Source organism: Zonotrichia leucophrys, chromosome 1A (assembly GCF_028769735.1).
Source record: "Zonotrichia leucophrys gambelii isolate GWCS_2022_RI chromosome 1A, RI_Zleu_2.0, whole genome shotgun sequence".
Lineage (NCBI taxonomy): Eukaryota > Metazoa > Chordata > Aves > Passeriformes > Passerellidae > Zonotrichia > Zonotrichia leucophrys.
In genome coordinates, this window is record NC_088170.1 from 13,729,809 (window position 1) to 13,800,985 (window position 71,177).

At 44.0% G+C, this 71,177-nt stretch overlaps 1 protein-coding gene across 2 annotated transcripts; it reads right to left on the reverse strand.

Annotated features, from left to right (window-relative positions):
* Positions 1 to 16,331: 16,331 nt before the first annotated feature.
* On the reverse strand, positions 16,332 to 51,195 carry AKR1D1 (aldo-keto reductase family 1 member D1). 2 transcript variants are annotated; one of them, XM_064730649.1, is made up of 9 exons: positions 50,863 to 51,195; positions 34,601 to 34,768; positions 30,134 to 30,250; positions 25,654 to 25,731; positions 23,195 to 23,317; positions 21,361 to 21,470; positions 20,724 to 20,889; positions 19,867 to 19,949; positions 16,332 to 16,511 (listed from the first exon to the last, which is right to left on the reverse strand). In XM_064730649.1, the coding sequence occupies exons 1-9, from the start codon at positions 50,953 to 50,955 to the stop codon at positions 16,469 to 16,471; spliced, it is 981 nt and encodes a 326-aa protein (XP_064586719.1). In that variant the 5' UTR covers positions 50,956 to 51,195; the 3' UTR covers positions 16,332 to 16,468. The 2 variants fall into 2 exon arrangements, with proteins under 2 accessions (XP_064586719.1, XP_064586710.1); XM_064730640.1 differs by lacking the exons at positions 34,601 to 34,768; positions 50,863 to 51,195 and adding an exon at positions 30,416 to 30,756 and having other exon boundaries at positions 16,342 to 16,511; positions 30,134 to 30,273.
* Between the last annotated feature and the right edge of the window lie 19,982 nt (positions 51,196 to 71,177).

Genomic DNA, 71,177 nt, shown 5'->3' on the forward strand with positions numbered 1-71,177 from the left:
GGTTTTCTTCCAGACTCATAGATTTTGTTGTTGAATAACAAATAATACAATTTAAGCTGTCACAGAAGTGTAAGAACTGCTAGTTCTGCTCTCTCCAGCTGCAGCCAGAAGCAGGCTGGAACACATGGGTGAGATGTTTGGATCCTTGGAGTTGGCTGGTGCCACCCACTCCATCAAGGTGGGGGTCAGTCTCTTCTCCCAGGTAATAAGCAATAGCACAAGAGGAAAGGACCACAAGTTGTACCAGGGGAGGTTTAAATTGGATATTAGGAAAAATTTCTTCACTGAAAGGGTGGTCAAGCACTGCAACAGGCTGCCTGGGGAAGTGGAGGCGTTTAAGAGTTGTGTAGGTCTGGCACTTAGGGACATGGTTTAGAGGCAGACTGCTGCTTTAACAGTTGGACTCCGTGGTCTCAGATGTTGTTTCCAACCTTAATGACCCTCTTGTGGGTTCCATCCCATTTGTAGTAAAATAGTGGAATTCCAAAAAACCGCAGAATAAAAGGATAGTACTTTAAAAAGTGTATTTTAAGTTTGTTTTTATAGTTCCAAATTAAATGCATTTTCTATGAAATGTTTCAGTCACTTTTAAAAATAACAGATTTGTATCCAGTGGAAAAATTATTGTCTAATATAACTCTGAGGCAATCTCTCTTGGAAACTGTCTACTGCAAAATTATGGATGTTTGTGTTCATAGCTCTCATCCCGATTTCTTTCTTTCTGTGGTTCATCAGTGCATTTTCTGAAGTGTGAATTTGTTAGATTTAGTGAGTTCTTTCCTTTCTAAGTTGTACCAGTAACAATCTCAGATGGTGCTACACTGCCACAAGCCCAGGCAGACTGGCATGCAGTAGCAGTGGCGTGCTGAGACTGGTTGAGGTGCTCAAATGGATGAGGACACCTGTACGTTCCATTATTCTTCTCTTGGTGTTTGAGAACATTCAAGTCACCAATTAAGCAATTAGATGCATATCAGTGTTTGCTTGGCCTTATCTTCCTCATAAAATAACTGGGCAGTACCAGTTTGGACAGAACTCAGGGATTAAGTAGCTCAGGTGAAAAAGCTGAAGTTGGTATAACTGAGGCAGGGACGTTCTTTCAGGTTGCTCTGTTGACTGTGTTATTGCTGATGGCAGCAGCCAGCACTGTTACTGTGCTCTAAGCAGTAAGACACACTAAGCAAAACTTCAGTGATGTTACTGTGCTTCATAATTTTCTGCCACAAGCAGGACACACCTTAATTTTAAGATTGAGCTTTGGTAAAGTATGACTTTGAGACTGCTAAACAGCAAAGGTGTGAGTTGCCATGTATTGGTGGGATTCCATACTCTTCATGACCAGGGAGTGACAAAGCTTGCCCTGTCCCTGACAGGTGGTGTGCCCAGGCTGTGTCTCTGGGGCAGAGAGGGTTAAACCACTTTGAACAAAAGCTTGATTCATGTCTTTCCTTCCTCGAAGGGAATGAGAGAAAGAAACAAAAGTAAGATAGAGAAAAAGCTGTTGTGAAACAAGCCCATTGCTGTTCTCTGAAAAACAAGTATGTGAGGATTCATTTTTAGAGGCGTGCTGAAGCAGCGGGGCACCGGAGGGTGGCCACAGCCACTCTTCCTCCAGGGGCTGTCACTGCCCTGCCAGTGCCAAGGACTAAAATTGTCTGGCTTCTTAGAAGAGGACGTGGTCCTGACTGTGTGCCACAAAAAATGTCAGCTGTACAAAACCACAAGCTATTTCCCACTCCAGAGCAAACTCTTTAGTCGTAGCTGTTGCTGCTGTAGTTGGGGGATGGCTGCTGTGTGAAGAGGACTCCTTTCTGTCAGCATATCAAGGGGCTGGGAGGTGTCTGCCATCTCACAGGTGTTTGTCTGTGTAAATGAACATTCTTTTCATGGCCAAGTGAAAGGTCAATTTTCAGCTGACAACTGAAAAGTTTAAATAAGCACATGCATCTAGGGAAAACAGCTAATTCTATGGTTCATAGCAGTGTTGGCAAATTTTACCACAGAAAATGAGTCTATTGATTCTGCACTCCTTGACCATCAAGAAAGTAGTTATTACAGAAAATTTTTGACATTGATTTATTGAGGGATGGTTATTTAGTGTTTGGACATCCAGAAAAGCCAGGGACTGCACTTCCTGAAGCGGGAGGAATGGTATGAAACTGCAGCGTGTGGCTCTCACATGGTTGCCAGTGTGTGCATCTTAGCACCCAGCTCCAGCAGCTTATTGCAAGTGCACCAGAGTGTGCTGCTAAATGGAAGTCTAGAAATAGTAATTACAGATTTCAAATGTTCCCAGGTAAGACGACTGAAAAGAATTTGGACCATGGGGAGCTGTGGAGTCCTATGTTTCCTTGTATGTAGATATAGATATGTATTTTTAAAACTATTAAATGTAATCACACTCCATTAGGCAAATTCTCTGAGAATACAGAGGAATATATGTCTTTGAAAATATGTGTTTGTGAGCTTGCTATATCACAGCTTTTTAAATTACTTTTATTCTGAAAGTGCTAAACCCCATAAACTTTAAATGAGACTTTTCAAAACAGGATTAAACCTTTTCAATCCAATTGCAACATGTTTTATTTGAATACACAAACTGAAACATAAAATGATGACAACAATTATTCCTGGAAGGTATTAAAAAGTTGATCTGTATGCATAAATTGAATTATGGCTCTGGCAAATGTGCTCTATAAGCAAACAGACACAGTATAAACACTTCATACTCCTCTAACATCTACTGCCAAGGTCCTCTAATCATTTTAAATCAGTTCAGACTGTTGCTGTGAGATAGCCTGCCTGTACTCGATTACATATGCACAAAAAGAGGAAGATTAAAGAAAATATCATGGGGACAAAAGAAATTTCTTCAAAAACTTAGGGAGGGAAGGCCAGAAATGAAGGTAGTGAAGATGGCACCAGCTGCAGTCTCGAGGACTGGCGATTCAAATTCTGAGTGACACAGAGAAACCATAGGGGAGCCCAGCTGCCAAGAACTCTAAAGGCATTTCAACAGCACATTTCTGAAGTGCAGTTTTGCAAAAGACTTATAAACTGACCACACTAGGCAGGTTTTCCTGGGATTAGGGAAAGACATGGTCTTGCCATGAAAACCACTGCTCTGCCAGACCTGATGTTCTGCTACAAAGTGTAGTTTTCCTCATGGAATTGATGTTATAGTGTTCCTTGGATATTAGTGTTGTTAATAATAATAACCACAAGGAAGCAGCTCTCCTACATGGAAAATTTCAATATTTGCACAATATTTGCTTGCTGCAGTGAAAATCAGTGTTAGAATACCAGGGATGAAGCAACCCAGCAATAGTGTGTGTTGTGTCCTCCAGCCACCCCAGGGACAGAGGAGTACGTGTTTTGTTGCTATGCCACCTAAAAGTCAGCACTGACAACTCATTGCCTATCCACAACTGTGTGCTTCTAGTAAGTAACAACAATTTAAAAAACTAATGGGAAGGTGTGTCATAAAGTGGGGTTGCTGTTTTGACCAAGATGAATGCTCTGGGGATAAATGCATTCAAGACTTGGAGATGCATCCATCTTGCAGTAATGAGGAACCACCCAACCTAGTGGCCTGGACTGTTAAAGCCTCTTTCCTTCTGTAAAAGTTACTGTGTCATGTAACTTGGTGTTGATCTTGTTACTGGACTCCAGGACTTGATCAGAAAATAGGGAATATTGCCCAGACATTGAATTTTAATAGCATTGTTAAGAATAAGGCAAATGACCTAACACAACTTTTCACCTTCAGTCTGTATGAGGTTTGCCCAGGGTCCCTGTGTTGGCAGCAAAGTTAGGATGCACTGTGAAGGTCCTGAGCTGGGGAAGAGGTTTTAGCTCCATTTTCTCCTATGTCTTTGGAGGCTTTTTCTCTAGGACATCTTCCACAAACCCTGTCCAGAGTGCTTGCTATATGTAAAAGAAGGGAGATCCTTGGAAACCATGTGCAGATGGCCTGAACCAAGCTAAAAGGGCAGAGAAAGAACAGACAGCCTGGGTAGGTGATGAAGCATATGTTCTACAAACCCAGACTGCCTTAAGCTAAAGCAAACAAAGCAAGCTGGGGAAAGTTATAATGGCTTAGATTTCCTAAGTACAACAATTTTTATTTTATTTTGAAACAGTTTTCCCTTAAGGAATGTCCTTTCATTTTAAGTTGGAGAAGGCTGACAACTCATCCTATGAATTGTTTTTCCTTTTGCTGGAAAGAATTAATTTTTTTTGGCTAATCCAAAACATTATTTTCCCCCCTCATGTTCATCATCCACCTTTCAGTGTGATTCCCTCACCATTTCAGCCCAGTACTTGCTGGTTACTTAGAAAAAAGTAGATTTTCTGTAATTGTTCTCTTATTATTTTTGCTAAATAACCTGATGTGATGTGGCAGTTTGTATGGTTTAGAATTACAACTTTCTCAAGTACTCATATGGCATGAAATCGAAATGATGCCAAACTTAAGCTGCCCAGTGCCAAAACCTGATGCTGGACGGAGAATGGGCATCCCCTTGAGGCCTAACCCTCCCTGTGCTAGTAAGCTGTAAATGTCCAGTTCAAAAATCTGCACTCCAACAACTCAGAAAGCTTCCCAGTGGCCACAAGAAAATCTGGAGGTCTCTGGTAAAAGACTTGGTACCTTTGTGTGTTATTTAATAGCAAGAGGAGAGAGTGAGCGCATCCTGACTTGGAGAGTTGTGTCCCTGTTGGTCAGAGCAGGAGGCAGAGACTGTGATGGGCAGTAAAAGAAGATTTGCTTTACACTTGGGTGAAATGTTTTGTGCTAATAAGGACAATTCAGCCTTGCTACAGATTGCTGGGGAGTGAGGATCCCATTCAGAAAAGTCTTATGAATACCTGTCAAAATGGTATGGCTTCTTCATCCTGGGGTTGGATGTCTTTCTCTGGTCCTGTTCAGATTGTTCTCTGTATTTTTTCTATGATTCATAAAATATTTGTTGACTGTTTTGTTCTCTTCTGCCATGACTTATCTACAGTGGTAAAATTCAGATTCACTTCTGAAGCAATTTTCCACCATTTCTTTGGAAACAGCATTCCCTGCCTGTTAGCACTCTAAGCCCTTAATCAGAGGAAAAAATAACAGCTGGAAAATTACCTGTCTAAGATCATATCCACAGGAAGAGGAAATCCTCAGAAGTAATAAGCACCCTGGGGATCTCCTGAAACTATGGCTTTCAAGGAGTTTAGCAGGACCATGGCTTCACACCTCTTTGTAACCATCCCAAATTAGCCTATGTGCCACCTTTTCCATTTCTGGGAGCACCTCTGTTCCAGCCATGCTCAAACCGATCCCGCTATCCACACACAGTCTCCAAAACCTTCCATTGATTAGTAATTCTCATGAAGGTGGAAACTCCCTGTGATGCTTGATCCACAAGTTTGCTGGTGAGTATCAGGTCAATGCACAGGGACTCATGAGTGCCAATGACACAGAAGTGACTCCAAGAGGATTTGGACATCCACATGGTGGTGGAGGTCAGTGCAGGCAGGGCCACAACATTGCTCTGCAGCTCTGAGAGGGACGCTAGAGTATTTTGCTCTTCTGACACCAGCAAAATGAATCACTGTGGTAAAGTTTGAGATCCATTTGTGCCTATTGCTGGGAACAGGAAGAGGAGCAAGTAAATAAGACTGGATGTGTTATGGCTAGCTGTCTTTCGTTCTGTTTGATCATTTGAAAAGACAGATGACTGCTTACTTTAGGCTATTAGGCATGTTTGTTATACATAAGGATTCATGAACTTTCAGTTATGCTTTTTTTAAAAAAAACTTGCTAGAATTACGGTCAGTATTAATTAAATTTCTGTGACTGTTCTGAATGAAGTAAGCAGTAAGTATCGAGGCACTGGGTAAATGCACTGCTGGCTACATTGTGCTAGTAAAATGTTTCCTTATCTTAAAGGACAGCACAAATTCACAGAGGAGAAATGTGGATAAATAACGTGTTAATCAGTGACAAATTTGAGCATAGACACATACATAAATAAAATTTCATAACTTTATGGTGATTTATTACCAAAGCCAAAATATTTCCAGAGGAGTAGTTTTCCACTGGAGGAGAAAATTCTGTGAAGCTGTAGGAACATAGTGACAACTTCTACATATTGTTTGGAAGAGGAAAATTTTATTAAAACATGAAAGGCCAAGTAATTTTATTTTGTGAATTACTAGAAATCCAGAAAACAATTAACTGTGGGCAAATCCTAAGGAATTACTTGTCTCTGAACTTGTTTAGAGAAATTTATTTACAGACAGCTCACATTGAACATCACCCTCAGTAACCAGCCAAATACATTTTTTAATGGTGATCACTTATGGCATAGAAAAAGAAACCAGTAAAAAAAATATGTTGCTTTGCAAAATCTGTTTTGTGTAGCTCCTTCTGTCAAAACCTTTGTGGGTAGACTGATCCCAGCAGGAAAGCAATCTTCTGGAAATTACAGCAAAGTGGAGTGTTTCCCAGATGGGTGGAAAGTTCCATCTTAATGCGTAATAGTAGCTCCAGATAGGTGAGAGCCATGCTTGTGGGATCCTGGGAGTGCTCTTGGGGTCTCCTGCTATAAACAGTAGGCAATAAAGACAAGCAAAGTTTAACTTTCCTCATAAACTGAAGGCTGCAAGAGTTCTCTGGCAGAGGCTGTTGTCATTTGTCTGAGCTGTATAAAGTGAAAAAGCTGTGAAAGCACTGGTTGAACAGAGCTCCTGAAACCTTGTGCTAGGACACCACCTCCAAAAATGTCAAGGAGAGCAGATATTTTAAGTTTAAAAAAGGGTGGAAACTGAGATGTTCTACAGTCTTGCTTAATGCTTTGCTCTGCTTATTGACTAGAGAAGTGATTTGGTTAAAAGGTGGTGGAATTTCTTTTTGTTCTTCTCACTGAGTTTCTGAAAGGCCAAATACTTAGCCTGTGGATTTTTAGAGGGAAAACCTTAATGATTTACTCAAGAAGCAAAGTAAATTGGAAATAGGAGCCTTCCTACAACGAAAACATGAATGTTTAATTCACTCTGAAAGTAGGCTGAGCCTTACAGCTCTCTGAACTTTCTTCTGACAGCTGTGCCCTTTGAGGACTCTTTGAGGTCCTGCTGCCCACCACAGTCCCAGATGCAATCTTAGACAGTCCCAAAACCTGTGGGGTCAAATGTCAGCCCTGCAGTGGTTGTTTCTACAACATCCAAGGCCCTCATCCTGCAAATAGAGATTGTAACAGATCTCCTTCCACCTACTGCTCTCCTGCATAGGGGAGGATAACTCACAAAATTGTGTGTGAACAGCCCAGTGCAGAGCATGGATTTGAGCCCCCATGGGACCCACATGTAGGAGGAATTTGAGTGTTAAATGTCATTTATCTCAAGCTTCTCTTTTTGCTTTTTCTTGTCTGCCTAATTTAATTTTCAAGGTGTGAGGAAACTGCGTATATGGACATCCCAGCCCAGAGGCAGGGGATCTGTGTGAGGTGCTCCTGTAGTGTGCAGCCCTTACAGGATGAATTCTCCCACTGTCTCCTGGTTCAGTGTGGGCATATCCAGGCCCCTGCCCAGGTGTGGGGGTGCCACTGCCCATGAGCACGAGCTGCAGGGCAGGGGCAGCAGGGCTGTGCACAGGTTGCTTTCCTGCAAAGCTGCCTTGGTGAACCAGTCCCTGACCCCGGCACACTCACAGCTATGGGCTTCAGCTTCCTCTACTTGGGAAATACAGGAAAGGCAAGGGGAGAGGGAGTTACTTCACAGCAATTCCTGTGAAGACTGTGATTCAGTTATTTGTTCTTCTACGAACGCCCTAGCCAGATGACTAAGGCAGATCTGCAGGCTGATGACCCAGAAACAGTTAAGCTAAATTTCACATGTGGTGGAAAGGCAAAGTAAGTTAAAAGCCATATACAGACTGTTATCTTCCTACTTTCAGTGGTTTACCTCCCAGTACAAGCCCTGGACTACACCAAAGATATAGCACAGAAATTTGCTCAGGGGCTTTTCTCTTTTTTTCTACCTCTTCCTCATCTTAGGAATCTGGGCTATCTGAGGTTACCTACACCTGTGATTTTTGAATTAGCAGCACATAAGCTCACCACAGCTGTTGGGTCTCTCAGATGGGAGGGTTGGGGTGGCCTATTTCCTTTTTTGTTGAAGTTCAAGCTGCTGGGATAGAGGCTGCTGGGTTTACTGCACCTTTTCTTTCCCTTAAGTAAGACATTTTTTCCTTGCAGGGCAGGTGGAAAGGAGAAGGAAGAGTGTCAAGTGTAATAAATCTGTTCTGGTAGCTTGTGCTGCTGAGCTCCTGCTGGGGAGGCAGGAACCTGTCTCTGCCTTATCAGAGTATATGGGTCTGTGAGATTTCTGAGGAATTGAAGATAGACAGGATAAATTTAGGGGGAAAAGTGCTTCCTGTTGTTGCTTCAGATGTCTGTTTGTGAAAGACCTTTCTGCAAACAGAAAGCATCAAGCTACTCTGCAAAGTGGGTATGAAACAGTCTACTGCAGACAAACTGGTTAAACCATGCCTAATATCAGCCTGATGCTAAGATAATGCAAAGGGCTTCAGTATTTTGTTTGAATTTTTACATTTCTTTTGACGGCAGTGATATTCCCTGGGTGGTTTTCTCTGGTGCCACTGTTGGGTTTGGGCTGTTGGGTTGCTCTCAACCTGTTATTCCTTAGTGCCAGTGAAGCGTTGTGCTTCTTGTGGTGCTCTGGGTGCCTATGGAACCTGATGTGCCTCATCCCAGCACCTGCTTGTGGGAACATGTGGCAGGACTCTGTAGAGGGCAGGATTCCCAACCTGTGTGTGTGCATAACTGTAGGAGCCTGCAATCATAAATACATTGAAACTCTTGGCTGAAAATCTCCAAATATCTCTGTTTCCTGGTCTTCCTTTTGGAACACTAGCTTTTTTTTTTTTTTTTAAGGTGCTTTAATGAAATACAACTTGAAAGTATTAAGCCCCAAGCAGCACATGACACTTGCACTGCAGAAATCCCTTTAGAGTCCTCAGTTGTGTAATTCTGTGTGCAGCATGCAGGGCAAGATGGGAAGGTTCTTCTCTTGTCATCACGTTCCTCTGTCTGGGTGACTAGGCAGTGTCTGACATGGAGGTGTTGTGCACTGGCCATTGCAGGAGCCACTACCTTCAAACCCCAATACTCTTTAGTAAGTGTAGCCATGATTTCCAGAAAGTGGCCCTGCATGGTTAAAAATTAATTCAAAATATGAATATTTATGAAAATATGAAAATACTATTACCTTTGATTTCTTCAATTTTTTTGAATATTTTGTCAAATATATGAATACTTTCTCATTCCTATACCATGATATAGTCTATAAATGTAGAGGCTAGTGCAGCTCCCTTGGCAATAGGAAAATATTTGTCGCTCTCCATACCACACTAAGCAGGTCAGTCTCCATAATCCATCAGCTGGCTTCCTCACCACCATTTTAATCCTTTTCCTGTCTTTATTCTGCCAGAGAATGAATTCTGTTGGGCATGTCAGACTTTTATTCCACACACAGTTCATAAACCTTCACAGGGTCAAAATTACTAAAAAGTAGTCTTTTCCATGTGTTTCCTTGTGCTTTTTCTCTCATGATTTCTTTTGGTTTGTAATTTCTCATGGTGAGCACAGCATGTCCACACTTCCATCATAAATGCTACTGGAAAGATGTACTTCACACTCAATACTGTTTTTAAATGCTGGGTTTTCCTAGACCTGGGAAATACCTTACGTTGAGTGACCTTTTCCCTGGAGGTGGGCCATGTCAAGGCCTCTTTCTTCAATGAGCAGGAAGAATCCAGAAAAATGAAGGCAAGCATCCAAGCAATCTTTGCAGGGAGTGAGAGTGTGTGAAGGGAACCCTCACTCAGCAGCCAAGTTTGATTTAGTTGTTCATTCATGTGGCAAAAAGAAACTTGTGAGAAGGGAGAGAACAAGAATGGATGTGTTTAGCTGCAAAGAAGGTCAAGGAATAAGATTTGGAGGAGGCAAAGAAAGTCACAGAAGGTCAATCACTGATGGCTGTGGAGTGCTGGAGCTGTTGGGTGAGAAAGAGGTGCAAATCAATTCAGTTGTTTCTGTAGTATCTCTGCAGCCTGCTAGGGCATGTGTTTGCTTGAGGGATGCTGCAGGGCTTGCTGTCACTGTGGTAATAAATGCCAGAAAATTTGCCAGTGAAATTCACATTTACTCATATTGTGATGGAATTGAGGCTCATATCATCCTTTCCAACTCAGAGGATCCTCTCTGATGACATAACTGGTGTTGAGTCCAAAAGAAACAGCAAAGAGAGCAACTTGCATAGTACTGGGATGAGCCATAGTACAAAGGGGGAGAGGTTTGGTCCCTGTTTTGTGTTTTCCCATCACCAGTGACCAGGGTGAGGTCTGGACTGCAAGTGCCCTCCTTCCCAAGAAAGTACATTATGTTTCTTAGCTGTTTCCGATTTTACCCTGATAAGTGGCTCATGCAAAGTTGAAAAGTTCAGTGTAGGTGGAGCCAGATGCCTTCCATGAGACTGTAGGGCTTGGTAACTGGATAAGGTGAGGTATGTTGGTTAAAACCCCCATAAGGATTTGAAGCTGACTTCCTGTGGCACTTCTCAGTGTTCTGAGTGCTGAGGAGAGGGAACTGCAGTGCCCCCCTTCCTCCTACCATGCACTCTGAAATTGCTCTTACGGCCTCAAACTCTTGCACACTCAAAGACCAATTCTGGAAGCACAGGGCTGTGAGCCAAGTGACTTGGTGGGCTTGGGCCTGGAAAGGTGTAGATTGCCAAGGAAATTCATGACTCGTGGTGTGCTCTAAATGCCATGATAAGAAAAAAACTAGTAGAAATCCTAAATCAGTGCTTAACTTTTCTGCTTTTCTCTCCCATTCTGTTCTGGAAGGACTGTGCTTCACAGGGGACCAGAGAGATAGCATGTTGAATGTAAGTGTGGATTTCTGATCCACACAGAAGAACCTTTCTGAATGTTGGAGGTTCCTCTTTGAAGTGCCTCAAGCACAAATCAATATGGCTAACACCATGTAAAGGCAATCTCCTCATAATCTTGCAGAAAGAAAAAAGCAGGACTGCAGTCCCACCATGGTGGAAAAGCAGGGACTGACTGCAAGGGATGCTGCCAAACAGCTGGTTTGGGCTGTTCTGGACTGTCTGGATCCATCACTGCTGAACATGTGGGATGTTGGGATCACTTTTCTGGGAAACCTCCCTGTTTCACACACAGGGCAGGGTGTCACCCTGTAGATGGAAGCTGAGGTAGTGGCATGAGGAGCAAAATAGTTTTCTGAAGAGGTCACAAAGCAAAATACCCTTGGATAGCTTTCCCAAGGGGCTGTCCTGGCTTGGTAGAACAACCCTGGTCTGGTTAATTGGGGGAAGAGAAAACTTGGGATGAGTTTCCTTGCAGTGAGGGCACGGGGTCTCTGGTTTGTGCATCTGTACCTTGTGTCAGCAGAGTCACTCCTGGTCTTTATGTGCTGCAATGTCAGCAGGATCCTACCCGAAGTCCTCGGCACCCTGCCCTAGCACAGACTTTTGTTATGTGCAGGGGTTCCTGAGACATATTCTGGGTCAGCATGAGCTCTCATTTATCTTTAATTGAGTGTACATTTGTCCTGATGCAAAATTTTGTCTTTGCTGCATTCAGTGGTCTTGGACTGATCTGAGCCCTCCACCCAGGTAGCTTTGCAGTCTACACAGCAGGAATTGAGCAGCTTCCTCCAGTGGTGCCCCTGGTGTCCATGTGTAAGTGTTTATACACACGTGTTGTCTTCCCTTCCAGCTCCTTCTTTCTGTCCTCTTTTTCCATTTGGTTCTGCTTTGCATTTTATTTGCAATGTGTTGTCCTGTTGTGAGTATTGCTCATGCATGTTGAGTTAGGGTTCCCCAAGGAGTCTGTCTGGCACTGGAAAATTAAGTTTTTTTGGCTTTTGCACTCTCAAAGCCCTTTATTATAAGCTGGGGGTTTTGCTCTGGGGTAGTAGGATGTTGGGAAGAGCTGAAATATGGCACTGCTGAGAATCAATTAGTGTGAAAACTGCTCTAGTACCCAACTACGTGCTGATTACTCTGCCCCCAAAGGCAAATGTGTTTGCAGTTTAGGTCACAAGTGAAATAAGCCTGTTGAATCTCATTCTAACATGTCACTCTCTTATGGACTTTGTTTTCCACCCCCGTGCTTACCTCTAATCATGTGAATTTTCTTGTTGAGGGCTGGGAAAAATGTTCTGGAAGAGCAGATCCCTTCCTTCTTCTCCCCCCCCAAAATAAGGAAATCATCTTGCAAATACGAAACTGATTTATTTCAAAGTGTTTTGGTCTGGCAGATAGCAACCAGGAGACACTGGTTTTAGTCAGAGTAGAAAGGTTGTCATCTCATCTTAAATCTTCAAATTTGACTTGCTCTACACAAGAGATCTGAGTTTGTCCTCACTGCTTGCTGAGGGGATTTGAGATCTGTCTTGCACATTCCAGGCATGTGATTTCTTTTCCTTTAAGAGTCCCTGTAACACTGGCTTTGCTTCCACACTTAAACAATTCACACACCAAATTGACGCATCAATTCTGATTCTAGTTCCAATATGATCTTAATTAGTTAAGGAATGTACCAGCCTCTCTGCTGTTGAATACCTTTGCACTTCCCAAGAAAGTGGTAATGGTTAAATATTCTGCCAGTTTTGCAGGTGAGCAGCTTTTAGGCTTTGTTTGATACCAGAAAAGACTGAAATGAAGAAGTGTCATTAAATGAGGACCCTGCTGCATGCAGCCAAAGGCATGACCTTTTGTGGTCACCTATCCTCTCTGACTGTTTGCAGAACTCACTATCTGCCCTCAGTTATCATTACACTTTGACCAGGAGAAGAAATCCCATTTTTGCACCCAGGCCTTACTGGTAGGCAACAGGTGAAAAAATACAGTACTACAAACCCTTCCTTTCCCTTTGTCCATTTCTGTCTACCCAAAATTGCATCCTAATTGTGGTTGATGGCTTGATATGGCCATTTGCATTTTCCTCCACACTCTTGTAAGTCTCTTGGCAGCTTTGTGGTACGAAAATGTGATATAAATCCAAGGGGCATTCTTTAGTGTAAGACTGTCAAAATGTACGGTGCCCATCCCACTTTGCCTCTTACTATTTTCCCTATTTCTCTTGCACAACTTTAGGGAAAATTGGATGCATGTCCTTTCTGAAACAGACTCCTATTCCACATGCTTAGTCTTGGGGGAGAGGAAGCTCTGCCTGCCCGTGGGGGAACAAATTCCTGTCCCCGTGCAGTGCAGGGTGGGGTGGCTGCACGATGGCCTTGCCAGTGCTTTCCTGTTGCTTCACCCCCTGAACGTGAGCGTGCACATGCTGCATCCAAAGCCCTGAGCTTGTGTAACAGCAGGGAATGCCAGGTAAGCCCGGGCTCTAATCAACTGCTGTGGCAGCTGCTGTGCTGCTAGGGATGTTAGCACATCACCTGGGTTCCTGCTGACCACACCAGCTCTTAGCCTGTTGAAAGAATTTGAAGTGCTGCATTGTTTGTTCTCTTTGCTGTAAAGTAACTTGTGCGTAGCTGATGCAAATATCTTTTGGATTTCAGTTTGCTTTACAGCTATACAAGAAGTCACAAGCAATTCAGGTTATTTACCACAAAAGTGAGTAAATTTTCCAGTACATGAATTGGTCTATTCTTGTCATGTGTCAGTCCTGTCAGAGCAGGAGATGCTGAAGGCCCCTCTGTCCACGCTGGACCCTTCCAGTTGGAGCATTCCATCGGAGCATGTATGTGACCATTCCAAGTGATGTGTTTCATACCAGGCAGTGGGGCCAGTAAGACTCTATAATGTGCTAGATGGAAGCAAATCATACTTGGAGCTGCAGTTTGGGCTTTCCTCTCTCCTTGTCCAGCTGCTGGTAGAATGGGTTTCCCAAGCTCCCACCTGCAGGCCCATTTATATTCCTCATCTAAACTTTTGTTGGGCAAGTTGGGGAGCAATGGTCTGAAAGCAATGGTCTGAAACTGAGCAGAGTTGGGGGGAAAAGTAGACTATATGTCAGTAGCAGTTTCATAACTGATGGAAACTAGTATTGGGAGCATTTGCCCCTGGGAAGAGGCTGAATCTTTTTTCATCAGATACAAATGAGGCAATGCAAAGGAGGAGGAGGAGGATTCTATTAAAATTAGAGGGGGGAGGAATTTGATGGCATGACTTGGGCAGGATGAACTCTCACAATCTGTCCTGCGTTATTTAATCAGTATAGGTTGAATATTTGATTATATGGTATTCTCTGTTAGAGAGGTTTCACTGTATTGTCTTCCTTACAAAGTACAAGGTCACCTGCTTAACTAGAATCTCCAGTGCTGCCTGACCTCAGGGAGGAGGATGCCTGGAAAGAGCAGTGAGCTGTAAAAGGGACTGGTGTGAGCATTTAAGCTAAGCACTAGTTGACATTTGCAGTTGTAGACAACAAGAGCTTTGCCAAACCTGGCCTGAATGTTGGCTGTGATTGGAGAATGGCACCTGGTCAAGTTACAGTGCAAAAATTTGTACAGTGCTACTGTTAAGCAGTTGAGCCTTGTGAGCTCTATTTAAGGCTTTTACTTATGAAGCAACTGGAATAACATGTTGGGTATGGTGGTAACTCCTCCTCTCTGGCACTTGAATTTAGACTTGGATTTTATTCAGTTTTTTGATCAGGACCTCAGCTGTTTGCAAAGGGGCAAAGCAGGACTTGTGACAGTGGTTCTGAACACCCCTGGGTGCAGAGTTCCACCTGACCTTGGGAGTGTCCTTGGATCTACACCAGGAGATTTCTAATGTATCTGAGGAGAAAGAAGAGACATCTGCCCCACTTTTGTTTTTTATATTCCCCTCTGGTCTAAGGGGGTAATAGAATAAAATGGGAATTGCCCTTGGGTAACTGCCAGGAAGCAGAATTCTTCTTTGTTGGCATAGATTTATGAATGGATTTATAAATGCTGCGTGAAGGCCAACCCTGCTGAAGGGGCCTGCCTTCTCCAGTGGTGCCCACTGAGTTCATCCAGTGATGCATTTGCACTTGACCCTGTTGGGAGCCTTCCCTGCTGCTCCTGTGAAGTGCTCATCCCTGTCCCTGTTTGTCTCAGCTCTGAGGAGCCCATCATGACCATACAGAAGAGTTTCCGTGAACTGTACACTGTGGCATTTTCCTGCTGCAGTCACTCCAGGGATAATAAATAGCAATGGTAATAAATAAAAGCAGATGCTATAGACTGAAGCTTATGTATGACACATTTTCCAAAGTACATACATTCTGGTACATGAAGTACTCTCTCTCTAGGAGTGTATGGTTTTGTTTCTTCTGTGATACCTCTCCAGTGTACTCCTTCAGTGGCAGGAAACTGGGGTTCTTTGGCTCAGGAGGGAGGCAAAGCAGCCCTCTGCAGGTGTGGGTAAGGGCAGGTGCACCTATAGGCTGCAAACAAGTGGTCTGAAAAAGAAGTTCATGCTGAAGGAGTTGGTCTTCCTTACCCCAGCGTACATGCTTCTGCCTTCATGCTTGTAAGAATTTTTAAGTGAACAGAAATTTTCTTGGTTTAATATCAGTTAGTGGAGCATGAAAGAAGTTTAAGGGATTTTTAATGTCATGAGATGAGGACCTCCCTAGTTGTAGCTGCAGGTTATGTATGCAATGCTAGCTAATGCCACCCTTGAATAACGAGTACAGTGTAATACAAGTGTCATACACTTTCTTGTGTTTTACTGAGGTCCTCAGCTGAGGGGGGGTGTGTGTGTGTGGGAATACAAACGTGCTTGTAATGCTGTAGGGCTTGAACTAGTTCCATGTGGAGCCAGCTGGGATGTACCTATGGAATAAAGCTCACTTTGTGAGCTTTAATGTGCAGCTGCAGAACACTCTGGTCAGAGTTAAATGTGAAGCAGTGCACATATCTAGTCCATATCAGCAAAAATATATGCATATATATCAGATTCAGTTAGTTCACCACTTCTGACTTTCTCTTACTCAAGCTGCAAGAGAAAATGGTACTGGTTTGGACTACATGACCCCTCTGTGGCCTCTTCAAACTTTGCCCATTCTGTAATTCTGATTCTGCCTCACACCTACTGAAGTGGAAGGTTTTATTTCAGATTAAGTGGAGAATATTCCATTAAGTGAAACCAATTTGGCTTGAACTAGTGAGGTTGTTTTTAGGAGAAATCTTCAGTTTTATCAGCAGTCAGTCTTAAATGTTCTGTGTTCAGCATTAAAGCCTGATATACCAAAACCAGAAATTCAATGAATTAAATAGATTTGGTCACCAATAACAAGAAGAGACTGACAAGACAAAAAGAAATAAATGTCATGTTTTTAATGCTGGTTTGAACAGCCTTAGATGAAGACAAAGCACCAGACGTTGAGTGTCTCTCAGCAAAGCCTGACAGCATTGGTTGGCTGTCCAGAGCCACCTCTTTTTCAGTACTCATCATTGAAGGGGTACTCTGGATGGTCACGCCACCTGTGGAAAGGTCAGATTGGACAAGTGAGCTCCTTGGGTGAAGCAAGACATCAAATCACTGCAATCAACCGGTGCCCAGCAAACCTCTTCCTTGCAATATATGTGTGGCCTTCATGGAAGGCTCTCCTACTTATCCACAAGCTGTTCTGCTCTGAATGACTGACCCTGCAGAGTTGGAAGCAAGCCTGTGTATTTAAGGAGAGAACAGTGAAGGACCATTTTTCAGGCCTACAGTCTGCATATCTTAAGGAGAGATGAGGGAAATCAACAGGACTCTGGATCTCAACTATTCCCACTATTTAACTCAGGTGAGTAGAAGTGTTTTAGGAAAGGGGGATGGTTTCACCATGTGTACTGTACTGTGGAAGGGGAAATCTTTGTTCAGATGTCTAGAAAGACACGTAGAAATAAGGGCTATGTGTGAAGAAGAGGTGGAGACACCTCTGTTGTAGAACAATAGAGACTGTTCTACTTTGCCTTATGCCCTTAGAGCTGGCATGAACAAGTCTGGGTCTAGGGTGGTGCTTTCCCCAAGCAGCTGCCATACCTAAACTAGGTCTGGCTGTCCTCTAGCTCAGCCTACACATAGATATTCTGCCAGTATCTACTGTGGCAGAGAATTTACAAATAAGCTTTGGGAATGACCCTGTTCAGGGGAGAAAGGGATGGTCATGGGTGCACCCTAACAAAGAGACATTTCAGGCTTTGTTTTAGAAACTGCGTGCTCAGGGAAGATGCACAATTCAGGATCATTGTAAAAGGCAAGAAGAAAATTCCCAGGGTCAACTTCAGGTGAAAAAAATAGCACTGTGTTTGCCCATCATTGGCAGACTTGAGAGAGAGGTAGCTGCTTTCTGTTGTGGGTTTTCTTGTTTGTTTGAGAAGCTGATGCTAAATCACAAGCCCTGGCTTGACAAACACTTTCCATTAGCTAAATGAAAAATTTCTGAAGAGCATTCTCAGGTGCACCATGGCAGCTGGCTGCCTTGCCTTACAGCACAGCACAACAAATACTGGCATTTACCCAGCTGTGAATCGTTCCAGTCTGGAAAGGACACATTTCACAATATTGAAGGTAACTAACTGGAAGGCATCAAACATTTTGAATTGGTTGTGTCAAAACATTTCATTCCAATATTCAGCCAAGATCAAGTGTTTACACATTAACAGATTGAGTTGGTTGAAAAAAAAATCCCAAAAAACAAAACAAGCCACAACACTTTGGCTTGTTTGACTTCAGTATAATTTAATGATGTCTGAGTTGCCAGTGTCATTATCTCTACTTTTCATCTATTGAGCATGCTTGCTAACCGGATCTCACATATTCAAAAGTCTGAGTCCTTTGAGTGAAAATGATTCACTTGGAGAAGTCAGTGCAGCTTGGCATAGCTGGTAAGGAAAAACATCCATAGCAGAGAATGGGAGCATAAGATAAATCAAGCAGATACATTAATGTAAAACTTGCCCTGCACGATGCTTCCAGATTTCTCCAAGAGGAGAAGAAACAACTTCAGTTTAAGATTTCCTGAAGTACTCATGTTTTTATAAAACCTCCGTTTTCTTCTTGGATGCTCAACTTGCTAATTCATTCCACTGATTGCGTTATCCTGTTTGCATGGGCTTACTCATACCATCGGAACAACAGGTTTGCACACAGTACCTTTATGGTAGCTGATAAGGGGAAGAACCAGAGAAAAGCTGGATTTTTCCATTCCTGCTGGCATGTGTATCACAGCAGTCAAAGGTTTTGCATGAAGTTGACTAACCAAAAGTCTTTCTGTAGCGTGGTTTGACTTTTTCAGCTACAGATTGCTGGATGAAATAAGAAATGTATTTAGGCTGGTAATTTGTCTGATGCAGCGTCAATTCCAGACACTTCAGTGTGGTAACGCAGAGTAGGCATATATATCTATAAATATCAATCTATATATCTGCTCCTTACGTGGCAACATCACTTTTCCAATAAGGCTTTTTTCCTATCTGAGATCAGATTGTGCTTAAACATTTTTCCCCAAGCACGGAGCTCTTGTGAAAACTAGAGCTGCAATGCCCCTCCTATGCATCCTGTTTTCCTTATATCCTTGGTGGCCTCCTATGACCAAATTCAGTCTAATAAAGCAAAGCATTTAACTTATTAGTTTTTTAGATTGGTAGCTTAGAAAGTTCTTCCCCTGTGGGCATTTGCAGCCTTTGACTTTGATTCTGGGAAAGGCTCTTGACTTTGCACCAAGGTTACATTTGGTGTATATAATCTTCAAGATTTAAATGATGCTATAACTCAATTTTGCTATATAAAACCAAACTGTGTCAGATACCAAAACACACTTAAGAATCTCCGAGGCCATTTGCGAGAAGCCTTCTGGAACTAAGTACTGCTAATTGATGGAAAGCTATTTTAAGTTTTAAGAAACAAAAGCTTCAGAGCACCTGGATGAGCTTAAATGTGAAAAATGAACTCCAGTATGATGCTTTTAACTTAGTGCATATTTTTGATCATATTTATGCAGCACAGTAAGTGGTTTGTTTGTTTCTTTGCAACATTTCCCTGTATCTTTTGAGCAATGGTCAACATTTTAGAGTGCTATTGATGCTGTTATCAATGCTTTTCATTTCACGCTACAATTTAGCAGGACACAGATAATCTAAGGTAAAAGGAGAAATGCATGGAAATTAATCTCTAGCATTTGGCTACTTACTGAGTGCCCTGAAAAGGGGAAAACAAAGTTTGGCCATAAGCTGTAGATGCTTTTGAGGTGAAGGATAAACAAACAGCCTCATCCTCTGGAAGAGAGGTGTTTTTGGCTAGGTCGGAGCTTTCAGGTGAAGCAAGACACTACTGGGTGGTGACAAGCTTTAGGTGACAAACAGCAAGAGATCAAGCAGGGACAGGTCTCAGAAGAGATAGTTAGGAAGTGGTCTAGCAGTCAAACAAGCTTTCTGTTCTTCTGTTTTTCTTAGAAGAAGGTACAATTCAATTTTGTTTGAATTTCAGCTCCAATATCCACACCTCTAGAAAGGGATGATGCTATGCCTTATCAGTGTCTGAGACCGCCAGTCACCACAAAGCAGAAGGAGTTAAAGAAATGGAGGAGAGATGGAATAGCAAGATACACTCACTTTCTACTGGGTGGGCTTTGAGAACCTGAGCTGCAGGCAAATATTGTACACTTATTTTTGCAATGGGTCCAGGAGCATATTCAGGTTGCATTAAAAGTCTCTCATGTTCAAGCCTTACCTTAGAATAGGGTTGTTTATGCAAAAGTTAATATTAAAAGGAAGTGATTTTTTTTTCCTTTATAATTCTCTGAAAGAACAGGAATGCCCTATGAGGATCTAGGATTTCTCCTGTACTTACATTAACAGTTCCACATAACGAACATTTTTGTTCAGGGCTTCAATTTCTTTCATCTCTTGCTCAGTGAGGGAGAAGTCAAAGATCTAATGGAAGAGATGTTAGGAATGTGTTAGTTAGCATTTCTTCTCATGATCAACCTTCATATGTTCCAGATTCCAGAAATACAATCCCTCCTTCTCCCTGTATCTCTCCCACAAACCCATGCTTACTTGCATTTGCAGGAGTCTCGAGGACATGAATAAGCCCAGTCACATTTGCCTACACCTTTTTTGCAAGAAGTGGAAGGTAGTCTGCAATACTGAGACACCAGCTTTGAAAGCAGTGTATTTCCAGGGGAAGTAGGGAGCAGTGTGAGTACTGAGTGCTGCAAGGGATGCAAGAACAAAGTAATCTTATTTTTGGGTGGTAGTCAAACCAAATGTTTTCTGGTGGTGTGGTTGTGAACCTTTCTGTCACACTTGTGTGCAGCTACCCTTCCCTAGCAGAGCTGTCCCATACCTGAAAACTGGGCAGAGCAATCAGTTCTTCCTGTGCTCCTGCAGCCTTGGGCTGCTGACCTACTGAGTTACCTCATCTCGCTCGTCCTGCTCACTGCAGCAGCAGCTGCTCTGGGACACACCACCAGCTGGAGCTTTAGCTGCTCCAGAGAGTAAAGAGACACCAAAATTTCCTCTATGCCCTCTTATTGTCATACCTTGTTACCATTTAGTGGTGGGGACAAGAAGCATCAAATGTGGCAAAGTTTGCCACTGATCAAGCCTTACATATGTCTACAGAAAAAATGGGAATATTACCTTCTATAGGGACTAAGCCAATGTAAATGGATTTGTCCATGTACTACTGGGGTATGAATTTACCTGGAAATTCTCTCTGATGCGTTGTGGATTGAAACTTTTTGGAATCACCACCACCCCTCGCTGGACGTTGAAACGCAAAGCGATCTGCGCCGCAGTCTTGTTGTACTTCTTGCCAATGGCATTCAGCACAGGATCCTTCAGTAAAGGAGGGGATGACACATTTACCCTGGAAAAAAGTGGGAAAAAAAAGAAAACCTCCTCATCTTGAATGTCAGAACATAGGGGCATTTACTTGTTTGTGGACAGAACACTGCACCTTTGTCAAGTAGGGTGAAAGACAGGAGAAAAGCTTTGCCTCTTAGGTTGGCACATTGTCAAAGGCAACTTCCTGTGTGATGTCCTAACCTTGACTTTGTTTCTCCTTCCTCACCTAAGCCCCACACCTTCCCCATTCCAAACACTTGCCTGCTGTTAGAGGAGACCTAAGGCAACCTCCTATGCAGACACCTAGCATTCTTTTTATGACAGCATGCAGCAGGAGTGTTGAAAGTTTACACTCACAACAGTAATATTTAGACACTGAGGTTCAAAACCACTTCAAAGAACGGGCGCAGAAGTATTTTGCACGGAGACCCAGCAGTGGAGAACTGTTTCCCTGGATATTGTCCCTCTATTTGAAAGTAACGTGGGGACTTACCATGATTCATCCCTTGAGGTTCCCAATGGGCTGTACCCAACAATAACGATGTCATGTTGTCTGCAAAATTCTAGGAGTTTGGGTTGGGTGAAGTAGGGATGGCATTCTACCTGCAAGAGTAGCACAGAAAGGATGACTAATCAACAGGACCAGACACAGAGAAAGATATCCCAATATTTTGAGAGCTACAGACCAGGTGATGCTTTCAGGAAGGGATAGATGTAAATTAAGGAATAGGGAGAAACACCATCTGTGGTTACTATTCTAATTGTACAGTGCTGGGTGATTGATTTTTTTATTAATTTTTTTTTTTTTTTTTGTGGACAGCAGATTAACATCTGCAAGCATAATTTGGCTGCAGGAAACTTTTATTGGCCTGCAGTGGAAAGGTGGCAATAAGTGGGGATTATGGAGGTGAGGCAAGCTCACTAGACAAGTACACCGAGAAGAAAACCCATCTCATGTGGGTCAGCTCTCCCTTTCTCTGCCTCTTGCATTCAGGATGACTAATCTGATGTTGTTTTTAGGGAAGTGTTGGCATAAAGTGTCCCAGTTAGAAAGGTGGGGGGAGTATTCAAAAGGTGAGATTATGACCTTGTTGCAAGCTGTGCCCTCCCACGTTGCAAACACTGTTCCCTCACAGGCATGGATATTCTGGCTGTGATCTCAGACTCTGGGAAATGGATGTCTCAAAGGTGACAGAGCAGCCACTGTTTGCAGTGGTTGCTATCTGGCAAGTCTGAAGCTATCTGGCACTTCTCTGCTTGCTGGCCAGCTGCCCTAAGCTGAGCTTAATCTTTTGCCTGGTTTTCCTCGACCCCAGGAAGCATCAGCAGTGCAGTCTTAGGGGCACGCCAGAAACAGCAATTGCATTTTGCACCCGCTGGGCATGTTAATACCAGGGAAGGTGCTGGAATTTCCTATTCTTGCAGGCAGCCTTTCCCTCCAGGCCAAGTACAGAAATGAAAGCTGTGGCCAGCCTCTTTACCCTGCCTCATGGCCATTCCAGCCCTCCAGGCCACGCGCTGGGAGTGGGAAGTTGGTCCTGGTTGGTCCCTGGCCTCATCTCGATTACTGCTAATGTGGATATTTGTGCCAGACTAGTCAGAAGGGCTTCCCAGAGATTTCTAGGAAATGCAGAGACCTGCCAAATGCGAGAGCCAAAGGTGCTGGGCACTCAGATGGGTCGCTGCCACTTGTCACCTTCTCAGAGCCCCGCTGCTGTAATTTAACTCGGATGTGCCTGTCATCTTCACGGGATTGTTCCACTAGGGCCAGTCACGTAACAGGGTCTCCTTTAATTGAACGTTTTCTCTATCTCTTACAAATGTCTTATAGGAAAAGCACAAGAGAGGCAAGTACAGGGAATTCAGGAGTTGCTTCTAATGGCTTTTACCCTTAAGAAGCCTGGAGTGACTCAGGGTCTGTAGGGTTATGCTGGTGTTAACTAAGGTAGACACGGCTTCACTGAGCACCGGTTAGCTCTGAATGGCTTTCTTGGGAATTTTTGGACTTGAACTAAGGTACATGGCAGAAATCTAAGATCTGCTTTGACTCAGCATTCAATCTTGTTATGGAGCTTTGGCATAGAGGCACCGGTTTTATAGTCCTGGAGCAGAAACTGAGGAAAGCGATTGCTCCAGAGCCTTCAAATATTGACCTTTAGCCTAGATAGGAAGAGTAATATTTTCAAGCTAGAAATGGAAGGATGGAGGGCAGCATCTGTGGCAAAGTACACATCACCTTTGTGTACATGGAGGCTTAGGCTGTGTGTTTGCATTCCCCAAAGGGCAGTGGCACCATGGCAGGCACTGCCCTTGGCTTGCAGTCATACCTGGTTGCTGACAGGTTTGTACTTAAGTCCTGGCTTGTTCATGATCATCTCCAGTTGCCTGCGGTTGAAATTGGATACTCCAATAGACTTTGCCAAGCCAGCATCTTTGCATGCCTCCAGAGCCTGTAAAGAAAGCAAAGACAAGAGGAATCCCACAGGTTGGCTTGATTTCTTGGAGCATGCATTTTAGAGAGAGGTGGAAAATAGACCATTATTGAGAACCTTTGCTGCAGCAGAGCTAACAGCTCTATTAGCATGAGGGCTGGTGTTGTCCAGACAAACCAAACTCTATTCCTGTGTCGACCTGCTTTCCAGACCAAGCCCTAATGTTTTTACCTCCTGTGAGGGTAGAAATTGTCTGGAGAGCAGGAAGATTTAACCTGAGATATAGATACTTAAGTGCCAGGGAACTGCTTTTAGAGAGTTTTGCTTAATTTATGCTGCTTTAGCAATGCCTCAAAGCCGGAGAGGGCAAAGTGAACAAAACAGATTGCTTTCCTGATAAGTCAATTCACTCCTTTTGATTGTAAGACAGTTTTTCATATGAAGTCTTTATCCAGTGAAATCCCCTAAATATCTGGCAAGACACATCACAAAACCTGCACAGAAAACCTCAGTACAATATCGAGCAGGAAAAAAAAATGTGGATGGGAGAGAGGCATTCTGGATATTTTGTGCTTTAGACAAACCCTAGTAGCTGAGAAACTCTTATGAATACTGGACATGAATATATTGGTCTTCATTTGCTTCATCTGCTGGGTTGTTAAGGGGAAAGGGGGGTCCTTTCCTATAGTCTTCCCCTTCTCTGCCTGAAACTCTGCACACAAACAATTCAGTGACGGTTTGAGGCAGAGCAGACCCCACCATGGAGCTGGATGCCCTTCTGGGTTTTGTTATTCTTTCTGTCTTACAGGAGCTGAAAGCAGGGAGGTAAGAGGCACTCTGTTTGATGACCTCTAGTTGGCCTCATATGCCTTCTATCACTCAGTGACAAGTCAGCAAATACAGTCATCTGAATTAATTTTTGCCAGCTAGCTTTATTTCACTGAGAGAGTGAAATTATCTGGATTGAGTTGAGCCATTTTAATTCAGATTAATGCTGCTGTTTGCAGGCACTCCCCACCACCTATTTTTCTCTTGGCTTATTAGCTGAAGAGAGTGGCCTGCTATAGAATAACCTTTATATTAAACACCACTCAAAGATAAAAATATAGCAGTGCTGGGTGAGCTATTGCTTTTAATATCCGAGCAACCATTCTGTGAAAAGAGGGGAATGAACTGCATCAGCCAAATTCAAATGTAACATAAACAGCCAACATGGAAGTCCCCCTTCCCTCTGAGACCCAGCCTGGATGGCTCAGCTGCCAAGGGAAAGTTCAGGCCCCCTCTGGGCTCTCTCCCCCTGCAAAATTTCAGTCAGAATTTCACCATTCTTCATCTTTATCTGCTGTACCTCGAGTAGAGCTAAACTGGGACATGACTGTCCAGATCTGGACAGTGCAAGCTGAAGTGGAGCACGTAGTAGCACCTCTTATCTCTCTTGGTGTGAACTGGGTGTAATTAGTGATGCTATTTCATCAGGCCTGGTGCAGAGGGAGAGCTGAGAACTAAAGAGGTGTCCATGGCTTTGAGAGGCAGAAATGTGAGGAGATTGCAAGTCTCATTTTCTCTCTCACCCGAGATCCTGAAGCCAAGTGACACTAGGCTTAGTGAGACATCTGCCTAAAGGGGTAGGGCACATCACAAACAAATCTAGGGTGCAATCTTTCAGGCAAATGCTACTTCCCTCCAAGTTTTCTTACCACAAAAATCTTCTGTTCCCATCTGATAAGTAAATTTAGAAGTGAGTGAACTTGTTCTCATGGCAAGTGATGGCAAGGTCTTTGGTTTTGGTTTTTGGGGGGGGGGGGGGGGGGGGGAGGTGGGGTTTGAGTGGGGAGATGTTGGTTCTTTTTTTTTTTAATAGGATTTTTTGGTTGATTGTTTGGTGGGGTTTTGTGGGGTGTTTTTTGCTGGGTGTTTTTTTGTTGTGTTTTTTTTTTTTTTTTGGTAAGCTTTAGGGCAAAATCTGGTTTTTTCCTGCAAGTGAAAGAGATTTTATTTTTTTCAAGATGACCTAGTCTCTCCTGAGGGCTCCAACTTTGTCTTTCTGTGAAAATCTGATAAAGGGGAAGGATTGGTAAAAACCTAATGATAAAAGCTTCAAGTAGTGAATGTAGAGTGCACTGTCTTAAAGAGGGAATGTGGATGTCTGATGTTTCAACAGTTATAAAAATAATTAAATGACAGCAAAAAGAAACATGCTGAAAGAATGCTTAAGGACAGAAGTAAAATTTATGCATGGAGTTAGTAGAATTCGATCCATTTGCTTCAGTTATTTTTATGAAAACCACAAGTAAAAATGAGAAGGAATATCTGTGGGTTTAAAGCATATATGGATGGATGTTGTGTTTGCTTACCTCCCAAGTGGCACATAAGTCTGTCTCATGGTAGATAAATTTTCCATTTTCATCTTTTGGGTAGAGTGCATCTCCAGGCTGAAAAGAAAAACCATACTGCTGTGCTTTAAAGAAAAATTTTTCAGTCCTTAGAGCAAAATTTTTTTCATGGACTCTGTTTCTACTAGTAAACAACAAAAAAAAATTGAGTAGTTTTCTGAAACACCCTAAGTTCAGCAGGTCACTCATGCTGGGCTTACCACATCCTCGTCTGCTAGATCGTCCTTGGACACACTCCTGAACTGTCACATGAGAGTGCACTCAGGAGTTCCTGGATGGCCTTGTTTTTCAGCAAACTTTTGACCTTTATGTTATGGCATCCAGAAGACTCAACTCCTTCCAAAGGGCTGGGTTGGAGTACCAGCTTGTGTTCTCTTCTACTTCTTTCCTCTTCGCTTTGGCCCTTCCCTTGCCTCCTGCTTGTGTCACCTGGGAACTGGACTGAGCTGGTACTGTCCCCAACAGCGGGAGGGTCCAGGAGCTGCTGGCAGTAATGGGCTATTGGCATAGCTAACCTCTTAAGTGCATTGTCCACCTTTCTTTGGGCACTAGAAACTCTTTCCTCCAATCTCTGTGCTCTGTAAGCTTCAGAGATGATTTATGAGCTGATATCTCACAAGCACAGCTTTCTCTTATTTGCTGGTTATTTCACTGGTGTTGCAGGCAATGCATAAACACCTCCCTCCCTTGTGTCTGATCACAATTTCACTTTTGTGTTTTGCTGGAGTTTGGTTTTTCTTTTTTTTGAGCAAAAACCCTTCACTGATGTTTGACATTTGATCTGACTTCAAACCGCTACATTTCAAAGGCCTGGGTACAAGATGTTGACGTGGTAACTCCTTGGGAACATGCAGCTGTGACTAATATGATCAGTAACTATCACCTCCCAATTCAGTTGAGTTCAAATCCAAGGCATTTAATGGGAAAAGTAAGCCTAAGGAAAACACAGAGTCAGGTTTCAGAGGGCCAAGGTCTCAGTTACAGGCATAAGCCTCTCTCCTCCAAATGTGCTGATTTTCCTCAGAGAATTCCACAAAGATAATTTGTTGCTTTTGTTGCTCTGTCTTGCTGGAAAAAGAGAATACCTTGACTAGAAGGAGGTGGATGGCTGTTGGGTACATTCTTTTTCTATTAGAAGGCAAAGTGTTTGCCATCATAGCGTGAGGTGGAAAAACTTAACTTGCAAAACCACCCTGTGGTATTTTGGAACAAACCATTCATCCCATGATACCCCAGCACACTTTCCAAGGACTGCAAGTTCAACACATTAAACAGTTGGACCTGTTTAATTTTAGTAAATGAGTCTGAATTCAGGACCTTTTTACTCTGCCCCACTCTTAATTCATGCACTTCTGTTTGAGTTTTTTTTATAGTAGTCAATAGGCACCAATTATATCAGCCAATTTACCATCCTCCTATTTTCCTCTATCTTTTGTGTTTTAAAAATGAACCAAGTCAGGATGAATGGTGCTTGAAGATTAACTTCTCTTGACTGAGATGTGGTGTGAACTACTGTGGATTTCTACAGTGATCAATTCCTCCTCCTACATGCAGAGAATTCTGCAAGGTGTTGAAGTGCAGTTGTCTCTGCTCAATAGTTTCCAGGCAAAACTTTCTCTACCAAGCTGTCTTTATATGAAAGGGAATTTCTGAATGGAAGAGCTGCCTGCAGATGGATAAAGTGCTGAGAGAAAGGCAGTGTTTTGGTGGTGACAGGGTGGTGACAAGGTCTTTCAGAAGTTGGTCATGTATTTTAGCTCTGGGTTCTCATGAAGTACACCACACCAGTGATCCTAGAAATGCTGATGTCTTCTCTTGTAGTTCTCTTGGAGATAGCTTTGTTTTACACTGGATAGAAGGTATGCTTCATGCTGCTGCATGAGCACTGAAATTAGTGTGGCAACACTGTACAGTCACTGCCATTGTGTGGGATCACACCTCATCATGTCATGTCCCAAGTCTGGAGGCACTCCAAAAGATATCAGACACCGTACTTGCTAGTTTAAAACCCAGTAACTCTTAACCACTGAGAGGAAAAGTCCTGCTCCCATTATGATTTTATCACCAACATGCAGGCAGGGAGACAATTCTGCACATCCCCTTGCTTTCATAAAATGGTCTTTGACAAGCAGGCTTTCTCAAGAAAGCAATTTTAACAACCTGGGAATGTCTGTCCTATAAACAGAAGGGCAACAGGAAGTCAAATAGTGATGCCAGTGGTCTGTTTTGAGTTATTCTTTTAAATTTACAAGATACTTAAATGAGACTTGTTCAGTGTAACACTAAAATATCTGCTTTCCTATCAGTTAGGAAAGATCATTTCCTATCATTAGTTTGGGAGAGATTTGCAGATCATTTAGTGCACAAGTTGATGCTTACTGATGAATCAATCATCTGAGAAGAGTCCCCCAAAAACCTGCTGTTTTTTTACCCCCAAAATACCTGTGGGGTATGAGCTCCCCAGGCAGAGGGAGGGCATGTGGGGGTCTGAAGAGACCTGTTTCTGCTGGTTACTCCCTTGCTGGGGTGGAGGGGCTGAGCAACACTGCAGGGGGCTAAAGGCAGGAAGGACAGAAGTCCTGAATGGGAAATCTATGTGGGGAAAAAGTACAGGGAGATATAGGCTAATGTTGGTAGGTCAGTGAATAATTGCACCCCTCGTGGTGGCTGTTCATGAGCTCTTCAAAAGCAGAGGGGCTTTGCTGAGTGGTGCTCTCTGAAACCATAGTGCTCTTGCTCTGCCTGAAAGCCCTGTGACAAATTGCTGCCTGGGCTCTGCAGGGGCACCTTTCTTACTGTTTTCAGGGTGGAACTGTAAGTTCTGCCTTAGGTACATCACTGCTTCCAACCAGAGACTGCTTTTGCTGGACTTTTGGGGAGGAAAGCACCCATGCTTGCAGACTAGGGGGGAGCAGGAGTTTCTTAGAGTTACACCTGCATGCTCCTCATCAAAGGCAAGCATCACAGGCAGGATGGGTGTATTTGTGAGAGAGAGAGAGCAAAGAAAGGAAACCTGTCACCACGGCAAAAGGATGGGTTTTTTTCATTTTGTATTTGACATAGACAAGTGTATATTTTTCAGGAAGAAAGTGACTTATTTTTTTCTCTCCTCTCATGAGAAACATGAATGAATCTCTAGGTCTGCTACTCCTTTAACTACTCAAGATTGTTGACACAAGCCTCAGGGAGTCAAATGTATATTACTTTAAAGCCAGCTGTCTATATCTTTATATTGTGAGACAATGACCTTCACTATGTGGGAGAATGAACTACTAAAGAATACAAACATAAGAAAAGGGAAACAGGAAATTGCTAGTGGTGGGAAATTTTCAGAAATGTACCCAAAAGGATTCCATACGTGTGACTGTATAAATAAAATTTTAATATCAGAGTCTGGTTACTCCTATACAGGTCTTAATAGGATATGGCCTCCTCAGGGGGAAAAAAGGGCTGCAAGTGTAATGTGATAGCCTCATTGGTAAATTGCTTCCTATCTGATAGTTCTCATAATTTGGAATCTGCAGCAAAATATTATTTTAATAATCAGAGATCCACCTTTCTTGCAAAAAGAGGCCAGTTTAGAGCTCAAACCTTGTTCACCAACTAATTGCCTGACCCTATTCTCTCTTAGAAGAAAGATTTAATTAGTTCAAAACCACTTAAATGTTTTGAATATAATTCTCTTCACTTCGTTTGCCTTGGTATCATGTACTTGTAGAGGAAAATTGTAAAGCAAGGTAGAAACAGCTGTGAAAGCAGAAAGTTTGTGGACTTGCAAGAGGGAGGCATGCAACTATGATGTGAGCTCCCTGCATTCAAAGGTTTTGCCTACAAGTTGCCCAGAGCCAGGAGTATGAGGGAATATCAGACTTGATCATTTAAGAATAAGAGAGGGACAACCCATGTTTAGCACCACTTGTGATCTAGTGAAGCTGAGTGCTGCAGTTACAGTGATTAAGATCATAAACACAATTTTCCCAGCAGCTTTAACTTAGGACAGAATAAGGAAACCAAACTTGGTGACTTTCTACCTTTCTCTCTCCCTCTCTGAACTTTGCCCCTGGCCTGTTGCTGCTTTCTATGAGCTCTTTCCTCCAGTGGCTCTCTCCTCATGGCTCAGAGGGGATTCAGACACAGGTACTGCTCAGCTGTGCAATATTTCAGAGTAGGAACTGCTCAGCCAAAGCTGGGAAACTTGTCCTTCCAGCAGAAACACTCCAGGCAACATCTCTCCTGGCCTGTTCTCACACCACCTGATAAATGGCTCTCTTTGGGTGGGCAGTGCACAGAAATACATGTGTGCAGTATATATCAAAATATATATGTTATCTGCTCAAAATGCTATTGACAACCTAGGTTGGAAGCTGCAAGGAATATACTAGATGGAGGTCTTGGTTCAAGTTAAGTTAATGCACTTTTTCCAAGCAATTTTTCTTTTTACCTTGAAAGCCATTGGCAGCTCAATAATGTAGAGGTCAACATAGTCCAGCTGCAGGATCTTCAGGGTTTTCTCCAGCGTGGGACGCACCAGCTCCGGGGGGTGGCAGGTATTCCACAGCTGGGGAGGCAAGCACAGGCTTTCTGTGGGTGCCAGGAGGAACAGAGAGACAGCTGAAGACCCCCAGCCCACACTCCCTCCCTCTTGTCCTCTGACAGAGCCCACTCTGCAGAGAGCAAAGGCATCGTGGTCTCCATCCCTGCAAGGCAGAGGTGAGTGCCTTACCTTGCCTTCTGGCAGAGCCGGGTGCAGAGGTTAAGACAGGAGCTCTTGCCCAGGACTGATGAAGCATTGACCCAGTAAAGCCATTACGTATTGTTTTTATTACAAAACAGGTTATTCTGAGCTGAGTATATGACAAACTCTTGCTCAATAAACTTAGATTCCTTTTGTTTTCCAAGCATATGCTTTCACTGAAAAACTTTGTTCCCACAAGGAATCTGTGGTCAGTTTTGTGCTTGAAGGCAGAAGCTTGGATCATGTGAGTTAGCTATTGAGCAGCCAAGCACCCAGCACTAAGAGAATCTTCTGGTTTTTCTCCTGTGGTCAGGGAGCCTGAGAGACTGCCTGACCTAGGAAAGTTTTCTCTTATTCCCCAGTCCTCACGGAAAAATGTGTATGTGATTAGTCACTGTAGTGCAGGTGTGAGTAGTTAAAGCACAGTCTTCAGTACCTCTTTAATGCAAACTGTTCCTTTCAGGGTTATGCCCCGAGGTTGCTATGGAGTGTGCTCAGCTGGTGAGTGTTCAGCACTATCTCTAACTGAACTGTGCTGATGCAAGTCTCTTGCAAGGATAAAACCATAGCATGGTAATTAGTAACCAAGAGCTCTTTGTAAACTGATTGAGTTTTGTGATTTTAACTGCAGCAGAATTAACACACAATAGAAGGTTTTAAGTACCATTTGAATGCACACAATTAGTTGGGCTATTTTCTTTTCTTTTTTTTTCAACTCACAAAACTAACGTGAGGAATCACATTTAGGTTTTTGTCACTTTTGCTGGTTGGAAAAACCTGCTGTTTGCTCGTATGGTCATTGTCTAGTCAGTTCTGCCACCAAAGCTGACAGCCACTGCATGCAGAGGTATAGAATAAATTTGTTCTACAGACACAAAACTTGAATTGTGACTTATGGGAGAAGAGGTTGATTATAGGTGTTAAAGGGCATAGCATGTGTAAGTTTTAAGTCATTTTAGATGCTTGGTTTTTTTCTTTTAATTATGTTATAGTTATTCCCTGGGAAAAAAATCTACTCTGTTCTGCCCTCAGAAGCAAAGACATGTTAAGCAGGACATCTGAGCCTGCCCTAAGGTGACAAACCAAAACACCTGGAAATTCATACTAGCCTTTCTCAGCTGTGTGCTGCAAGATGTGAAGAGTTTATGATCAGGAGACAGTGGTAAGAGGCTGAGATGTACTGCAGTAAGCGACCAAGGTCCCCCTCTCAAGAGTTTAAGTTCCACTGGATTTACTGAAAACCTCTGGTCTATGTGTTTTTTAAGCATTTTACCTGCAAAATGAGCTTAACTTGTATTTAAGTGAGGAAATTACTTTCTAGATCCTTCATGTCCAGGTTGTTACTATGTTTTAGAAATTTGGTGACCTGAGATATATTGCCTAGAAGTAGTTTTTCTGAGTGCCCTTTCAAGCCCAGTTCTATTGAGCTCAGCATTTGCCAGTGAATATACTTCCCTGTAAAAACTGCAGAGGTTCTGAAGAACCAGCCTTTAAAAACAGCTGTACTATGTTTAAAAACATTTGTACTATGTCAATACATCGATGACATGGAAACTTGAGAGTTTTATAACTGTTCTCATGATTTGTACAAGTTATTGTATTATCTACCTAAGTAGAACCCATGTTTGAGCAGTCAAAGCTGCCAGCTGGCTTTGGCACTTTAGGACACCACATTTCCTGGAAATGTTACTTCTAGTTTAATGAAAGAAATATCCTGGGATGAAAGAGGAGACCAAAAAGGTCTTGCTGTATAAGCCAAGTGAGATGTTGGCAGTTGATATAAAACCTCTAAAATTTCTGGATGCTGAGCTGCTCTGCCTGATCAGGCAGCCAGCAGCGAGAGCCAAGTGCAAGTGCTGATGATTTCAACTGGCAGATGCAGCGCGATCACACCAGGTCACTGTTCCAGCAACGCTGCCACTCAGCAGGGCTGCTCTCGTCAGTCCCTGCTGATGGATCAGCCTTCCATCTGCAGCATCTTCGCTTCAGGAAAGATCTGCACAAGGGGCTTGAGTCTGAAGGCTCTTGGGAATTCCCAGTACTTCTGATGTCAGTAAGGAAGAAAACATAACTAACTTCAGTAGTGCCTGGTGCTTCCAAGAATGGTCTGTGTATCTACCATGTTTCCTAGAAGATGCAACAGTTCTTAGCAATCAGTTACTGATCAATGCCCAAAGTATCTACTGGGTTGAGATTTGCCTGTAGTTTGTAAGCTACCTAAGTTTGTGAGGTGCATTAAACTAAAGATACATAAGGCAAGGGAGATCCCCTCCCACTCCTTCTGGGAAGTTCGGAGCTGCTGTGAGAGCTTTGAGTGAAACCTGTGAAAATCCTTGATTGTGATGGATTGAATTAGTTGCAGAGTATTTTCTATTTCTGCCTTTGAACTCTTTTAAAGGTCATAGAAATGTTATGATGGACTATCACCCTGAGTAGCTGACGTTTTGTCAAGCACAAAGAGGACACGACTGTAAGAGAAATCCATGTGTGTGTCATGTCACAGACACACCTGTGTCTGCAGGCTGGGAGCACAGGCATTGGCTGTTGGGGTACCATGTGTTGCAGCCCTGTGGCTTGCAGAACCTGCAGTTTTCCAAATGACTCAGTGTTTAAGTAGTGATTATTGACTAGGAAAATCATCTGGTGATGAGATCAGACAACTGAATACAGAAAGGCTTAATAAATAAAGGAAGTTTGGAAATTTTACCAGGAGATCTGCTTTCATAGAGCCTAAAAGTTGATATGGGCAAATAAACTGCAGGGGAAGTAGTTGAGAAAGTTAAAATACTCAAAATTGTTAGGACATCTGGTTCTAACCTTTTGGCACAACTTGGTGGTTTTGATTTGTAATATTACTGATAATTTGCAGTAATGAAACTATAAAACTGTTGAAACCAAATATTTTCACTGATCCAAATCAACATATTTGGCATATAAGAGACTGAGAAATTCCCCTGATAAAGGCAGAGAATTTGAGAACGTGAGGCTTTTCTCAGAACGGCAAGGTTGTTATCAGTAGAACCAAGCAGGAAACTTGGAAAAGAGGTGCATATTTTGCAGATTGGAAATTGCTGTGCTTGGAAATTGGTCTATAGCTGCTGAAAATCCACTTGGTCTGCAAACTATCCAATATGAAGCTTAATTTCCCCAGATCATAGAACTTCACTAAATTGCTCACAGTAAGCCAGACCTCTCATCCCATGGGATCTTTCACTCTAGGAACAGTGGTGTTTATTTGCAAGTCTGTTGAGTAATTGTGGATTACGTGTTATTTGGGAAAGGAGAAAGGGAAAATATTAGGCTGATGTGTTCAAAGAAGCACTTCAGAAAGAACTATTTGAGGCCATAAACTCCCTTAGAAACTGGACAGGCACCATTGCACTACAATGTGCAATGACCTCTCTTATACCTGGGTAATTCATCGTTGTTGTGACAGCTTCTGTCAGACACTTCATTCCACAAGGGATTTCATTATTTTAGGAGAGAGTCAAGTCATAGAGTTAAGACTTGAATATATAAAATAGCTCATGCATTACTCCAGCCTCATTGCTCTAGAACAGAAGTGTAATGACATCTTCTGTCCAAGTAAGTTGATTCATCATCCTAGAACTTTTTAATTACAAGTGATACAGTAACTAAGGGTGTAGCTTGATGAGTAATTTTCTGGCAGTAGTACCAATCTAGGCACTTGCTGTTCTCCCATACACAGACATTGGCATGCACGTGCTTGCTCCCACCCCTTCCATTGTGCAACCTCATGGCAAACCTGTGCAGGGAATTGCTCTAACAGAAAATAGCTCAGTTGCAGGATCATTGTCCAGCTGGGGCTCTGTGCGTGACAACACAACGTGTGGTGCAGTAACAGGTTAGGCAGCACTTTAGGCTGAACTTAGCCATGCTCTTCACTTGCAGGTGCCTAGAATACTAAGCAGAAGGGATGTTGCATGGCTCCCACTCTTATCAGACATTTACACAGAGAACAGTGATTCCTGTGCCTCACAGCAAACCTAGTGTTCATAAAGATCTGCAGCATTCTGGTAATGCTAGGAAAGAAAAATAAAGGATGTTGGATCTGGAAGGAAACATTCCAGATGTTGACTGCCAGCACTCTTAAGAAAGACCATTCACAGAAATGCTGAATTTAGTGTAAATAATCTGAGTGCAAGTTCTCACCTTGCCACAGTAAAATATGTCCTCTCGCTTGATCTTCCCTTCAGCAATCTTCTCGCGGATGGCTTGTCCCACTTCATGCTCATTGAAGTAGACAAAGGCTCCATCAATGTGGCGGTAGCCAGCATCGATGGCAATCTTCACTGCCTCCAGACAGGAACCTTTGGGAGTCTGGTGGGAGATGGAAAAGAATGAAATTGTGTCAGCCTAGTGCTTACCTCTCCTTCAGTGCTGGAGGGTCCCTGAGATATGTGCGAGATTCGTGGTGTAATTCATCCTGAGTGACCATCCTTTTCCTCCCAGGCAATCACATTTCAACTTCCAAATAAGAGAGGGCTGTGCGCTTTTTCTCAAAACTGTTGAGTATGTGGGATTAGACTGGAAAAGGCAGCAAAGCAAAAAATTGTCTATCTCTATGAAAGAGAAAATACTAGTGTCCTCAGGATGTAGAATCTAATGCATTCGATATGAAAATAATTTCAGAATTTCTTATCTAGTGAGCAGGGGCTTACCTACAGCACCCATTTGATTAAATGTCTTGCTCAAGGGGAAGATGACTGTTTGGTTGAGCAGAACTGGTCAACCACCTGCTGACCAGAGGCTCTTTGAGTAGCTTGGACCTTTCAGCAGTGCAGGAATTTGGATTTGACTTCTTTCCCCTCAAATCAACTTACAGTTATTAGTATCGTAATCTGAAGGTCAGGACTATCTACTGCTATTCCCAGTTCTGAATAGCTGCTTTACTGTGTGGTTAAAAAACCGTAGTTGCTTTAGTGTATATTAATGTATATTTTACTGCTTCAGTTTAAGATGATCCCAAGAAACCTCCTAATAAGTGACATTTTTGTACTGTTTACTCATCATTGCCAAAATTCAGAGTAAGCTTGTTTTTTCAGAACAGTCATATTTTCCATATTTTCCATAAGCCAATATGGCAAGCAAAATTACACGTAGGCCAAACTAAGCAAAAAAAGCACAAAACTGGTTACTGAAATTATTTGTCTGGTCACTAAAATTGTACTGAAAACAACTTATGGTTCCTACACTTTTTATAATGAGAGAGCAGCCCTAAGTCGTGGTGGCCAAGGGCGTGCAGCAATGCTATTCTCCCTTCCTTTTCGTGGGCTTTGTTCTGGTGCAACAGGGATATCTGATTCACTTTAAGAGAAACTGAAGTAGGGCAAGTCAAACTGCTCTGCTGTGCTGCTGTCTGTCAACAAAAATGGCAAGAGTTGGATTCTGCTATCTGCAAGTGCAGGGCCAAGACCACACTGCTTCTCCTGTGAAGAAAACAGATGCCAGAGGCATCTGGAAATGAGGTAGTATGATGAGAGGATGTCAAATTTGTTGGTTTTGACAATGCCAAAGAAAGAAGAGAAGCAGGACTGGCAGTAAGTGTTGTTGGGAAGGACCATTTTACACCATAGTAATAGCTCTCCTTCCTCTCTCTCCTTGCTGTACGTTTACAGCTGCCATTGGCTGTTCATGAGCTTGTCATGAAAGAAACAGCTTCTCTTCCACCACCTGCTGAACTAGAAGGGGTGAAACTCATAGCTGCTATAGGATGCTTTAATGATTAGGGACATTGCTCTTCCCTTCCATGCATATGAAAGAAAAGTCCTTGGAGGACTGCTGAAGACACCTGGGGATGTCTTCATCCCTGCCTTGCAGTCTCAGAGCTGTGGGCTGGTGGCAGATCATTCTGGGACAATGGGACCATATTCTAGCCTGCTTGCTCAGTGCCCCATCTTGGCTGACTCTGAGGGACACAAAATGGACCAACTTCTGTTTGGGCTAGGGAGGAACTTTCTGCTCCAGCATGCAGTGCCTAAAGGTTACTTAAAATACAAAGGTGCTCACACGTGCCCTGATTTATTACAGACCTGAATGAGGGCCTAGAAGCAAAACGACACAATTTGGCACTCTAGAGTATTTACAGCAGTGATGGTGCAATACTCTGTGCTTAATTGAGGAAGACAATGTAGCACTTGTTTCAGTGCTTTGCTGCTTTCACTGTGGAAGCCTCCCAAAAGCACGCTCAGCCCCTGGCAGGGCCCTTTCCTGGTTGTTAGTGGGATGTAACAAAGACCACGGCAGCTACCAGCTTTTCAGGCACACTCAATGGCTGCTTTTCACTTGGGGCACGCCGGGCAGCATTACAGAAGCGCGAGGCATGGAGCAATGACAGCCTCCAACATGTTCTCTGCTTTGTCCCTGCCTGAACCTGCAGGAGAGGATTTGAGAGAGGCATCAGGATGAAAGCTCTGACACGAGTATTACAAGCCTGTGGTGACTGATGACAGTAACCTCAGACCTCTGCCCCAGCAGTGAGCCGCCGCACGAGGTTGGAGCCGCTGTTGCAAAGCTCAGGCTGACTGGCACAGAGCAGCAGGGCTTAGCTGAAAGGTCTGGGGAGCTCAAGCCTAAGTGATTATTAGTTATCTGAAAGACAAGTATATTTCCAAAAGTGTTATCAGTGTTTTTTCTCTCTGAAATGAGATTTTGTAAACAACGTGTATTCTAGATTTCTTCAGTCTGTTTGACTTTTGCCATGCAAGTGTATGAAACCTGAGCTTTTAGAGGAAAGTGATGCATTACCATAATATAGATTTTGAGAAAAAGAAAATTCTTTTTTTTCTTACTTTTTCCATTTGTTGAAGAGACTGAAAATGGGATGTGAACCCAGTACTAGAATTTCCCCTTTTCACACTCTTGAGAGATTGCACAAACACGGCTCCCTGTTGTTTCCTCATGCTGTAAACTAAACTCTACCAGGCAAGGAAATGTTGATTATTGGGTTGTGTCTTTTCTCAGTCACCAGGGCCAGTTTGTTTAGTAAGAAAAGTAGAAGGAATAGATGAGGAAAAGTAGAGTCTCACAGGTAAGGGAATAGCACAGTTTCAGACATGGAAGGAGGGTAGGGTAGAGGAAAATGCTTGCAGTTACTGCATCTGCTTTTGGCTGAATCAGTTGACTTCTGTTAGAGCTGAACTTCTGTGTATTTCTTAATTTTTTTATATGGGACTTACATCTGTACAAATAATCTTTTGAAAGACTCCTCCATCTCAAGGAATAACCTTATTCTTTAGGGGCTCGGGGTGGCTTTTTTTGGATCAGGTCTTGATTACCAATGGCCGGAGATGGGTTTACATTATATATGTATGTTTTTATTGCACTAGTCCATTTCATCTGATGTGGTGTATTAGTTCTGACAGATTCTGGTCTAAGGTGCTTCATATAAAAATGCAAAGCAATCTAGGGAATAGTTTTTGGAAAATATTGCCTCTATTGAACCATCCCAGCTGAAGGTCTGAGACATCTGTGAGTCTGGAAACTTTATACCATATGTTTATTTTCATTCTAATGGAGAAACTATCATTTCTGGCGTTGCACATATTTAATCCTTCCAAATGCTGCAGTAATGGGCTGTGGTAAACTGTGCTGATGAGTTGCACAGGCTAGTCATGTTGTGGTATTGCCACTTTTTAGAAGTGTTGCTTTAGGTATCATATCTTATTCCATTGTTTCCTGACAGACCATACCAAAGCTGGGTGACTGAAACCACCACTGCTCTCCATCTTTCCATCAGAGAAAGACACATTTCATCAGAGAAAGCACAACCTGGGTATTTCCCCTCTACTTTGCTGCTCAGCTTGAGGTGTTTTAATCTCTTCTGTCTTTCATAGGTTTTCAGTAGTGACCAGATCAAGGGCTACCAACTGAAAACCAGCTTTTATTGAAGTGCAGATAGAAATTTGTGATACGTCTATGTTGTATAAGGGTTGGCACCACTAATCACAGCAGCTGATGGAACAGAACTTCCCAGGCTGTTTGGCCATGGGCCTTATTCTACTCAGACCCTCAGACCTCTTCCCCCTCCTTCCTGCAGGTTATACTCATTTTTAGTACATTACTTAAAATGCAGCTGCCTGTGCTGCCTGCTCACTCCAGACAGGGCTTTATTCTTGCACCATTCCTGAATGAGCAGGGTTCACTTTTAGAGTAGTACAACTATTAAATGAGGTACTGAAATGTCATAAACCTTTGTGCTTTGTTAGTAATAATTCAGGACTCTCTAGCTTTGGCCTTAAGACAAATCTCTGCTTCTTTATTACTTCTTATTTAAGCATAGATGAGAGGTTTCTTGATCCTTCACCATAATTAATGTTTCAGTTTCTAATCAGCGTGCCTTGCAACTATGTTACTTTGATCAAAGACTTGTTTTAGAATGGGAGTTTTATAACCACTTGTGCACTAGAAGTCAGACATTTATCTTCAGTGCTTTTGCAGACAGTCACTAATTTGTGCCAAAGAACCATATTAAATTTATTGCACATTTTATGATAAAAGAATAACTGGTTGACTAGGAGGACTTGCTCAATCACTAATAAATTTCTTCAATCGCATCTGTGTTATTGTTAAGATCATAAACTTTAAGGAAACAAGAGACACAATTATTCCCTCTATCAATCTGTAGCTTGTAAACCAGCTGATTTACCATCATGCCTGACAGATTTAACTGGTATCTGTTTCCTTCAGCCTCCATGATAAATAAATCCAGCAGAAGGGCTGGGAGAGCAGACTCAGATATGCACCTTCACTGAAAGAAAGGAAGCAGAAATTTGGCCCCTTCTCCACAGATGAAGTAGCCAACTGGCCAGTTACCACTTTCTGTGAGTCTGAAAAAGCAATGTGCTTCATCAATTCTGTCTGTCTGAAAGGGTCTGCTCTCTTTTTCCTCTGAGGCCATAAACTTCCCTAATTTTTAATGTTTATTCCAGACACCTTCTGTCACATCCCATTTTGTCAAAAACTGTTGTCCCTACCATAGCAAATGGTTCAGCTTCAATTTCTTTTGTGAGTGCACATGACCAAGCCACAGGAGAATATTTTTTTGCAGGCATACCCATGAGTTTTTCTCTTCCCACTCAAGTACAGTATTTGCTCAGCAGTGTTAGTGGTTGTCTGACTTATTACTCTTGTTTAGTGTCACAGTTCAGCTGCCCTCCAATTATTTTGCTTTTTCTATAGCATCTTTCTCTAGTCAGCAATTTCCATTGGTTTTCCAGCTGATTAAGAGGGTTATCTCCAAAGACAAAGCTAACAGGACACACTGCCAGTAGATTGTAATCTTGCAGAGCCATGTGAACTGCTACTCTGGTCGTTGCTTTTATGTCTTAACATCAGTATCGTCGTTTATTCTTTATTAGAGTGTACGGTAAAGGAAAACATTCTGACTCAGGCTCTCAGATTCTGCTCTGCCCTGTTTTACAGGAGCAGCTCTACAGAGTTGCACCAGTATCAGCAGCACATGAGAGCAGAGGGAGCAGCACTTGAGGGAAGAAGCCCCTTACCTTAGTCCTGACCATCTCACCTGTTTAGTGCATTGCTTTGCAGTCTCTTAGCTGGGAATAAATGATCCTGGGGGAAAAAGCCTGAAGTGTTAGGAGACACAGGGCCATCTTCTGGAAAAATCTGAGTTTAGCTGCAGCAGAATTACACAAGATATCCAAGCCATGGGCCAAGTGCTCCAGTCCAAACCTGTAATTTAGGATGTGGAGCCGCTGTTTAGGAATCTTAGTCAGCTAAATACAGGAAGGAGAAAGTAGGTACATTCCTGGGCTCAGAGCCTCCTTCATCAGAGCTCGGCACTCACACACAGATTCTTATGCAAGTTTCTAGAAGCCCAGTTGCTTATTTCCATTTGCCTGTTTTCTGGACAAACTGGCAAAAAGGATTGGCTTAAGATGTTAGGAACAGAGCATAGAAAGCATGTGTACTGAAGGCCCTGCAGGAAAGCACAGGTTGAGTTTACAAAGCCAGAGGATATGAGCCACACAAGGGTACATTCTTAGAATTGTTTAATCTTGTAAAAGAGAAGCTGTACTGTACACCTCTTTCTTGGAAAATGCAACCGCCAGCACATCCCTCTCTCTCGTACACAGGAAAATCTGGCTTTCATCCCCCGGAAGCATTGGCAGCCACCATCCAGGAAGCAAAACCCAGCAAAGGGTTCTCTGCAAAAGCAGGTAGAGCTGGGAATGGAGGCAGAGAGCACAGATAAGAGCCGCAGGCTGTTGTGCCAGCAGAACTTTGCTTTATGTCATGCACTGCGTTGCCTCGAGAGGTGGAGGACATCAAATAAGCTCAGAGAAGATGGGGAGAATGGTGTCCTTGTGTCGCACCATGAATGAAGGTGGAAAAGGGGTGCCTTTCTCCTCTAACTTGGTGCACTATCAGTGGCCTGAAGCGTGGGGTTTGTCCATACAACAGACATTAGATTGCATAACTGCAGATTTAGCATTTCTAGAATTCCTGTGACATTGTTATTCTAGGATTTAGCCAAAGCTGTCTTCAGGAAAACCTTATTATTGTAGCTGGCAGAGGGTGCTGGAGTTATTTTTAACACTTGATGGCAGAATCCTCAGTTTTAGGAACTCTGCAACTTTTCACTCGACACAAAGTCAGTTAATGCAAGGTGAAGCTGAAGAGCTGCCATACCTTTCTGCTGGCAGCTAGAGGATTAAAGCAAACCAAGAACATGATGTGCACACCTGGGTCCCTGTGCTCACAGAGCTAGGGGGTGGACTGGGAAAGTTTCCTGAAGAGCTGGAGAACACAGCAGCCAGCTGGCTGCCCTGGAAAGCATGGATCTATCTGGGAGGGTGGGTGCTATCAAAATACCCTTCAGACAAGCAATGCAATCAAAGGGATGCGTGAGGTACAAGTGGAAGATAAAGCAGCAGCTTGTGCAATAAAGGAGAAGAAAAGGTTGCCAGTAGCTCTTCTGCTTCATTCCCTAGAGTTAAAGGGGAGAGGTTTCTGGCGCCAGTTCGAAGACGTGTTTGCAAAGGCAAATGTAAAACTTGGGGAATTCCACCACCTAGTTAGCTGAACCAACATGAGTTGGCTTCCAAGCCTAGAGAGGCATTTTCTGCACAGTGCTTTCAAGTTTTGACAAATCTGGCCTCCTAGGTCAACCAAAGAGACAATCCAGATGTTAGCCTCCCACATGAGCTGCAAGAACATGCTTACACTGTTTTTTGAAGAACTGTGAGGAATCAGGGGCACATAGGAGTGCACAGCCATGTCTAACGTATGGAGTCGGTCAGGGACATTTTAAAAATGGAGCTTTGCCTGGAAAATTGGGCTCTAAATGTTCTTGCCAAAAAGCGTATCTTTCAGTTGTGGTAATCCCTATTACTCACTCGTAGGGGTTCAGTTTTTCCCCTCTTCAACAATGCCAGTGATTCCCTGTCTCATCTTCTGTAAAACAATCTTCTTAACTTTTATTTAGATATATAGGCTTTCCCTGTGGCTTTTGAGCAGGCTTTAAAAAACCCCAGCATATTTAGAAAACCGTAGGAAAAGAGAAGAATAAAAGTGCTATTTTTTGGGTGTCAATATTTGGCTTAGTATTATTGCACTGGTAACAGCTAACTTTGTAGTTTTTGGAAGAGGGGTATATTGAAACAGCTAGTGCTTGTCACTGCAGCACGCAGCTATGGAATGGAAAAGGTCTGTTTTCTGTTTGGTTACTTTTCAAAGAAGAATCCCTGGTGACTGGTTCTGAGTAGTGCTACTGTCCTGAAAGCTTATCTGGATTAACCCTCTATTAGTTTTGGATCTGGACTGATTAAACATGATTCTACCCTGTGTTATAGACAGACATGTAGTTTGGTGGGTCATGCTGGTACCTGATACCCACCATTCAAAAGTTGTCCTGACTCCCAGACAAAGTTGTCACCTTCTAAAGGCGCCCTTGTTCCGGGAGCATTTTCCTGTGGAGCTCTCCTGCCGTGTCCAAGTCTGCACGTGTTGGCACTGTGTTTGGGAGCCAAATGACACGGTGCCAGGGTGGCTGCAAGAGCCAGCCCCGCTGCTTGGATGAGGCAGGCATCACTGCACAAGGCCAGGCAATTATCTGGCTATCAATGGATTCATTAGTGCAAGTCCTCGCCTCTCATTTTAAGAGGAAGGGTTTTTGTTTTAGGCTTGCTGGAGTGGCCAGGGAGAGGGGAAGAAGTTGTTCTAACCACAATCTGCTCCTTACGGCAAACTAAAAAAATTCAGTGTTTTCCAGGACCAGCAATTTTGTGTCCATTTTACTCAGAAGTCCTCCCTTGGTTAATGAGCTTTGTAGCTAGAAAGTTAGTCTTTCATTCACACTCATCTACAAGGCTGGGCTCTTTCTCATTAGGAATTTTACATGTTGGCCACTTCACTAAACACAGCTTTTAATCTGCTACACATGATTAGACACTAATTGTGTTCACAACTGGAAACAGAAGCCATTAGCACGAAGTAGAGATTAGTAATTCTATCAATTTGTTTTCTATTAAACTTCAGGCTTCATGGAAATGAAGAGCCAGAGAGATTTCATCAGCAAAGATACATGGGGGTAAAAGAGCATTTTGCAAATTCAACAATGTCTTAGAACCATGGGTTTGGTGCAAATCAAAGTATTAGGAGCAAAGCTCGTGTCTCCAAAAAAGTTGCATGTAAGAATCTTTCCTCCAGATTGACAGAGTGTGGTAAGTCATTTTATCAAATCCAAATTTTAAATCTGGTTTAAATACAGTTCTTATACAAAAGCTAGGACTTTCTGAGTCTGCCACATTTCAGGAAAAAAATCATCTACCTCTTCTAATTACATGATTTTTCTAATTATATGACTTAGGTTTCATTTCTTAATGAGATAAAGATGCAATTTTGCTTTTTTGAAAGCCGAAAATGTTCCTTTGTATAATGCAAGATTACAGGGAGCTAGCAGGAACTGAGGCATCTAGAGGTAGTTGCAGGCAGAGGAGGAGAGGTCAAGGCTCAACATGAAGAAGGAAGTGTTAAAGACAAAGAAATGGAGGAAGACTGCTCCACTGGCAGAACAGAAATGTTGAACAGTTGAGGAAAAAAGGAGAATGCAAGATAAATCAGAGGTAGTAAACCTGCCACTTGAGCATATAAAAAGGGAATTTTAAAATGTGTCACACAACAGTAAGCTTTTAGCAAAAGTCACCAATGAAATCAGAACTTGTTCTGAGATCCTTTTGATTTAGTTTAACTTTCTGGTGTGTACCCTCACCTCTTTGTTGTAAGGAGCTTGATCTGTGAAAGCACTCTTTCATGTGTGAAACCACTTATTCCCTGGAATATTTGCCACCTCTGTAGCAAACAGCAAGGTTGAATTAAGGCAATACTAGAGCCCAATCACTGCAGCTTCTTAACTCCTCACACAAGCTCTTGCCCAAGAGTCAAGTTGGTCTGTTGCCTGCTAAAAGCTGATGCCTGCTGCTGCGCCTCCTCAAGGCATCTGGGCACCAAATATCAAGAAATCCTGCCTTTATCTGCTCTTGGCAACTGGGTCTTGCCAGTAACTGGCTTAGTTAAGGAATAAAATCTGAGCAATTAATCAATGGGGGCATCACTCAACACCAGGATACCAGCCACTGAAGGAAAGGCATGCCATCTGCAGTCTGTGCAGGCAGAATTGCCTCAGTATAGCTCAGTCCTTCAAGCACGAGACTAACTGAGTCACGACTCCGTGAGCGATCCGGCTGCAGATATTGGGTTTCAGGATAAATATTGTTCAGTGGGAAGGCTAGGCTAAGAGTTTACTAACAGGCAGGCAAGGAGCCCTCCAGCACATGTAGCAGATCAGGCACGGTTGTCTTTCTGGGCTGCAGTCATGTGTCTCCTTCCTTTAACCCCTACTCAAGTGTCCAAATCTCCACTTGGACTGTAATTTTAGGATATCCTCAGAGACTGAGGGAGCACGGGGCTGCCCTCTGAAACACCTCAGAAATCCCAACCCTGAGGGACCTCATGTTGCTATGTGTCGACCAGCCGTGGCTGTGCCGCTCCAAAGCACTCTCTGAAGACAAGAAGAACTAGTACTGCATGAAGAAATGCTGCTGCTTAAAAAGCAAAGAGCTTGAGAAAGCCAGTGGTGGTTACCAGAAGGGAATATGAAGGGACACAATGTCTTTTGAAAATGCTGGTTAGGAGATATAACCCAATAACGTTTAAAAAATTTATTTTGTTTCAGGAATTTTATTTACTTCTTAAATTCAAGGCATAAATAAGAGGTTTTATAACCAAATATCCCAGCTGATTCCCCCCGCTCTGTTCAAGTCGGGTTCCCAATATTTTACATCTGAAAAAAAATAATTCCCTAGTAATTTCATGTAGGTTCATAAAGATCACTTCATTAGAGAGCTAACTTCATACTCAATACCTGCTGAGTTCAAAAACATAATCATGTGTAATATACTTTAAAAGGACCGAGGTATTTTCTTTACATATTTAATATCATGTCATGGGAAATAAGATAAGGCTGTAAGAACACTTGGATGTTAGAACAGTTCCTGCTCTTGTCGCTGCCTCTCTCATCTCTTTCAAGAAAAAATATCCAGAAGCCAAGTTTACCTCAAGAGGAAGACAGTTGTCTGAGTCAGAGTAAATTTACAGGTAAGAAATCAAGAAGCTGAAGCCTTTAAGCTCAACAGTGTCTGCAGTGTTACTTCACCCAGGAATGTTCAATACATGATTCATTTTTTAGCTTTGGGTCAGGCCAGGTGACTTTCTTTACAAGTCACCTGAAATCATTGCTGTCTCCAGACAATCCTGTTTCAGGAGCCAGTGGTGGCTTTCTAGGAGGAAAACAGGGGGATTAAGTTGTGTGTAGTTCCTCCCTTACTGCAGCTCAGAGATCCAGATCCCATCATGGGGACAAATCACTTATTACCTCTTTTGACTTAATAGCAGCCTATGACAGCTCCAAAGACAGGCAGCCTGCAGCAGGGGTGCAGCCAGCACCGTTCAGGGTGATTGAAAAAGTTTGTGCCTGCGCATCCTCGTGCAAGGAACTTGGCATAAATGATCCTATGAGAGCATTAGAAGCTGTTAGACCTGTACAATGAAAAATTACTCTGTTCAGCTTCTAGCTTGGGTGTAAAAAGTAATTCAGAGTGCCAAAACAGTGTTTTTACTTATCCAAACCAGATTTTTTTAAACTTGGTCACTTAGACTGGATCTGGGAGCCCTGGATGAACTTTTCCTCTCCCTGATTCAAACCAGCAATTTCTTCTTAAACAAAACCCAGACTGTCTGGGCACTCACAAGGGTTACTTTGTGGTAGTTAAAGATTTGGGGAAATGGGTTTCTCTTCCTCCTGGCTGGATGCCATACCAAGTTCTTCAGCATCCAGTGCTGTGGGGCTGGTGGGCAGTGCGCTTTCCCATGGGCAGGGTGCTCCTCCTGCTCCAGCCTGTGCTTGTTTCTTCTTGCCTCTCTCTAGCTATCACCTACCCCACAATCATGTTATTTCCCTGAGCTGTCTGATATGAGTTTAATCCCCAGAGGCTGAGAGGAGGACTGAATCTGGTTTCCCACCGCCCATGTGGATTGCCTTACCAGCGGGCTGTTCAGGGAAAGGCAACTGCTACCTCCAAGTGCTTTAATAATTCTTTGATTCCTCAGCTTGTACTGCCAGTGCCCAAAATGAAATGCTTTGCCATTTGTTTTGCCTGAAACTATTCCACAAAACTGCTTCCAATTTATGAATGGATTTGGCTACCTCAGAACCTCATTTTTAGCTAAGTTGCAACTTGCCAACAGCCCTCACCCAGTGCTATTCTTGAGCACTTTGCCCAATCTTATGTTTCAGAAGCAGCGCCTGTGTACAGTGCGGTTGCTACAACCTTCTCTCCAAGCCCTGTCCTCCCTCAGTCAAAACAGGAAGGCAGGAGAGGAGCTGTGGCCAAGGCCCCTTGACCTTCCAGGGAAACAGCAAGTATTTATGTGGAGACACTGGACTGATGATCTTAGCTGTGTTGACAGGGATGAGTTATAAAGTGAAGCAGGCATAAGTGCAGTTTTAACGAGGCATAGGATTTCCAGGATTTAGGAGTGTTTTTAGCACCTTTCCCCTCTAAGACTGCTCGTCTCCACACCTCATCTGCTTCCAGATGGGTACCAGTACCACTCAATGGGCTGTGCTGGAAGCTAAGAATCAGTGCTGGGAGGCGGTGGGAGCCTGCCATGGACTGGTCTGGTTCTGCTGTAGCACAGGGCAATGCCAGGGGCTCATCCAGGGGCCTGTCCTGTCTGCCACCCTCCCATGTGGGACTGCCCTCTCCCTCCTCCCACCCATCTATTTAATACCCTGGAGAATTGGGTCAACGGCTTGGGGGCCCTCAGGGAGGGGGAGCTGGACACCGTGCATCGCTGGAGCCTTGGCAGAGCCACTCCTGCACTCGCAGGGCTGTGCCAGAAGGATCCACACAGCCAAACAGAGGTAGAATTGGCCTCAGATTTTAAAGCTGTCTGGAGTGCACTGGTAGTCCTGATTCACAGTTCCCACTGTTGTTCCCACCCAAACTCATAAGGAGAAGGAATATTTGGGGAAGGGAAGAAAGAGCAGTGGAAGGAGTCAGTGACTGAGATTTCCACTTTTTCACTTGTGTCCATCCTTTGGTAGGATAAACAGCCTAATTTTTTTATGTAGGCAAGAATCTAATACAAATCATACATTTCCTTCCCTGCATGAAGGAGAATGCAAAACCAACTTCAACACACTGAAATCTGCCTGCAAAAGAAAATTAAGCTTAATAGTTATGCAATTATTGCATTCCTTTATTTTCAAATAAGCACAGGAAACATGAATTAAACCTGCAAAAATTTTTAGGTGCTTCTCTTGATAAATAACCCAAGTTTATGACTAATTCTATTCTGTGACCCAGTGAAGACTCCTTCCTGTTAGCAGATGAACTGATAGCCAATGGATTCATTGTACTTTCTTTCTGTGGTAGGAGAGTTAAGTGAAAAGAAACCCCCAACGTTGCACTTTTCAGTCTCAAAGAATTAGCTGAATTGTCATCCCAACCTCTACCCAGTCAGAAGAAAGGCTCTCTTACATCTAGGGGGAAAGAGCATTCAATTAAAATTAGTCTGATTATCAAACAGACCTTTTCCACAGTGGTCCATCTCTTCTCCTGTTGAGTGATGTACTACTTTGAGTCAGTAAACTTGTATAGGGGGGCTTTCTGTCAATAGATGTATTTTTTGTTGAGTATTTCACAACCAGAGAAGCATGACTTATCTCCCAAAGTTGTCTTTGGGAGAACAATTAAGTGATTTAAGATGAGCAAGGCAAGCTGCTGACACATTTCAGTTTTGAAGGCACTGCTGATCAGTTTATGCAGACAAAGCCTGAAATGTGAAAGCTGCCTCCTGCCTTTGTTTTCTTCTAACCGACTGCTGGAGAAGCAGATTTCCCTGTTCCATGGCTAACTAGATCTGCCTGGTTGGCTTAACCAGCGAGCACATTCCTGCACTTCAGGAAGAACACTCCGGGCTCATTACAAGCTACTGGGCTACAGCCTGACACTAAGAAAACAGATTTGTTTTGGACAAGTTGCTCTGACATGGAGGTGCCAGGGTGAATAACCTTTGGGGAAAAAAAAAATCAAAACAAACCAGCTTAAATCAAAAAGCTGTCTCCAAGAGCAAGATGAATAATCTGACAAATGAACGGCTCTGTATTTTATATCAAAGCACAAAATAGCTAGAAGTTGCAGGGATCTGACTCATGAGCAGAAATAGAGTGCTGGGGCTGGCTAGAGCTGTCGCTACCACCAGCTGCCTGCCCCCACCGCTGGAGAATGGGTGGCTCAGATGCTGCTTCTTAAGCAATTCAGCCACAAAAGGCTGCAGCTAAGCATTTTAAGGGAAACGTGTCAGCGCTAGTTTATAGCCTCACTCCTCAAGATAAACCTTGAAACGGTCCTGGGTTGCCACAAAGCCTTTCAGCTGTTGAGGCAGGAGGAGCAGGACAGACACCTCGCCAGGCATCCCTGGAAGTTGCAACAGGCACAGCTCAGCGCTCGGCAAAGCAGCTTGTCCCAGCCAAGCAGCACTTTGCTGCCACAGCAAGGAGTTGACAGGAGCCCCCGCTCCGCACCCCCCTTATCAGCAAAGCAGCCTTTTTGAAACGGGCAAATTTTAAGCCGTGACCTATTTAAACATCCTGCCCCATCACCGAGCGGCAGCACAATTCTGCAACAAATCCCAGAGCACGCTGCTGCCGCTGCGTTTCCCCAGCTGCTCTCTGTGACAAGTTCTTCGACTCAAATAGCGCTCCTAATCCTAGCGTAAAGCCCCAGCCCAGCTCCGCCAGATAAACACACATTGTTTCACCTGGTCTTCTGTGAAAATGAGACTGTGGCAAGTGCCTTATCACTGCTATTTTCTCTACCTCTCCTCAGCTCCTCCTCCCACCCGTAACTTTCTAACGTGTTTATCGTGCAGAAGGAGAAAGCTCAGAAAATCAAACTCCTACAAACGCAGGGGGAAGGAGAAAGGGTGGTTGGATATATGCACCCATCCCCACTGAGGGTACAGTTACACAGCAGCTTCGATCGCTCTAAATTGGAGTTGCCGTAGCAATGCCTGCCCTGCCTGCATTATCCTGTCCTCCCTACCTTCTGTTAGCAGAAAAGAAGGGACGTATATGCAAAAAGCCACTGCCTGGGGCTGATTCTGCTGAAAACCAGCCCTCCCTAAAAATGATTCATTTTGGCTCATTGAACTCCATGCAAAAGCTCGCTGTGCGCCTCAAACCACGGGAGGGCAAAGGAAGGAACCGTCAGGATTTTGCAGGACGGGGGGAGAAGAAGCAGATCTGTTGCTCTGTTGATTTTGGGACAGCTGAATTCCTGAGGAATGAATTCTTAGCAGGGTAACAGCAGTGCCGAGAAGCTGCCTCTGCGAGGGGAATCCCATCCAGCTCCCCTCAGCTCTGTCAGGTTACTTGCCACTCTGGACTCCCTGCCTGATTCCACCGTATTGGGCCACGGTTTGTCCAGGCTGCAGGCAGGAAGTGCAGCAAGGTAGGAGCTCTTGTGCTGGCAGCTGCATTTTTCTTAAAACTAGGGCAAAAATTGCAACTTGAGGGTTAGGGGCATGATGTACACGTCTGGAAAAAGATGCTTCAAGTTCACTCAGAGCTCTTTTGTCACTGAATTATGCAACATTCTGCTTTGCTATATCAAAACTCCTGTTAGAGACCTTAATTTTGTTTCACTAACCATTATTCAAAGAATGGACTAGTTGAAAATATCTCCTGAAAGTTTAGAGATGTGGGGGACAATGCCCGGGCTCTGAAGTAATGAATTCCTATTGATTCTCCCCATGTAAACCAGCGTCGTTAACCAGTGAGAACTGCACTCCTGGGGAAGACTTACACCCATTCTGCATCACTCATGCATTGCCTGCAGTAGTGTTTGTTGAAAATTCGACACCGTTATTGATGTACCGTGGTACATTTAGTGCTTGGTAAATGGCTTTAATCAAGAGTTTTCTTTACAAAGGTACCTTTAAATACCTTGTGATATGTGGAGTCATACACACACATTGCATCGCAGCTATTACACAAGAGGGGTTCTGGCCACGATGCCTCTTTTCCAACTCTTCAAACAAACAAAAAAGAGAACTGATGAAAGATCAGGCAGTTTAGGAGAGCTTTAAAAGGCAGTGGCTACTGAATTGCCTTTGCGCTCCCAAGTCCGCAGAGGGAAGAAGCATCAGGTGTGCTTCCCCATCCTCCACGGGTGCAGCCGATCGGCACGGTCAGACGGGATGCCTGCCCGGCGCAAAACCGAAGGATGCAGAATATTTGAGAGTGGTTTGGCCGCTGGCAGTCAGCTGTGGGAACCGCAGGAATCAGGATGCAGGAATTTCGGTCTTTGTTTCAGGAACATTACTTGGAAAGTATCGGGGGCAGCCGCAAGGCGGTCCGAAATCCCTCGTCTTATCTACACTCGTCGCAGGGGGCTAGGCAGGGGAGATGACGGCACCGTCCCTCCTGATTCCGGGGGGCTGAGGGCTCCCGGCCGCCTTGCCGGGGGTCCCATCCCTTCCCGACCCGGGCATTGCACGGCACCGTCCCGACTCCAGGTCCCCCGCGCCCCTGCCCGTGCGCCCAGCGGCGCGGGGCGGTGGGCGACAGTGGCAGCCGCCGCGCACCGCAAGCTGGGCGGGATTTTTTTCTTATTTCTTCCCACCTTTTCCTCATCTGCGGGCCGCGCACTGCCCGCGCTGCTCATGGTAGAGCTGGGTCTAACTTCTCGCGGGGAAGGGAGCAAAGAGAGAAGTAGCCGGGACGGGAGGGGAGGAGGAGGGTGGCCGCGGCTCGGGGGGCTGCAGCGAGGGCAGCCGGCACCTGCCCCCGCCCGCGGCGCGGGGCGTCCCGGCGCCCCCGGACTTACTTTCTGCGGGTCGGCGTAGGTGCCCAGCCCCAAGAGCGGGATGCTGTTGCCGTCGCTCAGCGGAATGCGGTGGCTCTCGGCGGTGAGGTTCATCGTGCCGGCAGGTAGGGCCGCCCCGGACCTGGGGCTGATTCCGCAGGGGGCGGGAGCCGCCGCTTCGCAGCCAACACAGCGGTCCCTGGCACCGGCGCCCACCGACGGCTGGACGGAGCGGACCGGCGGTGGCTCTGGGGGGACCGAGGGACGAACTGCCCTCTCCCGCCGCCGGGGAGCGCCTTTTTGGGGGGCTGAGCCACGTGTGCCCGCGGCTGCCCTGCACCGCGCCCCGCCGCGCACCGCCCCGGCCCCGCCCCGGCCCCGCGGCCACCGGCTCCCCGCGCACCGCCCCGCGCCGCGACGGCCCCGCCGCGACCCCCGCGGGGGCTCCGGCCGGGGCTGCTCCGAGCGCGCCTCAGGGCGGGCCCGGGTCCGGCAGCACCTTGAGCGGCGTGGGGCGTTGCTGCCCAGGGGCCAGAGAGCCCTCGCGGGCTGCCCTACCCGGAGCTGCCGGCAGCAGGGCACCGGCTTCCCGTGGTTTGGGGTGGTAGGTCTTGGAAGTTTCCCCACAGAGGTGAAGAACAGTTTCCACCTCGCCACTCCAGTGGTTGAAACCCACTACTGTAGAGGCAAGCAGGGAAGGAGGGAAATCCCAGACTGGTGAGCAGTTTCTCTGCCTCAGTGTGAGTCCCGAATTACAGTGAATGGACTCAAGTTCCTCACGGTCTTGTATGTATTTCCTAACGCTGATAGCCCAGAAGGAGACAATATCCTTTATAAAATTCATCACATAGCTCTTACTTGTCTTTTCTGGTCCTGGTAAAACACTTGAGGCCATGCTTTTACACCACTCTGAGCCACCTGCTTTGTGACAACTATGCTAAGTTCTCCCCATTTGATCTGGAAGTGCATGGTCTTTTATGCCTTCCTAGATCAACCTGTAATTAAGCCCTCAGGGAACATTATTCCTGAGCCGTAACAATGGTCTTTGCCTGGCAGTTTATTTTATCTCCTCTAATACCCTACTTGGCTTTCTGTGCATGGTAATAGTTCATCAGGTTATGCAATTCCAAGAGGGGTTAATGGATCCATCATGATAAGTTATCTCTGCAGTTTTTGAAATCAACAGGTGTGTACTAGTTTGCATTCAGGGAAAGGGTTAGTTGCTGCTAGGGCTGGGAAACTACCTTGGCAATTTCCTACCATGAGACCCTTTCAGTGTTACTGGTTAGATACCTCCAAGGGTCTCCTGAGAAGATGGGAAAAGTGCCACTTCCACATTTAGGAAGGTTCCAAGAAGTTCAGAACTAAGTGCAAGCTAACTAGATCCCAACACAAAAATTTCTAGTTAGGATGTCCTGCAGGACAAAGGTGGTGTGTGTAAAACACTCCTTGGGAAGTGGACAGAGTGTGACTGAGGTTTTCTGAGAGCCTGTGCTTTACATGGACAGCGCAGTGCAAAGAGCTGCCTCTGAGGTGGCTGGGTTCCACCTCAAGGGGGGAAGCTGAGGCAGACTGCAGCCTGGCTGTAGTTACTGTGGGAGGCTCATCCTGCTAGACTCTGTGTGCTGCCGGGAGCTGTGGGTACCTGCAGGAGGAAGGAAAACCAGAGACCACCTCCATGCTCCCCTGTTGTTCCCATGTAACTGATTACCCCTTCCTTGCTACAGGAGCAGCTCCCATCTCCTCTCTCTGTGCCAAGCACACTCTGTAGGAGGAGAAGTCGATGCCAGCTGCATGTCTAAGCTATAGCCATCATTCTGCTATATTTCCAACAGAGGAGCAAACACATGGAGAGATGGAAGTGGGGTAAGTAGAGAAGAGTCTGGTGTGGCAGAGGACATTCAGAGACCTACTTATTTCCAGTCCCATACTAGCATTCCATGAAGAGGCTCTACTGCCCAGTGGCCGATTCCTATGCCTTAACTTCTATGCTCCAAATCCACTCCACAATCTGCTTTTCCATAATTCCTTTTAATCCAGCATCTTTTGGGGAGTTTTAAGGCACAGTTTTGGTTCATTTGCTTTGGGCTCAGAGCACATCCAGTTTACTCCTGTGCTCTGGCAAGAGAGCAACGCGTGCTGGGAGCTGCGCATGATCCCGAGCTAAGCAAAGCACGGCTGTGTCTGCGGTGCCTGTCCTGGGGAGAAGAGCAAGTGCAAGGAGCCTCTCTGGCAGGAGTACAGGAGCCTGATATGTGATAGCCTTCAACAGCAACTGTGAAAGAAGGATTGATGGATTTGCCATAATTCACAGAATGGGGGAGCTTGGGCAGGAGAAGGAGCTTCTAGGAGCAGGCAGGCAAAGTGGTCCATCACTGGCGAGGCAAGCCAGCTACACCAGGCACTCCTGCCCTGCCACAGGCATGAGCCCCCAGCACTCATCAGGGTAACAGGCAAAAGCCACCTCACTTCCAGCTGCACTGCTAGACTGGTCCTTACAAGACTAGCCAATGTGCTTGCCCCAGAAATTGGGGAGAGGCAGACGGTTTTACAAGTCCTTCCCTCCACTCCTACACCGTAGCTGACAGCAAATAGTGTGAACACCTCTTACACATGAGACTTTTAAAGTCCCATAGCTGCTCCAGCTCCCTACCTATTGTTCCAGTGCCTTTCAGATTTTATATGAAACCCCAGAAAACAGATAAGAAAATGCGTTTTCCCCCCTTTACATCCAAGCTACTAACTCAAAAAAATGCTTATTTCATAGAAGCTACAAATACTAGCAGGTTTTCAGTTGATAATGAATCCTTCCTTTAAAGAACAAAGGAAGCTGAATAATAGAGCCTGGAGCCTGTCACATGTAATTCTTGTTAGTAATAATTTCTGTTAGCTGCTCAGGGAAGCACAGTTCTCGATTTCAGACCATAAATGACTTAACCAGGCTTTTTACGAGGACACGGTATCTAGCAACTCTGACTGCAAAACAATGTAAGTTTCTAGAGGCAAAGCATTGTCTGCTGGTTGTTGTCGATCAGTAACAATTCAGGAGCTTTTATAAAATGCAGATGTGATCTCAGTTCTTTCTCTAGGAAACAAAAACAATAAGTTTCAGCCTGGCCTGACTAGCAAGTAATGAGTGCTGCCATCCTATCAACACAAGTTTGCCTTCTCTAGTGAAGCTCTTAAATCACACATAAACACCTTCAGAAACCAGCTAAGGTAGGTTTGTGATTCATGTCTTGGTGGTGCAGGATTTTAGAATTGCATTAGTCATCTCAGACCTAAGTAAAGAGCAGGGATTTCAAAAGCAACATCTTATATGTGTTCTGTTCCCCACCCCCTGAATCTCCACACAAATAAGGTAGATTAAAAAAATAAAAAGAAAAATTAGATCTAAGTTTTTTGCAGGAAAAGTAGGTCAGACATTTGAGGATTCTTGCTATTTTTGCTGTTAAAAACTTGCTGAAATCTCAGGTAAAGAAAGTACTTAACGGCCTCCTTACCTGGGCAAAACTGGTAAAGGATCTTTTAAAGAAGTAAAGAGGTCACCTTTTTACTCATTTTATCTCAAATTGCTAAGTATCCTGGGAACAGGAGAAAATGTGTGAAGCCTTTAAATATAGAATCCCCAGTTCTTGGAAGGAAGGAGAAAGAGTCATTGATTGAGAAGGACTGGCCTTGTCATCATTCAGATTTCATGTTTCCTTGGACATTCATGGGTTGCCCCCCCCACCCTTTTTTAAAATTGTTTTCCACAAGAGAACATGTTAAAAAAAATTCTCCTGAATCTTCTTGATCTAGGTGTGTTACACATTGTAGATTAGATCAGTGAGATTCTAGAGGTGGGTGACCTGTACTGCCTAAAAATGAACTTTTTTTAAAAAGGAAAATTGAAAGTACCTTTATACCACTTGTATTTGTTCAATAAAAAATGCATATTGCTACAGTTTCTATTTTCTCTATGAGTCGTGCTCCACTCTGTGTAATTATCTGCTAGAATGCGTACTCTGCATGTGTTTTTAGTTAAAATTTCTTAAAACATGGTCTTAAAGTCTGCATATTTTCAGCCTAGTCCTTTAATAACTCACATAAAATAGCATGTGTCCATCCTGCATGTGGAATATCTACTGATGTATTTTCAACTATTTAGCTTAGAGATTTTGATAGCATGTGTCAAGACTAATATTTATTTTCTATTTTGCCATTACCTGAAATAAACTAACACATATAAAGGAAAACTTCTATTTTAAACTCTAAGAAATAAGGTTTGTGTATGCTTAGTAGAGGGCCTATACATGAAGTGAGATTGCTTTTTTAGTTCTTGCTACTTCTGCCACAAGTGATATAAGCTGACCTGGAGAACACTTCTCTGGTTTAAAAAAAAAAATCTTGTAGAGTCTTTTTATTCTATTTTCACAAATTATCACAATAATCATCACATATATCCCAATTTACTTCTTGAGGGCAGCTGATGAGTGGTACTTCACACTGCCTGTGTGATTCCTTCATTTAGTGACCAAGGGATTCCTCATATGGAAGCATTTGTGATCTTTTCCCTTTGGTGATGTTTGTTGCACAATGAGGCTGATCACTGCCAGGATAACAGCCTGGGCTTTGTTGGGAAGTGTGATGTAATGGGCATTCCTAGCAGTTTTTATGCAAACACCTTTTTTTCCCTAGCTCCCACTGGTCCATATAAATTTTGTGGAAACAATGAAACATTTAAGTGATGTGTTCTTTTTTTATTTCAATAACTAATTACATTCTTGGTAAATTCTTCTTTGAAAGACCAAAGATTACTTTCAAATTTTCAAGACTTACAGCTTGGCAGTGAATATATGTACACTTTTAGTGGAACTCTTACTGCAAGTTCTGCAAAGCAGTATTTGTCCTCCAAAGACCTCACCTGACCTGACTTTTCCAGCACTGGTACAGCACTTCTGCTGGATCCCTAAGGAGATCATGAGGACAGGGAGAAAATGTGCCTACCACTTGTGCCTGTGGAGAGATTTAGGAAAATACTTGATGGCTGGGTCACTTATCCCTTCTGCTTCCTATAAATGCTCTGTGGCTACAGCTGCGATAAAAGGGAAATTCCGATGTATCCTTGATGCTGTTCCATTGCATCTAGTAACACTGGAAAAGTGAAGCCTCTGCAAGCCTTTGATCGCTCCTGGGGTACAAGAAGAATGCCAGCAGCTGCTCCAGATTATGCTCTCCCCACTCCTGTGGCTGTGGGGATGTGCTCACACTGCACCAAGGCACAGGGGCTTCCCCAGGGACCAGCCTCCTGTGGCCATCCAGGTCTGTCCCTGTCCCTGTGCCTCCTTGGGACAGGTGCAGGGCCCCGGGTTGTGGCCTCACCCAGAATGCCACTGCCACAGCCCTTGTGCTGGGTGCTGTGGGGTGCTCCTCCAAGGGGAGTGGCTGTGCAAATAGCCAGAGCCTGCTCAACAGTTGAACCTCCCTCTGGTTTGGGTTTTGGTCCCTGGGTGAAGCTGTGGTGGATGCTGTACCAGAAGCAGCAGCCACATGGACACTAGAGGAAGCAAAATCTCACGACACAGGAGCCAAATTAGCCAGGCTGTTTATACACCACCACCATGTTTCCCATGGCACAGCAGGAGAGGGGCCAGCACTAACAGTACAGCCCCTAAAATGCACCTTTTCCCCTTTTCAGGAGCTTGAGTTGCTCCATTAACATCCAGGGAGTGTTACTTATGGGCTGAAAATCCCTGTGGAGGACCAGAAACCGCTGGGAAAGGGAAAGAGACGCTCAGTTTGAAAAGGTAATCCTCCTAACCCTTTGGAAAGGTAATGCTCTAGTCCTTTGCCAGTGTCATTTACACAGGCACTATCTCATGAGCTTGCTCTCTTTTGGGCGCTGTCCTGCCCAAAAGTTTGGTGTTAGCAGGGCTTGTGGCAAACTGAGCCAGAAGCCAGCTTTATTTCCTCTCCCTGACACTATGTTTACTGATTTATCACTTTCTTCTAGCACCAGTGTCTTAGTTTTTGCTCCTGACTGTCTGCTCTGGCACGTGACCAACCTGGGAGCTGGTGAGCCCTGCCTCTCAGATCCCCAGCCAAAGGTCAGTAGCTGCATGGTGGCCTCTGGAATCCCTGGATGCTGACCCTTGTCATGTGGGGAGGCATTAACCTTTGGCCCTGAGTAAGTGTCCTCATATCTCACCTCAATTAGTCTGGCCTGCTATTTGATCCTGCCCAGTATAAACCCCTTTTCTTTGGCATCCTGCAAATCTAAGCTCTGTCTTGATGATTTCCATTCACCTGATGCTGGTGGGAGATACCCTGTGTGTTGCACCCAGGGCTGAGTAATCAGTGGCATAAGGGGCAGCTCAGGAAGAGCTGATTGTCTGTTCAACAGCCCCTCCTGCATCCCAAAGGAGCAGTGGTGGTGGCTACCTCTGTTCAACCTCTCTTTCTCATCCAGAGTAGGGATAGCTACTGTGGGAGGATACTGCCTGTATCATGCAACTCAGGTATTTTGGGAGTTTGAGGTTTGGGGGTTTTTTAACTTCTGATTCTCAGGGAGGGAGTCACTGGGAGTGCCTTACTTTGAATCAGGCTCTTGGGCCAGAGTCACGCTCACCACCAGATCTTAGCATGTTCCAAAAATTTGAGCTTTCTCTTGCCTCTTTTTAATGCAGAACTTAGCCAGGGGTTCACCTCAGTGCACCACCACTATTCCTGCCAGCTCCCATGATTACTTGCCATGTAACCTCACACAGCTCCCTTGAGTCCATCTCGGGGCTGTACAGGCGTTCTTAGTTCAGCTCTGATGAATGATCGTTTTACCTCCTTGCACTGGGTAAACAGCTGTTTTCCATGTTACCTGCTTTAGGAGCCTCACTGGCACGTTGTTTCTTTCCTTGCCTCCAACAACAAGCAGACACAAGTGACTAATTGCAGCAGGGCTGCACCAGCACCTTCTTGCAGTCAGGACAGCATGAAAAACACACATCATTTTCATACAGCACACCACATGTCAATTGGCTGCAAGATGAAATAACAGGGAGCAGGCATTTGCAAGTCTGTTTTCTGTATCTTTTACTAGTCAAAAGAACAAAAGCAACACAGGCTTGGAGATGAGGGTCCCAAAGTGGCCAGTCCCCTTTGGTCCCAGCACTTCCAGCTTCAAGTCCCTACTGGGGAATCTCTCCCTTTGAAGTGCATCTCACTTGGGCAGGAGCCAATGTCAGGAGGAGGAAGCTATTAGCTTGTAAAGAGAACCCCACAGGTGAAGTCTGACCTCCTGCTGGTTTCTTTGCTTGCAGGTATTTCCTGCGGATGCTTTAAAAACAGATGATATTGTGGGGTTTGCTGGTGCCACCTGCTAGTGGGCAATGCTCTGTGTCAAAAGGAACAGGGAATTTAGAAGAGTATGCTTTAAAACATCACACTGATTTGTTTTAGCCTGCCTGCATGCTTTTAAAATTGTGCCAGAGTGTTTTAAAAGGCCAGATAAGCTCATTTTTGTGTGAGTTAGTCCTTGTCCTGGAGCTGGCAGCCCAGGAGGAGGGCAGTGATGGTGGGAGCGCAGTGATACTGCCAAGGATGTGAAGCCCCACTTGAGCACCCTTGCTTTATGAGCAAGGTTATATCAGGGCTGGTGGGATTTACAGCTGTGTGCAGCTCTTCATTCCACATTTCCTACCAAGGTGCTGCCCGCAGACCACAGGGCATGTTTTTCCTCTCAGTAGGTGCTCAGTTTTGCAGTGGCCATTTCTTTTGTCTGTTTTGCAGACAGAATTTTTTTTCCATCTTCTTCTTTTCTTTTCCCAAATTGCCACTGAATTTTTGATGTTTGTATGTACTTTGGCAGATTGAGAAATCTCCTGATGTGTTGTGAGATGTCCTTATCATATTCTGCCAAGCTCTACCAGCCTATCACTTCCATATCACCTTCCATGCCATCTTCTTTTGCAACTTTATTGTAAGGTCTACTCAAGCCTGTGCCCAAATATCTACATTTTATGAAACCTCATCCTTCTGCCCTACCACTTTTCCATGCCTTTTGTCATCTTGTGCTATGAGGCTACATGATGTTAGCCTCTTCTCTCCAAGGCATTGTGTAGCATCTCTGCAAATCAAATGGTGGTGATCCAGTTTGGGATTAGGAAATAGAAAGAAGTGAACAACTCCTTGTTTGCATAAGACTGCAAGAACTGTTGGGGCAGAGCTGGAGCTAGAACCCAGAATAAGTCATGGGACTGCCTGTCATAACAAGAAAGGGAACATGCAGCAGCTTCTTTTTCTGAGAAGATTTGTTAAATCTCCTGTAATTGGTTTAGTAAACACTAAAAGATGGGAAACAAAACAGAATGTTCTCTTCCAGCTTTTGGAGGCTGCGTGGTATCTCTCACTGCCATATGGGATTAATGGTGGCTGTAGGGTAGGATTGTATCATAAAACTTTTATTAAATGTTTTAAAGCCAATTAAAGAGACACTGCCAATTTGAGCTTTCTAAGATTTTACAAAGTAAATTTTTCCATTGTTGTAGTAAAAGTGCCTTTGAAGTGCTAGATCCTGAAATTTTTAACCATTTAAGAAGTAACTCGCTACATACTCTCTGCTGATGCTGAGCCTATTCAACTAGTTATGCACAGTACTGTTGTGGGCAGACAAGGAATAAAATGCTCCTAAAGCAGAAATTAATTTTTCCTATCTTCCTTCAGTTACAGAAGTATTTTAAATCTTAATTGAAGCCTTGTTAAGTGACATTTTGGACAGGAAAGTTTGGGTTCTCCTACCAATTTGTGTCTTTCAGATAAGCCTTTCTTAAAACCTTCAAGTCTCCAAACACAGAAGCGAGACCTTTTCTGAGTGTTATACTGATTATTAGAAAATCCATATGTTTGAATTCTTGAATTTCATTAAAAACCAAGCTTCCATTTCAGGTATATAGTTCCCCTTATCATAAGGTGTAAAATGTCCTTTTTTTTCCAATGGATCTGCAGGGCTCAGTGTCCAGGGTAGAAAGGAGATGGGTGGATGTAGATGCAGTCACAGTTTGCTTCCCTAGGTAGCGTTGTACTTGCATTCATGTGAGAAATAGGAATCTTTTGATGGAGTTCAGGATGCACTTGGGTTTCTGGGCTGCAAGCTCACACTGCTGGGTCCTGTTCATCCTTTCATCCTTCAGTATTCCGAAGTCCTCCTCAGGACTGCTCCCTATGCCTTCATCCACCAGCTTTTGTTCATACCAGGGGCAATTCCTTTTCAGTTGTTACTATGATTAAAACTCCAGAATCCTTGATCTTTAGATGAGCCTGTCAGGGCACCTCTTGGCCCTGTTGTAGCATCCTTTGAGCAACAAAAGCATCTCTTTGTTACCCTTGTGCCTTGGATGTGAGAGGGCAGCAGAGGCTGGGGCAGCAACACCTTCCCCTCCTGCCCGATCCATTTGCAGGGTGCTCTTGGTGCACATGCTGAGCTCTGTGTGTTGCAGAAGGCTGGCACGTCCCTGCAGCGTGCCTGCTGATTTCCTGCACGCTCTCAGGGCTGATGTGTGAGCCTTGGGGAGCCCGTCGGGGCTGGAGGTGAGCGAGGCTTGGCACAATGTCACCTTCCTGGTCTCACAGCTCATTGCTCACCCGCAGCTGGGACCTGACAGGCTTTTTTTGTCTCTGTTTTGTATAAATCTTCGTCACTGTAGCACTTCATCTGATGTGACTAACACGCATGGTTTTTCTCTGCTCTCTCCCCTGAGGAAGGTGGGGGGAGAATTAGTGTGGGCAGTGCAGTATTTCTGCTTCGGTCTGGTTATTTTAGAAACAAACTTAAAAACATATGTTCATTTCAGTTCGTTTATGTGACAGAGACAAGGTCGAAGAGATATGCCTGGAAAGTGTAGCTGAAACCTCCCTAAGAGCTGGGCTGTGTGCAGGGATCATGTTACACGGAGTTTATTGCAGGCTGGTATTTAAATTCACTGTAGCCTGCCCCATCATTGCGTTTTAAAGGTCCCTTTCTTTTACCAATCTCTTAATTTTGTCTCCTTCTCCTATTTGTACTTTTCCATTTATTGTTCTTTTCAGGACAATTTCATTTTTTGAAATATTCTCTACAGGAATCTTCTGTAGGAATCATCATCTGTACTATAGAAACCCATTTGTATAAATCTTCATAGCCCAAATTTTCTCCTCACCTAGGTCCTCATATTGTTGCATGTTGTGTCCTTGCTCCACAATTCCTACATATATTTCCAGTGCTGGTGAGACAGACTGTATCCTTGAAGTACTTTCTTGTTAATAAGGCAACAATTGGAATTGACAGGGCATGGTGATGGAAGATTTCCTCATGAAAAAGTGAGGATTGGCACGTCTGGTTTTCATTTTCCATCAAAGCAAAAGCAGAGTTTTGTAAATGATGGTGGGAAGAAACCCGAGGAGGGGAGATTTCAGGAGATGAAAGCCTGTCTGCTGGGGAGGGAGGTGAGGGGGCAACTGACTTCAAGCCTCAGCTCAGCTGGACCTGGATGTAGACCTGAAGCCCCTGCCTCTGTGAGATTGCTGGCTGGGGCTGCTCCCCTCCTGACCAGTGTTTAAAGATGTACAAAGTGAGAAGAAAAATGAGAAAACAAATGGTGATTAACTTGATCATGGGAAGAGAGCACCTGAGTGTGATGTAAGAGACAGAAGTTCAAGCCTTTGCTGAAATCTGTGACAAAAAGTAATTAAGCTGTCTCTTTCATGTTCTCCTCCAGTGCTGTAATCCCTGTGACTGCCAAAGCTCATCCTGCTTCTCACCAGCCAGACTTTCCTTGGGGCTGGGAACTTGCAGCCACTCAAGTCCTTCTTCTGGGAAAAAGGTCCCATAAAGTGCTTCCCAACACTTGCAAGAATGCAAATAGGATTTGAAGAAGATGGTTCTCATTTGATTATGCCTCTAAGCAACATCTTCTGGTCTTTTGCACAAGTATAGGTCAAAGTTTCTATTAAAAATGGAGGTGCGGGGGGGGAGGCAAATTGGGATTTTTGGAGGGATTTTGGTAGAGTCTTGCACTTTGTTACTGTGGTGATACCATGGAAACTAGATTTGTGAGTCCAGGGAGAATCTAAGTTGTGAAGGAAACAGCTGAGATTTTTGGTAGGAACACATAGTTCTGAGCACTCTTTTTGACTTTTCCCTCAAGTGATATTGGTGGGGATGTGGTTAATTTTAGTGGGAACAGGATCAGTGTATAAACCATGATAAGCCTTCACTAAATGAAAACTGGAACATGTCTGCTGAACTGCTTTTGAAATGTCTGGATGTAAGTAAAAGGGATCAGAGGCCTGTTTGTAGCTCAGAGAATATATTTGACTCTGGACTAATAAATTTTCCCAAATTTTCTTTAAGAAGTTAGTTAACTGAAAGGTCAGTCCCATTTGTAAACAAAGCTGTCTGAATTTATTGTTAAGTAAAAGCATCAGGGGCTTTTGCAGTGCTTTTCTCTGTGGCTGAGTGCCGGCACAGTTGCTTTTTAGAAAGCTTAGTGCATATGATTCTTTTTTATTAGAAAATAAACAGAAAAGACATGCCAATCAGTAGCTTCAAAAGGTCCTTTCTGCAATATCAGTGTAAGAACTGTGCAAGAGCCTCCTGATGAAATGGGAAAGCAGACAAGTTGTTTTCAGGCACTGTGGTAGAGAGTTGAAGCTCTGGCCAGCTTAGTGAAAAGTTTATGGACCTTCTGGGGAGCCTCTGATACATTTGTTCAGCCTACACTGATTTTTTTTTTTCACTGATTCTTTGGAACCAGGTGAAAATCAGTAGTGTGAGCATTCAGACCAAACCGAAAAGAGGAGAGGAGGACACTGAGGATGTGAAATCTTGTACAGACACCTGCAAAAACCAAAACAGCCGTTTGCTGTGTTGCACTGGTAGGAGTGCTGTGCAGAGCAGGAGGAGTGGTTGCCTCACAAAGTTTTGGGTAAGGACATCCTACTCACTCTCCCCCTACCCTGTGGCTGATGTTGACAGTGCTGCCTAGTTCTGTTCTCATTATCTGCCCAAACTAGAGGTCTATGAGGCATGTGAGCACTCTGCAATACAGCAGGGGAGATCAGCTCTGCATAGGGACCCAGGCTGCACGAGCTCAGCAGCTGCAGAAGTGGGGTTGCCTCCCCAGCTAATAATCCCTAATTATTTTGCTGTGGCAGTTCCAAGTTCAGCATGGGCTAAGATTCTGCTTTTTGGGCAGTGGTCACATCATTTCAGTGTAGTGTGTGAAGTGCTTTGTATCCCATGCCTGTGCCTCCTTCACTTTTTATATAATGTGGCTTGTGCATGGTGTCGTTTTACTAGAACAACGCTCCTTAGGCACTGCTGTAACCAGAGATACCCTGACCTTACTGTCACATGCTGGATGTTTCTTGTGCCAAAACAAAAAGGTGAGAAAATAGAAACTAAAGGGATAGAGCAATTGCCATGCATGTATTTGCATTTCTCTCTCCTGAGCCCATAAATAATCTAGTTGGTGGCAATGTTTCTGTTTGGGGTTTCTGCCTCATTTCTGCTTGGCAAATGGCTTTGGAGAGGCTTGGGAGGTTTTATTTGCTTTTTCAAGGGAGAGAGAAAAAAGATAAGGGGGGTTTGACTGAGGCTGTTGTGAGGTCAGTGAAGCTGCAGCACACCAGCTGGGAGCATGGCTCACTCTTCACGTGTGCTTAGGGAGGCAGCCAGGTTCCCAGACAGGATGGACAGCTAGCTGGGAGGAAAATGACAGCTCAAAAGGTCATGTGGTCACATGGCTAGGTTTTCCTTGGGCTGGCCTTCAACCACTGTCCCCATCACCATTCCTAGACAAGGCTGTCTCTTGAGGCTTGTGTAAAAAAAGAGCTACACCCTTTTAATTGAAGCTCTGTGTTTAAGCAGGTTTCCAGTAAACTAGTGCATGTGCCTGGACTCTTATTTCAGCATGAAGCGGGTTTTTAAAAATTGTTTTTGTTTGGTTTTGCTTTGTTTTGTTTGACTTCTGTGTTATTTTAGCTTAAGAAAAGCAATTAAGAGAAGACTGCCAATAATATACCATTTTTATGCCTCCTCCAAAAAATGCGTGGTACAGTGTTTAAATGCGTAGAAAATCGTGGTAGACAAGGCTTCATAAACTTTGGCTCCTTTCCAGAAAGGTGAAGAGGAAAAGATTTTTCCTGGTCCTGGTTTTCCAAAGTGAACCCCAGGCAGTCTCTGCTGTGCCTCACTGAACCCAGACTCCTTCCTATTGTATCAGTGTGTGGTGCCTTATAGCAGCTCCCAAGACTTTAGCCTGTGACCCCTTAAAGAACAAATGCATGCTTCTCCTTGAATTTCTCTATGAGAGAAACTCAAGGATGTGAGCATGAAAATTTCTGGCATTTAAAATTTCATTTCAGTGTTCAAATTTTAGAAATGTATTTCTATTAAGTAATTAAGAATTTGTTGACACTAAATGAAAATCAATTAGGTTGTTGTATGGGAGAGTGACTTCTTGTGTGTCCTACCAGATGAGGAGACTTCATAATAGCCCAAAAGCTCATCTGGAGTCCCAAGTTGAAGGGACACAGCTTTTATGATGGCCACATCTTGGCTCTTAGAGAGCTCATTTATGTGAAAGGCAGAGCCTTTTTCTTGCCCACTTTGAACTAAGAAGCGTGAAGCCTAAGGGATGCTGTATGACTTCCTGAGTTTTGTGTTATGCATGGATGGCTGAGCATTGCTCATGCTGAGCGTTCAGATAACAGGGGAGACTTTGCATGCCGTGCGTCCCCTCTGAATTGTCCCACAGCCGCCCGTCCCACCGGACCACCTCGACGGCTGAATGAACAGCAGCTGTTCATTAACAGGGAACAGAGATCCGGTGCTGGCCATAGGAAGTAAAAGCCCTAGAGCACACTGCAGTAGCCTTGTTCTCCCTTTACAAAGCTGCTCTCTGTTAAACTGCAGTATCAACCCTCACTGGCGTACCAATGCCCTTCGTTAGGGTTTGCACGCTGTGTTATATGAGTCCGCAGTTAAAAAGCAAACGAACAAAACCTGCTTGTGGTAATTTACTGTAATGGCACTGGAAGTCAGTTTAATCAGCGAAAAAAAGTGATTGAGGGGATTATGCTCAACTGAAGGAGCAGGACAGCCGGACGCTGAGGTGGTGACTTCACCGTGGACTGTGGAGGAGATGGATTATTTGCAAAATCTGAGCCTGACATGGCTCTCCCAGAATGCAGCCTGCTCCTAAGACACACATCCGTACATGTTTAATAAGGTGTTAGAACAGAACCTGAAATGTTCGTTCACATTCCCCTGTTGTGGATCGTTTCAGTGACCATCTGGTGCCCCTCTGATTTTTTTTTAAGACTCTCTTGCATCCTGCACATTACTTTCTGTTTACCCTTTGGGGCCCTGCTTGGCAGAGTGCCATGGAATGTGCTTGGTGTCCTGTCCTTTCCTAACTCAGCAAAGCACCGAAGACAGTGCGGAACGATAAGCCCTCGTGTTTCCGCTCCCACCTCACCAGGAGAGCCTCATCTTACCAGCTGCGAGAGCAGCCTTTGCTAGGAAGGTGGGAGAAGGATGTGAGAGTTTGTACAAACAGTACTTTTATTCCAGGGAGATTTTTAACGCTTGTTTTGGTGGCTTGCTCAGATTTGCATGCTTGAGTAGAGACAGCAGCCTGGTATCCAAGTGGTAGGAGAGAGATGTGGTGAAAGAAAAAAATAATTCCTTTTGTGGGTCCAAGAGTTACTCTCTGACACCACAAGCTGAAAGGCTTCCCAGCTGAGCCACTGTTTTCCATGTGTTAGTGCTACACTTGCAAACCTACCTGGGGTTTGTAGTGTGCAAATTCAGTTAATTTTCTTAGCTGGAGGGAAAGCAGTAACTCCACCCTTTCTGAGCTGACCAGCATGGAAGTCTGTATTTTAACCTTAAGAAGAGCTAGCAGCCTTGAGGAATGCCAGTAGGAAGTGGAACTCAAGCAATCACACTGAACAAACAATGAATTGCATATATTCCTAATGTGTCTGTTTGCGTGGATGTGATTAAGAGAGGGGAAGGAAGAGGAAGGATGGACCTGACACAAACCATATTCAGTTTAGGAGGGAATGCAGAGAAGATTGTGGTTACAGACTGATTTAGGAGTTCATTGAGTCCATTGAAGGAACCTGGTGTAAGTGACTGTGGGTTGATGTTTTCACAAAATGGTGGCAGCTGCCCAGCTATGCTGTGCTGTTGGCACATTAAGCCAGCAAAGCTGCATAACCTCCAAGAGACACAGGCTGAGACAGCTGAGCCCATTTCCACCAGCACCACTGCATCCCTGCCCCAGCTTCTGCCAGGAGAGGTTGGATTTTGTTGAGGGGATGGGGCTGGGATGATTCCCAGGCATGGCAGGCCTTGCTCTGCTGGCACAACACTGCTCTATGAATCCTCTGACAAGATAGAAGAGCTGAACTGTTTTACGTTTATTTGTTTAAGTGGCCTTGTGCAGTGGCGTGAGTACACTGAACATTTTAGTTGTCCTTCTCTGGATATCTTTTGCTTTGTCATGTTGATGATGTTCTTACTCAATCTATTTAGCCAGCACATTTTGGCTAACACTATGTTGAACTCTGCTCCAGGCGGCCTCTTTGGTTCAGGAGCCTCCACAGCTCCTCTAGGAAGCAAGTCGGGATTTTTCTGGTCAACAGGAGTGCATTTGCATTTGTTCACTGTTGCTCTTCTTCCCTTATCTCTGTTTGTATTACAACTCAGGGTGTTCCTGCAGTCATCCCATGTTGGTATGGTGCCCAAAACTGACACTTCTGTAAGCTTGTAGTCTGTGTGTGGTACAAAAAGTACCAGAGAGAGTGGCTAGGGATTGCTATAAAAATCTCAATGTTGTATTTCATTCTCCTAAATGAAATTCCTGCTGTAGATCCTCCTACACACCGAAGTAAGGAATCTGTGTGAAAGTGTCTTCACTCCATGTGTGTTTATTGTCAAAGTCCTTCAGGCTTTGTTTGCCTATTTTGATGTGTCCAGTTTCTTATCTGATGCTTTCTGGTTACCTTTCCAATTCAGGGACAAAGTCCAAAGAGAGATTGGCATATGCTCATGGAGGGTGGAGTTGGCAGAGAAATAGTTTAGCTCTGCTCCCTTTTTGATTGGAAAGCTGTCCTTGTAAAATAACCCCAGCTGGGGTCTGAAAGAGAGAGCATTTCTGCATCTCCCTGAAGTGCTACTGTCACAGTACCCAGAGGAATATATCTCATTTTAAATTCGAGGAGCATGGCTGTTCCCTCTGTGACATTTAGGTATCACAGACAGGTGATGGGGCTGGGGCATGTGTTCAGAAGGAGAATCAACTGCAGGCAGATGTCTCTCATGACTGTTTTCATGAGCTGTCCTCGAGGATATCCAGGGTTCAAGGTCCCACACCACCCCAGGTTCTCTGCTTCATCATCCCACCTGCTGGAAAGCAGGCCCTTACACTCCTTCTGAACCTCCCTTCCCGTGGTTTAAAGATTATTACTTTTTGCTCTAACCCCCCAAGAACTCCATTGTGTATACTTTATATATGCTGTAATGTAGAATGTTTGAATTCCTGAGAGAGCACAGAAGAAAGCCAACTTTCTCAATGCCTCAGAAGGTGACTCAGAGGCCTTTCTGGCCAAAGACAAAAAACTCTGCTCTACCCTACCAGGACAGATTAGAAGCACCTAAGAGTGTCCTGACTGATGGTATTTAATAGGTGGCAAGGCTTGGACCCTGTGTGAGAATGGAAGGAATCTTAGAAGGTTTATTACAAACAAATTGTGTTTTCTTAGTGGGTGCTTGTGATTGATCTGCCATCCATCCAGAGCAGGAGCAACAGTGATTCTGCAGCCTCACTCAGGTCAGGGTGAGCAATTATGGGTGTGGGCCAGAGTCAGCCATGGAATGCCTGAGCAGAGCAAGACAGCAGGAGATCTTGTAGAGGTTATTAATGGAATATTTGTAACTATGTCCAGGCAATTTACATGATGGGTAATGTAAACATAGAGGTTATTGAATGGGGAGTGAAAACTATCAGGCAGGAGGTTAGTGGTTGTTGCTTTAACTGGGGACCAGAAAGAAAATCCTCCCTGGGGTCATTAACTGTATTCTCCTGACACTCTGCTAGAGCAGAACTTACCTCAGCTCTCAGCTGCCCTTCTATCTCAGCTTGAAATACCTGAAGTGATGGTGATGATTTCGTTCTGTGAGCTATGACATAAGCTGCAAGTGGGTGTCAGTCTCAGAAGATGACTGCGTTTCTCAGGGAAGTTTCCTTGAGAACCTTTGCTGGTAGCTAATCAACCCACTTCAAGCTGATTTTTCCATGTTTCACCAAAGCTGCAGAAAAATCAGTGGTTTGGAACAGTGTTCCACAGCCATTGCTTTGATTTTTGAAAATTGGTTAAGAAGAACAATGACAACAACAATAAAAAAAATCATTCTAGTGAGCTGAATAAAGCTGAACTGGCAAATCCCAGATACCCAGAAGAAACAGTGTCCTGTTTATAAGGAAAGAGTGTGGTTACTATGGTCAGACAGCTGGGCTACAGGCCAGGCCATGTCTCCTAAACATATTTTATCTAACCTCATGTCACAGGCAGGATGTGGGGAATGTAAGATTTTCTCTTCTGAAAGGTGAGGGCCATTCACAGAGAGCATACACAGGCATTGCTCCCTTTACAGCTGCTTTGCCTTACACCTATTGAACCTCTATATCCTTTATTAGGGAATCAGAGGAAATTTCTAGACCTGATGGAATCAGGATTGGGACAGATCCATCTTGGTGGCTTTCCCCAGGCACTCAAAAAGGCAAAGGCAGTCTGCAGCCAGGCCTGAATGGACCCATTCTCCTCAGCCAGCTGTGAACACTTGAGGTATGTCTCACCTAAGCATGGGCTGTGATTGTAGCACATAAATAATGGGTGCAGCTAATGTGGTCCAGAAACTATAAAATTGTAAGGAGTCCTTGCTCCTTCCCTGGCTGCTGGTGTTCCATAGGGTGGCTGGAAGAAGCCATCAGGGCTACAGGAGCACCTCTGCTTGGTTGCCTGAAGCTCAGGGGACGTCTTGTGATGGTATTTTAGGATCCAGGTTTCCCTGTAACTAGAGGCATCTAGTTTTTCCACTAAGAAAACTGATGCAGCTTCCTTGAAAGTGATGGGCAGAGTCAGAAATGAGGTTAAATGCATCTTGTGTAATTTTTCCCTTGTGAAACAAGCTGCCAAATTTTATTACTGGATACAGGCAAAGCTCATTTCAGTCTGTACAGCAAACCCTGTGATGGTAGTGGGGCTTCAATGGACAAAGCTGGCATGAAATTGATGCAGTCTTCCTGACAGGCCTGATGGGTTTCATTCTGCCTTTCTCTCTGCAAGTGGAGACCCCAGAAAATAACCACAAGGAATTTAAGCCTTGTTGTTTGAATTTTTTTATGTGAATGCCAAGAATATGTGAAGCATTCATGGTTTAGACAATGCTGTGTGACGCAGACATGGAGAAGTCAGCTGCTGGTTTCTCAATGCAGGGCATTTATTTTTTCTATAGTATATCACCTCCCCTCAGACAATAACTGGGGCCTTGGTGTCAGGTAAACCTAAAAGAGACAAAACTGTACCACCTTTATCTAGATGCTCATGTGCTGCTGTGACTAAGGAGAATGTATGTAACTATAGGTAGCAGTGTGAGACAACTCAGTAAATAAGTACTGAAGGGAGATTAAAGGAGGATCATTAATATCATCCTATTTTCTTTTAGAATTTACAAAATAGCAAAAGTTATATGGTTGGTGGTAAGCTTGCTCTGTGAGGGAATGTAGTCACACAAAGCCAACTCTCTGGCAAAATTATCTTGGAGGCTGTGCCAATAGCAGGTAGAGAAATTCAGGTGCAGCTCCCAAAGGGCTGCTCCTCCCTGATGAGGATGATTGCAATAGGCACACATGGTAATGTATTGCTAAACTGCCTCATTTTATTTTCCTCTCTAGGAAATGCATAGTTTTCTCAATATAAGGGAACTATTACTTATTTTTCAGGCTTTTTAACCAAATGCAGTGTATACATGTCCCCCTGGAATGTGCTCTGGAATTGCTGCTGCTGCAATCACAGCAGGGAAGGATTTTGCTGCTTCTGTTGTCAAGTTTTTCTTGTGGCACAGTATTAGACAAAGCTGTTTCTTGTTCTTGGATGGTTTCTTTAATACACTGGGAAACTTCTGCTCTGGCACCTTTGCCAATTTTCTTTTTGGAAATCCAGATTAATTTATTTGAATGTTTCTTTGCTATTTCTCAACAATTCTTTGTCTTCTTTGTGTCCTTCTCTCTTTCCTATCATGAAGTCTTTTTCCCCTCCTCAAACCAGTGACCAGCAGAAAGACTAAGAACCTCTTGCCCTTAACCATCCAATCCGTTTAGACCAGAGTTTTGTCTGCCTGCCTGTCTTGTGTGTTCAAGGCCAGTCATAACCTTGATTTCAGAGCAACCCTCAGTGATGAAATAGTTCTGGTGCTGAGCAGGGAGCTCAGACAGAGCTCAGACACCAACCCTTTCTTCCGACAAGCTTTCATGCTCCTGCACTTGGAATGGATAAGATTCCCAGTGTGAAGTACTGAAGTGGTTTCCTTTTCCACAGATTCACAATGAAATGTGGTTGGGTTTGTTTTAGTTTGGTTTTTTAAGTTCCTTTCTTCTCACCTCCCAGATGTTTCCAACTGATTATCTTCTCATATTTTTAAATTTAACTAGTTCCTATTTAATTATTTATATATTTTTTGTTATTTAACATTTTTGCTATGACATGTACTGAAATCCAAGAGGAGCAGTTCTGTGGATGGAGGTAGTATTTTTCCCCAGTGAGATTCTCCCATCCCTGCCATACAGGTGTAAGTAATTTAATTGCCTTTTTTCTTTGGTTGCTCATTTGGAGATTTTTTGCTTGTTTTTTATGTTTTTGGAAGGAGGCAGGGGGAGTGGGTAAGGTAGTTGTAAAGCCACAAGATTTAATTTTACATTTTGCTGCTCTGTGACTTTTTCAAGGCTTGTGAGGTAGTGAAGGGCTGTGTGATGGGGAAAACTACCAAAAGCCTTTTTATTCATATCAGCGTGCTCTGCAAGGGCTGTCTTTCCACTGTGACATCCCCTCTTCTGGCCTTGCCTCACTCATCCACACCACCTGTCACTACTGTGGGCAGTGCTGCAAACTGCAAATCCCTGGAGGAGAGGGAATAGAGGAAGGCTTCTATTTTCTGGTCTTGCAGTGAATTTGGAAGTATGTTGTTGCTTTTGTGAAGGACTTCGTCACTGGCTGTTTTGTGACACATTGCTCTGGATTTCCCAACTCTTTTGAAT

Coding starts and splice junctions, on each gene's coding strand:
- AKR1D1 (XM_064730640.1), bottom strand. CDS start 30,671: ATGATCCAAGCTTCTGCCTTCAAGCACAAAACTGACCACAGATTCCTT. Junction 25,732..30,133: donor AGCTGCCAATGGCTTTCAAG/GTAAAAAGAAAA, acceptor TTTTCTTTTCAG/CCTGGAGATGCACTCTACCC. Junction 16,512..19,866: donor CGTTATGTGGAACTGTTAAT/GTAAGTACAGGA, acceptor ACCTTTCCACAG/GTGGCGTGACCATCCAGAGT.